Genomic DNA, 72,089 nt, shown 5'->3' with positions numbered 1-72,089 from the left:
TTGAGCAAGACAAAAAAGTTGTTTTCTCAGGACATGCATGCTTTGTCATTACCAATAGTATACACTTCATTTTTACACCAAACTACTGTGTGCAAACCTAATGTTAACAGTTTAAGTTAACTTTCCACATGATGCTGAGTTGTTTAAAACTGGTTTCAGGCCTGTGCTGAGCAAGACAAAAAAGTTATTTTCTCAGGGCATGCAATGCTTTGACATTACCAAGAGTATACATTTCAATTTTACACCAAACTACTGTGTGCAAACCTAATGTTAACAGTTTAAGTTTCTTTCCACATGATTATGAGATGTTTAAAACTGGTTTCATGCTTCTGCAGAGCAAGACAAAAAAGTTGTTTTCTCAGGGCATACAACGCTTTGACATTACCAAGAGTATACATTTCAATTTTACACCAAACTACTGGGTGCAAACCTAATGTTAACAGTTTAAGTTAACTTTCCAGATGATTCTGAGTTGTTTAAAACTGGTTTCATGCCTCTGCTGAGCAAGACAAAAAAGTTATTTTCTCAGGACATGCATGCTTTGACATTACCAATAGTATACACTTCAATTTTACACCAAACTACTGTGTGCAAACCTAATGTTAACAGTTTAAGTTAACTTTCCACATGATTATGAGATGTTTAAAACTGGTTTCATGCTTCTGCAGAGCAAGACAAAAAAGTTGTTTTCTCAGGGCACACAACGCTTTGACATTACCAAGCGTATACATTTCAATCTTACACCAAACTACTGTGTGTAAACCTAATGGAAACACCTTAAATCAACTTTCCACATGATTCTGAGTTGTTTAAAACTGGTTTCATGCCTGTGCTGAGCTGGACAGAAAAGTTATTTTCTCAGGGCATGCAATGCTTTGACATTACCAAGAGTATACATTTCAATTTTACACCAAACTACTGTGTGCAAACCTAATGCAAACACCTTAAATCAACTTCTCACATGATTCTGAGTTGTTTAAAACCTGTTTCATGCCTCTGTTGAGCAAGACAAAAAAGTTGTTTTCTCAGGGCATCCATGCTTTGACATTACCAATATTATAGACTTCAATTTTACACCAAAATACTGTGTGCAAACCTAATGTTAACAGTTTAAGTTAACTTTCCACATGATTCTGAGTTGTTTAAAACCCAACTGGTTTCAACCCTGTGCTGAGCAAGACAAAAAAGTTATTTTCTCAGGGCATGCAATGCTTTGACATTTCCGAGAGTATACATTTCAATTTTACACTAAACTACTGTGTGCAAACCTAATGCAAACACCTTAAATCAACTTCCCACATGATTCTGAGTTGTTTAACACCTGTTTCATGCTTCTGTTGAGCAAGACAAAAAAGTTGTTTTCTCAGGACATACAATGCTTTGTCATTACCAATAGTATACATTTCAATTTTACACCAAACTACTGAGTGCAAACCTAATGTTAACAGTTTAAGTTAACTTTCCAGATGATTATGAGATGTTCAAAACTGGTTTCATGCTTCTGCAGAGCAAGACAAAAAAGTTGTTTTCTCAGAGCATACAACGCTTTGACATTACCAAGCGTATACATTTCAATCTTACACCAAACTACTGTGTGGAAACCTAATGGAAACACCTTAAATCAACTTTCCACATGATTCTGAGTTGTTTAAAACTGGTTTCATGCCTGTGCTGAGCTGGACAAAAGAGTTATTTTCTCAGGGCATGCAATGCTTTGACATTACCAAGAGTATACATTTCAATTTTACACCAAACTACTGTGTGCAAACCTAATGCAAACACCTTAAATCAACTTCTCACATGATTCTGAGTTGTTTAAAACCTGTTTCATGCTTCTGTTGAGCAAGACAAAAAAGTTGTTTTCTCAGGACATGCATGCTTTGACATTACCAATAGTATACACTTCAATTTTACACCAAACTACTGTGTGCAAACCTAATGTTAACAGTTTAAGTTAACTTTCCACATGATTCTGAGTTCTTAAAAACTGATTTCATGCCTCTGTTGAGCAAGACAAAAAAGTTGTTTTCTCAGGACATGCATGCTTTGACATTACCAAGAGTATATATTTCAATTTTACACCACACTACTGTGTGCAAACCTAATGTTAACAGTTTAAGTTAACTTTCCACATGATTATGAGATGTTTAAAACTGGTTTCATGCTTCTGCAGAGCAAGACAAAAAAGTTGTTTTCTCAGAGCATACAACGCTTTGACATTACCAAGCATATACATTTCAATCTTACACCAAACTACTGTGTGGAAACCTAATGGAAACACCTTAAATCAACTTTCCACATGATTCTGAGTTGTTTAAAACTGGTTTCATGCCTGTGCTGAGCTGGACAAAAGAGTTATTTTCTCAGGGCATGCAATGCTTTGACATTACCAAGAGTATACATTTCAATTTTACACCAAAGTACTGTGTGCAAACCTAATGTTAACAGTTTAAGTTTCTTTCCACATGATTATGAGATGTTTAAAACTGGTTTCATGCTTCTGCAGAGCAAGACAAAAAAGTTGTTTTCTCAGGGCATACAACGCTTTGACATTACCAAGAGTATACATTTCAATTTTACACCAAACTACTGTGTGCAAACCTAATGTTAACAGTTTAAGTTAACTTTCCAGATGATTCTGAGTTGTTTAAAACTGGTTTCATGCCTCTGCTGAGCAAGACAAAAAAGTTATTTTCTCAGGACATGCATGCTTTGACATTACCAATAGTATACACTTCAATTTTACACCAAACTACTGTGTGCAAACCTAATGTTAACAGTTTAAGTTAACTTTCCACATGATTATGAGATGTTTAAAACTGGTTTCATGCTTCTGCAGAGCAAGACAAAAAAGTTGTTTTCTCAGGGCACACAACGCTTTGACATTACCAAGCGTATACATTTCAATCTTACACCAAACTACTGTGTGTAAACCTAATGGAAACACCTTAAATCAACTTTCCACATGATTCTGAGTTGTTTAAAACTGGTTTCATGCCTGTGCTGAGCTGGACAGAAAAGTTATTTTCTCAGGGCATGCAATGCTTTGACATTACCAAGAGTATACATTTCAATTTTACACCAAACTACTGTGTGCAAACCTAATGCAAACACCTTAAATCAACTTCTCACATGATTCTGAGTTGTTTAAAACCTGTTTCATGCTTCTGTTGAGCAAGACAAAAAAGTTGTTTTCTCAGGGCATACAATGCTTTGACATTACCAATAGTATACATTTCAAATTTACACCAAACTACTCTGTGGAAACCTAATGGAAACACCTTAAGTTAACTTTCCACATGATTCTGAGTTCTTAAAAACTGATTTCATGCCTCTGTTGAGCAAGACAAAAAAGTTGTTTTCTCAGGGCATCCATGCTTTGACATTACCAATATTATAGACTTCAATTTTACACCAAAATACTGTGTGCAAACCTAATGTTAACAGTTTAAGTTAACTTTCCACATGATTCTGAGTTGTTTAAAACCCAACTGGTTTCAACCCTGTGCTGAGCAAGACAAAAAAGTTATTTTCTCAGGGCATGCAATGCTTTGACATTACCAAGAGTATACATTTCAATTTTACACCAAACTACTGTGTGCAAACCTAATGTTAACAGTTTAAGTTTCTTTCCACATGATTATGAGATGTTTAAAACTGGTTTCATGCTTCTGCAGAGCAAGACAAAAAAGTTGTTTTCTCAGGGCACACAACGCTTTGACATTACCAAGCGTATACATTTCAATCTTACACCAAACTACTGTGTGTAAACCTAATGGAAACACCTTAAATCAACTTTCCACATGATTCTGAGTTGTTTAAAACTGGTTTCATGCCTGTGCTGAGCTGGACAGAAAAGTTATTTTCTCAGGGCATGCAATGCTTTGACATTACCAAGAGTATACATTTCAATTTTACACCAAACTACTGTGTGCAAACCTAATGCAAACACCTTAAATCAACTTCTCACATGATTCTGAGTTGTTTAAAACCTGTTTCATGCCTCTGTTGAGCAAGACAAAAAAGTTGTTTTCTCAGGGCATCCATGCTTTGACATTACCAATATTATAGACTTCAATTTTACACCAAAATACTGTGTGCAAACCTAATGTTAACAGTTTAAGTTAACTTTCCACATGATTCTGAGTTGTTTAAAACCCAACTGGTTTCAACCCTGTGCTGAGCAAGACAAAAAAGTTATTTTCTCAGGGCATGCAATGCTTTGACATTTCCGAGAGTATACATTTCAATTTTACACTAAACTACTGTGTGCAAACCTAATGCAAACACCTTAAATCAACTTCCCACATGATTCTGAGTTGTTTAACACCTGTTTCATGCTTCTGTTGAGCAAGACAAAAAAGTTGTTTTCTCAGGACATACAATGCTTTGTCATTACCAATAGTATACATTTCAATTTTACACCAAACTACTGAGTGCAAACCTAATGTTAACAGTTTAAGTTAACTTTCCAGATGATTATGAGATGTTCAAAACTGGTTTCATGCTTCTGCAGAGCAAGACAAAAAAGTTGTTTTCTCAGAGCATACAACGCTTTGACATTACCAAGCGTATACATTTCAATCTTACACCAAACTACTGTGTGGAAACCTAATGGAAACACCTTAAATCAACTTTCCACATGATTCTGAGTTGTTTAAAACTGGTTTCATGCCTGTGCTGAGCTGGACAAAAGAGTTATTTTCTCAGGGCATGCAATGCTTTGACATTACCAAGAGTATACATTTCAATTTTACACCAAACTACTGTGTGCAAACCTAATGCAAACACCTTAAATCAACTTCTCACATGATTCTGAGTTGTTTAAAACCTGTTTCATGCTTCTGTTGAGCAAGACAAAAAAGTTGTTTTCTCAGGACATGCATGCTTTGACATTACCAATAGTATACACTTCAATTTTACACCAAACTACTGTGTGCAAACCTAATGTTAACAGTTTAAGTTAACTTTCCACATGATTATGAGTTCTTAAAAACTGATTTCATGCCTCTGTTGAGCAAGACAAAAAAGTTGTTTTCTCAGGACATGCATGCTTTGACATTACCAAGAGTATATATTTCAATTTTACACCACACTACTGTGTGCAAACCTAATGTTAACAGTTTAAGTTAACTTTCCACATGATTATGAGATGTTTAAAACTGGTTTCATGCTTCTGCAGAGCAAGACAAAAAAGTTGTTTTCTCAGAGCATACAACGCTTTGACATTACCAAGCATATACATTTCAATCTTACACCAAACTACTGTGTGGAAACCTAATGGAAACACCTTAAATCAACTTTCCACATGATTCTGAGTTGTTTAAAACTGGTTTCATGCCTGTGCTGAGCTGGACAAAAGAGTTATTTTCTCAGGGCATGCAATGCTTTGACATTACCAAGAGTATACATTTCAATTTTACACCAAACTACTGTGTGCAAACCTAATGTTAACAGTTTAAGTTTCTTTCCACATGATTATGAGATGTTTAAAACTGGTTTCATGCTTCTGCAGAGCAAGACAAAAAAGTTGTTTTCTCAGGGCATACAACGCTTTGACATTACCAAGAGTATACATTTCAATTTTACACCAAACTACTGTGTGCAAACCTAATGTTAACAGTTTAAGTTAACTTTCCAGATGATTCTGAGTTGTTTAAAACTGGTTTCATGCCTCTGCTGAGCAAGACAAAAAAGTTATTTTCTCAGGACATGCATGCTTTGACATTACCAATAGTATACACTTCAATTTTACACCAAACTACTGTGTGCAAACCTAATGTTAACAGTTTAAGTTAACTTTCCACATGATTATGAGATGTTTAAAACTGGTTTCATGCTTCTGCAGAGCAAGACAAAAAAGTTGTTTTCTCAGGGCACACAACGCTTTGACATTACCAAGCGTATACATTTCAATCTTACACCAAACTACTGTGTGTAAACCTAATGGAAACACCTTAAATCAACTTTCCACATGATTCTGAGTTGTTTAAAACTGGTTTCATGCCTGTGCTGAGCTGGACAGAAAAGTTATTTTCTCAGGGCATGCAATGCTTTGACATTACCAAGAGTATACATTTCAATTTTACACCAAACTACTGTGTGCAAACCTAATGCAAACACCTTAAATCAACTTCTCACATGATTCTGAGTTGTTTAAAACCTGTTTCATGCTTCTGTTGAGCAAGACAAAAAAGTTGTTTTCTCAGGGCATACAATGCTTTGACATTACCAATAGTATACATTTCAAATTTACACCAAACTACTGTGTGGAAACCTAATGGAAACACCTTAAGTTAACTTTCCACATGATTCTGAGTTCTTAAAAACTGATTTCATGCCTCTGTTGAGCAAGACAAAAAAGTTGTTTTCTCAGGGCATCCATGCTTTGACATTACCAATATTATAGACTTCAATTTTACACCAAAATACTGTGTGCAAACCTAATGTTAACAGTTTAAGTTAACTTTCCACATGATTCTGAGTTGTTTAAAACCCAACTGGTTTCAACCCTGTGCTGAGCAAGACAAAAAAGTTATTTTCTCAGGGCATGCAATCCTTTGACATTTCCGAGAGTATACATTTCAATTTTACACTAAACTACTGTGTGCAAACCTAATGCAAACACCTTAAATCAACTTCCCACATGATTCTGAGTTGTTTAACACCTGTTTCATGCTTCTGTTGAGCAAGACAAAAAAGTTGTTTTCTCAGGACATACAATGCTTTGTCATTACCAATAGTATACATTTCAATTTTACACCAAACTACTGAGTGCAAACCTAATGTTAACAGTTTAAGTTAACTTTCCAGATGATTATGAGATGTTCAAAACTGGTTTCATGCTTCTGCAGAGCAAGACAAAAAAGTTGTTTTCTCAGGGCATACAACGCTTTGACATTACCAATAGTATACATTTCAATTTTACACCAAACTACTGGGTGCAAACCTAATGTTAACAGTTTAAGTTAACTTTCCACATGATTCTGAGTTGTTTAAAACTGCTTTCATGCCTGTGCTGAGCAAGACAAAAAAGTTATTTTCTCAGGGCATGCAATGCTTTGACATTACCAAGAGTATATATTTCAATTTTACACCAAACTACTGTGTGCAAACCTAATGTTAACAGTTTAAGTTAACTTTCCACATGATTATGAGATGTTTAAAACTGGTTTCATGCTTCTGCAGAGCAAGACAAAAAAGTTGTTTTCTCAGAGCATACAACGCTTTGACATTACCAAGCGTATACATTTCAATCTTACACCAAACTACTGTGTGGAAACCTAATGGAAACACCTTAAATCAACTTTCCACATGATTCTGAGTTGTTTAAAACTGGTTTCATGCCTGTGCTGAGCTGGACAAAAGAGTTATTTTCTCAGGGCATGCAATGCTTTGACATTACCAAGAGTATACATTTCAATTTTACACCAAACTACTGTGTGCAAACCTAATGCAAACACCTTAAATCAACTTCTCACATGATTCTGAGTTGTTTAAAACCTGTTTCATGCTTCTGTTGAGCAAGACAAAAAAGTTGTTTTCTCAGGACATGCATGCTTTGACATTACCAATAGTATACACTTCAATTTTACACCAAACTACTGGGTGCAAACCTAATGTTAACAGTTTAAGTTAACTTTCCACATGATTCTGAGTTCTTAAAAACTGATTTCATGCCTCTGTTGAGCAAGACAAAAAAGTTGTTTTCTCAGGACATGCATGCTTTGACATTACCAAGAGTATATATTTCAATTTTACACCACACTACTGTGTGCAAACCTAATGTTAACAGTTTAAGTTAACTTTCCACATGATTATGAGATGTTTAAAACTGGTTTCATGCTTCTGCAGAGCAAGACAAAAAAGTTGTTTTCTCAGAGCATACAACGCTTTGACATTACCAAGCATATACATTTCAATCTTACACCAAACTACTGTGTGGAAACCTAATGGAAACACCTTAAATCAACTTTCCACATGATTCTGAGTTGTTTAAAACTGGTTTCATGCCTGTGCTGAGCTGGACAAAAGAGTTATTTTCTCAGGGCATGCAATGCTTTGACATTACCAAGAGTATACATTTCAATTTTACACCAAACTACTGTGTGCAAACCTAATGCAAACACCTTAAATCAACTTCTCACATGATTCTGAGTTGTTTAAAACCTGTTTCATGCTTCTGTTGAGCAAGACAAAAAAGTTGTTTTCTCAGGACATGCATGCTTTGACATTACCAATAGTATACACTTCAATTTTACACCAAACTACTGTGTGCAAACCTAATGTTAAAACTTTAAGTTAACTTTCCACATGATTCTGAGTTCTTAAAAACTGATTTCATGCCTCTGTTGAGCAAGACAAAAAAGTTGTTTTCACAGGACATGCATGCTTTGACATTACCAGTAGTATACACTTCAATTTTACACCAAACTACTGTGTGCAAACCTAATGTTAACAGTTTAAGTTAACTTTCCACATGATTATGAGATGTTTAAAACTGGTGTCATGCTTCTGCAGAGCAAGGCAAAAAAGTTGTTTACTCAGGGCATACAACGCTTTGACATTACCAAGAGTATACATTTCAATATTACACCAAACTACTGTGTGCAAACCTAATGTTAACAGTTTAAGTTTCTTTCCACATGATTATGAGATGTTTAAAACTGGTTTCATGCTTCTGCAGAGCAAGACAAAAAAGTTGTTTTCTCAGGGCATACAACGCTTTGACATTACCAAGAGTATACATTTCAATTTTACACCAAACTACTGGGTGCAAACCTAATGTTAACAGTTTAGGTTAACTTTCCACATGATTCTGAGTTGTTTAAAACTGGTTTCAAGCCTGTGCTGAGCTGGACAAAAGAGTTATTTTCTCAGGGCATGCAATGCATTGACATTACCAAGAGTATACATTTCAATTTTACACCAAACTACTGTGTGCAAACCTAATGCAAACACCTTAAATCAACTTCTCACATGATTCTGAGTTGTTTAAAACCTGTTTCATGCTTGTGTTGAGCAAGACAAAAAAGTTGTTTTCTCAGGGCATACAATGCTTTGACATTAACAATAGTATACATTTCAATTTTACACCAAACTACTGTGTGGAAACCTAATGGAAACACCTTAAGTTAACTTTCAACATGATTCTGAGTTCTTAAAAACTGATTTCATGCCTCTGTTGAGCAAGACAAAAAAGTTGTTTTCTCAGGACATGCATGCTTTGACATTACCAATAGTATACACTTCAATTTTACACCAAACTACTGCGTGCAAACCTAATGTTAACAGTTTAAGTTAACTTTCCACATGATTCTGAGTTCTTAAAAACTGATTTCATGCCTCTGTTGAGGAAGACAAAAAAGTTGTTTTCTCAGGACATGCATGCTTTGTCATTACCAATAGTATACACTTCAATTTTACACCAAACTACTGTGTGCAAACCTAATGTTAACAGTTTAAGTTAACTTTCCACATGATTCTGAGTTGTTTAAAACTGGTTTCATGCCTGTGCTGAGCAAGACAAAAAAGTTATTTTCTCAGGGCATGCAATGCTTTGACATTACCAAGAGTATACATTTCAATTTTACACCAAACTACTGTGTGCAAACCTAATGTTAACAGTTTAAGTTTCTTTCCACATGATTATGAGATGTTTAAAACTGGTTTCATGCTTCTGCAGAGCAAGACAAAAAAGTTGTTTTCTCAGGGCATACAACGCTTTGACATTACCAATAGTATACATTTCAATTTTACACCAAACTACTGGGTGCAAACCTAATGTTAACAGTTTAAGTTAACTTTCCACATGATTCTGAGTTGTTTAAAACTGGTTTCATGCCTCTGCTGAGCAAGACAAAAAAGTTATTTTCTCAGGGCATATAATGCTATGACTTTTCCAATAGTATACATTTAAATTTTACACCAAACTACTGTGTGTTAACCTAATGCAAACACCTTAAATCTACTTCCCAAATGATTCTGAGTTGTTTAAAACCTGTTTCATGCTTCTGTTGAGCAAGACAAAAAAGTTGTTTTCTCAGGGCAAGCAATGCTTTGACATTACCAATAGTATACATTTCAATGTTACACCAAACTACTGTGTGGAAACCTAATGGAAACACCTTAAGTTAACTTTCCACATGATTCTGAGTTCTTAAAAACTGATTTCATGCCTCTGTTTAGCAAGACAAAAAAGTTGTTTTCTCAGGACATGCATGCTTTGACATTACCAATAGTATAGACTTCAATTTTACACCAAACTACTGTGTGCAAACCTAATGTTAACAGTTTAAGTTAACTTTCCACATGATTATGAGATGTTTAAAACTGGTTTCATGCTTCTGCAGAGCAAGACAAAAAAGTTGTTTTCTCAGGGCATACAATGCTTTGACATTACCAAGCGTATACATTTCAATCTTACACCAAACTGCTGTGTGGAAACCTAATGCAGACACCTTAAATCAACTTTCCACATGATTCTGAGTTGTTTAATACTGGTTTCATGCCTGTGCTGAGCTAGACAAAAAAGTTATTTTCTCAGGGCACGCAATGCTTTGACATTACCAAGAGTATACATCTCAATTTTACACCAAACTACTGTGTGCAAACCTAATACAAACACCTTAAATCAACTTCTCACATGATTCTGAGTTGTTTAAAACATGTTTCATGCCTCTGTTGAGCAAGACAAAAAAGTTGTTTTCTCAGGGCATACAATGCCTTGACATTACCAATAGTATACATTTCAATTTTACACCAAACTACTGTGTGGAAACCTAATGGAAACACCTTAAGTTAACTTTCCACATGATTCTGAGTTCTTAAAAACTGATTTCATGCCTCTGTTGAGCAAGACAAAAAAGTTGTTTTCTCAGGACATGCATGCTTTGACATTACCAATAGTATAGACTTCAATTTTACACCAAACTACTGTGTGCAAACCTAATGTTAACAGTTTAAGTTAACTTTCCACATGATTCTGAGTTGTTTAAAACTGGTTTCATGCCTGTGCTGAGCAAGACAAAAAAGTTATTTTCTCAGGGCATGCAATGCTTTGACATTACCAAGAGTATACATTTCAATTTTACACCAAACTACTGTGTGCAAACCTAATGTTAACAGTTTAAGTTAACTTTCCACATGATTCTGAGTTCTTAAAAACTGATTTCATGCCTCTGTTGAGCAAGACAAAAAAGTTGTTTTCTCAGGACATGCATGCTTTGACATTACCAATAGTATACACTTCAATTTTACACCAAACTACTGTGTGCAAACCTAATGTTAACAGTTTAAGTTAACTTTCCACATGATTCTGAGTTGTTTAAAACCTGTTTCATGCCTCTGTTGAGCAAGACAAAAAAGTTGTTTTCTCAGGGCATACAATGCCTTGACATTACCAATAGTATACATTTCAATTTTACACCAAACTACTGTGTGGAAACCTAATGGAAAAACCTTAAGTTAACTTTCCACATGATTCTGAGTTCTTAAAAACTGATTTCATGCCTCTGTTGAGCAAGACAAAAAAGTTGTTTTCTCAGGACATGCATGCTTTGACATTACCAATAGTATACACTTCAATTTTACACCAAACTACTGTGTGCAAACCTAATGTTAACAGTTTAAGTTAACTTTCCACATGATTATGAGATGTTTAAAACTGGTTTCATGCTTCTGCAGAGCAAGACAAAAAAGTTGTTTTCTCAGGGCACACAACGCTTTGACATTACCAAGAGTATACATTTCAATTTTACACCAAACTACTGTGTGCAAACCTAATGTTAACAGTTTAAGTTAACTTTCCACATGATTCTGAGTTGTTTAAAACTGCTTTCATACCTGTGCTGAGCAAGACAAAAAAGTTATTTTCTCAGGGCATGCAATGCTTTGACATTACCAAGAGTATACATTTCAATTTTACACCAAACTACTGTGTGCAAACCTAATGCAAACACCTTAAATCAACTTCTCACATGATTCTGAGTTGTTTAAAACCTGTTTCATGCTTCTGTTGAGCAAGACAAAAAAGTTGTTTTCTCAGGGCATACAATGCTTTGACATTACCAATAGTATACATTTCAAATTTACACCAAACTACTGTGTGGAAACCTAATGGAAACACCTTAAGTTAACTTTCCACATGATTCTGAGTTCTTAAAAACTGATTTCATGCCTCTGTTGAGCAAGACAAAAAAGTTGTTTTCTCAGGACATGCATGCTTTGACATTACCAAGAGTATATATTTCAATTTTACACCACACTACTGTGTGCAAACCTAATGTTAACCGTTTAAGTTAACTTTCCACATGATTATGAGATGTTTAAAACTGGTTTCATGCTTCTGCAGAGCAAGACAAAAAAGTTGTTTTCTCAGAGCATACAACGCTTTGACATTACCAAGCGTATACATTTCAATCTTACACCAAACTACTGTGTGGAAACCTAATGGAAACACCTTAAATCAACTTTCCACATGATTCTGAGTTGTTTAAAACTGGTTTCATGCCTGTGCTGAGCTGGACAAAAGAGTTATTTTCTCAGGGCATGCAATGCTTTGACATTACCAAGAGTATACATTTCAATTTTACACCAAACTACTGTGTGCAAACCTAATGTTAACAGTTTAAGTTTCTTTCCACATGATTATGAGGTGTTTAAAACTGGTTTCATGCTTCTGCAGAGCAAGACAAAAAAGTTGTTTTCTCAGGGCATACAACGCTTTGACATTACCAAGAGTATACATTTCAATTTTACACCAAACTACTGTGTGCAAACCTAATGTTAACAGTTTAAGTTAACTTTCCAGATGATTCTGAGTTGTTTAAAACTGGTTTCATGCCTCTGCTGAGCAAGACAAAAAAGTTATTTTCTCAGGACATGCATGCTTTGACATTACCAATAGTATACACTTCAATTTTACACCAAACTACCGTGTGCAAACCTAATGTTAACAGTTTAAGTTAACTTTCCACATGATTATGAGATGTTTAAAACTGGTTTCATGCTTCTGCAGAGCAAGACAAAAAAGTTGTTTTCTCAGGGCACACAACGCTTTGACATTACCAAGCGTATACATTTCAATCTTACACCAAACTACTGTGTGTAAACCTAATGGAAACACCTTAAATCAACTTTCCACATGATTCTGAGTTGTTTAAAACTGGTTTCATGCCTGTGCTGAGCTGGACAGAAAAGTTATTTTCTCAGGGCATGCAATGCTTTGACATTACCAATAGTATACATTTCAAATTTACACCAAACTACTGTGTGCAAACCTAATGCAAACACCTTAAATCAACTTCTCACATGATTCTGAGTTGTTTAAAACCTGTTTCATGCTTCTGTTGAGCAAGACAAAAAAGTTGTTTTCTCAGGGCATCCATGCTTTGACATTACCAATATTATAGACTTCAATTTTACACCAAAATACTGTGTGCAAACCTAATGTTAACAGTTTAAGTTAACTTTCCACATGATTCTGAGTTGTTTAAAACCCAACTGGTTCAACCCTGTGCTGAGCAAGACAAAAAAGTTATTTTCTCAGGGCATGCAATGCTTTGACATTTCCGAGAGTATACATTTCAATTTTACACCAAACTACTGTGTGCAAACCTAATGCAAACACCTTAAATCAACTTCCCACATGATTCTGAGTTGTTTAACACCTGTTTCATGCTTCTGTTGAGCAAGACAAAAAAGTTGTTTTCTCAGGACATACAATGCTTTGTCATTACCAATAGTATACATTTCAATTTTACACCAAACTACTGAGTGCAAACCTAATGTTAACAGTTTAAGTTAACTTTCCAGATGATTATGAGATGTTCAAAACTGGTTTCATGCTTCTGCAGAGCAAGACAAAAAAGTTGTTTTCTCAGGGCATACAACGCTTTGACATTACCAATAGTATACATTTCAATTTTACACCAAACTACTGGGTGCAAACCTAATGTTAACAGTTTAAGTTAACTTTCCACATGATTCTGAGTTGTTTAAAACTGCTTTCATGCCTGTGCTGAGCAAGACAAAAAAGTTATTTTCTCAGGGCATGCAATGCTTTGACATTACCAAGAGTATATATTTCAATTTTACACCAAACTACTGTGTGCAAACCTAATGTTAACAGTTTAAGTTAACTTTCCACATGATTATGAGATGTTTAAAACTGGTTTCATGCTTCTGCAGAGCAAGACAAAAAAGTTGTTTTCTCAGAGCATACAACGCTTTGACATTACCAAGCGTATACATTTCAATCTTACACCAAACTACTGTGTGGAAACCTAATGGAAACACCTTAAATCAACTTTCCACATGATTCTGAGTTGTTTAAAACTGGTTTCATGCCTGTGCTGAGCTGGACAAAAGAGTTATTTTCTCAGGGCATGCAATGCTTTGACATTACCAAGAGTATACATTTCAATTTTACACCAAACTACTGTGTGCAAACCTAATGCAAACACCTTAAATCAACTTCTCACATGATTCTGAGTTGTTTAAAACCTGTTTCATGCTTCTGTTGAGCAAGACAAAAAAGTTGTTTTCTCAGGACATGCATGCTTTGACATTACCAATAGTATACACTTCAATTTTACACCAAACTACTGTGTGCAAACCTAATGTTAACAGTTTAAGTTAACTTTCCACATGATTCTGAGTTCTTAAAAACTGATTTCATGCCTCTGTTGAGCAAGACAAAAAAGTTGTTTTCTCAGGACATGCATGCTTTGACATTACCAAGAGTATATATTTCAATTTTACACCACACTACTGTGTGCAAACCTAATGTTAACAGTTTAAGTTAACTTTCCACATGATTATGAGATGTTTAAAACTGGTTTCATGCTTCTGCAGAGCAAGACAAAAAAGTTGTTTTCTCAGAGCATACAACGCTTTGACATTACCAAGCATATACATTTCAATCTTACACCAAACTACTGTGTGGAAACCTAATGGAAACACCTTAAATCAACTTTCCACATGATTCTGAGTTGTTTAAAACTGGTTTCATGCCTGTGCTGAGCTGGACAAAAGAGTTATTTTCTCAGGGCATGCAATGCTTTGACATTACCAAGAGTATACATTTCAATTTTACACCAAACTACTGTGTGCAAACCTAATGCAAACACCTTAAATCAACTTCTCACATGATTCTGAGTTGTTTAAAACCTGTTTCATGCTTCTGTTGAGCAAGACAAAAAAGTTGTTTTCTCAGGACATGCATGCTTTGACATTACCAATAGTATACACTTCAATTTTACACCAAACTACTGTGTGCAAACCTAATGTTAAAACTTTAAGTTAACTTTCCACATGATTCTGATTTCTTAAAAACTGATTTCATGCCTCTGTTGAGCAAGACAAAAAAGTTGTTTTCTCAGGACATGCATGCTTTGACATTACCAGTAGTATACACTTCAATTTTACACCAAACTACTGTGTGCAAACCTAATGTTAACAGTTTAAGTTAACTTTCCACATGATTATGAGATGTTTAAAACTGGTGTCATGCTTCTGCAGAGCAAGGCAAAAAAGTTGTTTACTCAGGGCATACAACGCTTTGACATTACCAAGAGTATACATTTCAATATTACACCAAACTACTGTGTGCAAACCTAATGTTAACAGTTTAAGTTTCTTTCCACATGATTATGAGATGTTTAAAACTGGTTTCATGCTTCTGCAGAGCAAGACAAAAAAGTTGTTTTCTCAGGGCATACAACGCTTTGACATTACCAAGAGTATACATTTCAATTTTACACCAAACTACTGGGTGCAAACCTAATGTTAACAGTTTAGGTTAACTTTCCACATGATTCTGAGTTGTTTAAAACTGGTTTCAAGCCTGTGCTGAGCTGGACAAAAGAGTTATTTTCTCAGGGCATGCAATGCATTGACATTACCAAGAGTATACATTTCAATTTTACACCAAACTACTGTGTGCAAACCTAATGCAAACACCTTAAATCAACTTCTCACATGATTCTGAGTTGTTTAAAACCTGTTTCATGCTTCTGTTGAGCAAGACAAAAAAGTTGTTTTCTCAGGGCATACAATGCTTTGACATTAACAATAGTATACATTTCAATTTTACACCAAACTACTGTGTGGAAACCTAATGGAAACACCTTAAGTTAACTTTCAACATGATTCTGAGTTCTTAAAAACTGATTTCATGCCTCTGTTGAGGAAGACAAAAAAGTTGTTTTCTCAGGACATGCATGCTTTGTCATTACCAATAGTATACACTTCAATTTTACACCAAACTACTGTGTGCAAACCTAATGTTAACAGTTTAAGTTAACTTTCCACATGATTCTGAGTTGTTTAAAACTGGTTTCATGCCTGTGCTGAGCAAGACAAAAAAGTTATTTTCTCAGGGCATGCAATGCTTTGACATTACCAAGAGTATACATTTCAATTTTACACCAAACTACTGTGTGCAAACCAAATGTTAACAGTTTAAGTTTCTTTCCACATGATTATGAGATGTTTAAAACTGGTTTCATGCTTCTGCAGAGCAAGACAAAAAAGTTGTTTTCTCAGGGCATACAACGCTTTGACATTACCAATAGTATACATTTCAATTTTACACCAAACTACTGGGTGCAAACCTAATGTTAACAGTTTAAGTTAACTTTCCACATGATTCTGAGTTGTTTAAAACTGGTTTCATGCCTCTGCTGAGCAAGACAAAAAAGTTATTTTCTCAGGGCATATAATGCTATGACTTTTCCAATAGTATACATTTAAATTTTACACCAAACTACTGTGTGTTAACCTAATGCAAACACCTTAAATCTACTTCCCAAATGATTCTGAGTTGTTTAAAACCTGTTTCATGCTTCTGTTGAGCAAGACAAAAAAGTTGTTTTCTCAGGGCAAGCAATGCTTTGACATTACCAATAGTATACATTTCAATGTTACACCAAACTACTGTGTGGAAACCTAATGGAAACACCTTAAGTTAACTTTCCACATGATTCTGAGTTCTTAAAAACTGATTTCATGCCTCTGTTGAGCAAGACAAAAAAGTTGTTTTCTCAGGACATGCATGCTTTGACATTACCAATAGTATAGACTTCAATTTTACACCAAACTACTGTGTGCAAACCTAATGTTAACAGTTTAAGTTAACTTTCCACATGATTATGAGATGTTTAAAACTGGTTTCATGCTTCTGCAGAGCAAGACAAAAAAGTTGTTTTCTCAGGGCATACAATGCTTTGACATTACCAAGCGTATACATTTCAATCTTACACCAAACTGCTGTGTGGAAACCTAATGCAGACACCTTAAATCAACTTTCCACATGATTCTGAGTTGTTTAATACTGGTTTCATGCCTGTGCTGAGCTAGACAAAAAAGTTATTTTCTCAGGGCACGCAATGCTTTGACATTACCAAGAGTATACATCTCAATTTTACACCAAACTACTGTGTGCAAACCTAATACAAACACCTTAAATCAACTTCTCACATGATTCTGAGTTGTTTAAAACATGTTTCATGCCTCTGTTGAGCAAGACAAAAAAGTTGTTTTCTCAGGGCATACAATGCCTTGACATTACCAATAGTATACATTTCAATTTTACACCAAACTACTGTGTGGAAACCTAATGGAAACACCTTAAGTTAACTTTCCACATGATTCTGAGTTCTTAAAAACTGATTTCATGCCTCTGTTGAGCAAGACAAAAAAGTTGTTTTCTCAGGACATGCATGCTTTGACATTACCAATAGTATAGACTTCAATTTTACACCAAACTACTGTGTGCAAACCTAATGTTAACAGTTTAAGTTAACTTTCCACATGATTCTGAGTTGTTTAAAACTGGTTTCATGCCTGTGCTGAGCAAGACAAAAAAGTTATTTTCTCAGGGCATGCAATGCTTTGACATTACCAAGAGTATACATTTCAATTTTACACCAAACTACTGTGTGCAAACCTAATGTTAACAGTTTAAGTTAACTTTCCACATGATTCTGAGTTCTTAAAAACTGATTTCATGCCTCTGTTGAGCAAGACAAAAAAGTTGTTTTCTCAGGACATGCATGCTTTGACATTACCAATAGTATACACTTCAATTTTACACCAAACTACTGTGTGCAAACCTAATGTTAACAGTTTAAGTTAACTTTCCACATGATTCTGAGTTGTTTAAAACCTGTTTCATGCCTCTGTTGAGCAAGACAAAAAAGTTGTTTTCTCAGGGCATACAATGCCTTGACATTACCAATAGTATACATTTCAATTTTACACCAAACTACTGTGTGGAAACCTAATGGAAAAACCTTAAGTTAACTTTCCACATGATTCTGAGTTCTTAAAAACTGATTTCATGCCTCTGTTGAGCAAGACAAAAAAGTTGTTTTCTCAGGACATGCATGCTTTGACATTACCAATAGTATACACTTCAATTTTACACCAAACTACTGTGTGCAAACCTAATGTTAACAGTTTAAGTTAACTTTCCACATGATTATGAGATGTTTAAAACTGGTTTCATGCTTCTGCAGAGCAAGACAAAAAAGTTGTTTTCTCAGGGCACACAACGCTTTGACATTACCAAGCGTATACATTTCAATCTTACACCAAACTACTGTGTGTAAACCTAATGGAAACACCTTAAATCAACTTTCCACATGATTCTGAGTTGTTTAAAACTGGTTTCATGCCTGTGCTGAGCTGGACAGAAAAGTTATTTTCTCAGGGCATGCAATGCTTTGACATTACCAAGAGTATACATTTCAATTTTACACCAAACTACTGTGTGCAAACCTAATGCAAACACCTTAAATCAACTTCTCACATGATTCTGAGTTGTTTAAAACCTGTTTCATGCTTCTGTTGAGCAAGACAAAAAAGTTGTTTTCTCAGGGCATACAATGCTTTGACATTACCAATAGTATACATTTCAAATTTACACCAAACTACTGTGTGGAAACCTAATGGAAACACCTTAAGTTAACTTTCCACATGATTCTGAGTTCTTAAAAACTGATTTCATGCCTCTGTTGAGCAAGGCAAAAAAGTTGTTTTCTCAGGGCATCCATGCTTTGACATTACCAATATTATAGACTTCAATTTTACACCAAAATACTGTGTGCAAACCTAATGTTAACAGTTTAAGTTAACTTTCCACATGATTCTGAGTTGTTTAAAACTGCTTTCATGCCTGTGCTGAGCAAGACAAAAAAGTTATTTTCTCAGGGCATGCAATGCTTTGACATTACCAAGAGTATATATTTCAATTTTACACCAAACTACTGTGTGCAAACCTAATGTTAACAGTTTAAGTTAACTTTCCACATGATTATGAGATGTTTAAAACTGGTTTCATGCTTCTGCAGAGCAAGACAAAAAAGTTGTTTTCTCAGAGCATACAACGCTTTGACATTACCAAGCGTATACATTTCAATCTTACACCAAACTACTGTGTGGAAACCTAATGGAAACACCTTAAATCAACTTTCCACATGATTCTGAGTTGTTTAAAACTGGTTTCATGCCTGTGCTGAGCTGGACAAAAGAGTTATTTTCTCAGGGCATGCAATGCTTTGACATTACCAAGAGTATACATTTCAATTTTACACCAAACTACTGTGTGCAAACCTAATGCAAACACCTTAAATCAACTTCTCACATGATTCTGAGTTGTTTAAAACCTGTTTCATGCTTCTGTTGAGCAAGACAAAAAAGTTGTTTTCTCAGGACATGCATGCTTTGACATTACCAATAGTATACACTTCAATTTTACACCAAACTACTGTGTGCAAACCTAATGTTAACAGTTTAAGTTAACTTTCCACATGATTCTGAGTTCTTAAAAACTGATTTCATGCCTCTGTTGAGCAAGACAAAAAAGTTGTTTTCTCAGGACATGCATGCTTTGACATTACCAAGAGTATATATTTCAATTTTACACCACACTACTGTGTGCAAACCTAATGTTAACAGTTTAAGTTAACTTTCCACATGATTATGAGATGTTTAAAACTGGTTTCATGCTTCTGCAGAGCAAGACAAAAAAGTTGTTTTCTCAGAGCATACAACACTTTGACATTACCAAGCATATACATTTCAATCTTACACCAAACTACTGTGTGGAAACCTAATGGAAACACCTTAAATCAACTTTCCACATGATTCTGAGTTGTTTAAAACTGGTTTCATGCCTGTGCTGAGCTGGACAAAAGAGTTATTTTCTCAGGGCATGCAATGCTTTGACATTACCAAGAGTATACATTTCAATTTTACACCAAACTACTGTGTGCAAACCTAATGCAAACACCTTAAATCAACTTCTCACATGATTCTGAGTTGTTTAAAACCTGTTTCATGCTTCTGTTGAGCAAGACAAAAAAGTTGTTTTCTCAGGACATGCATGCTTTGACATTACCAATAGTATACACTTCAATTTTACACCAAACTACTGTGTGCAAACCTAATGTTAAAACTTTAAGTTAACTTTCCACATGATTCTGAGTTCTTAAAAACTGATTTCATGCCTCTGTTGAGCAAGACAAAAAAGTTGTTTTCTCAGGACATGCATGCTTTGACATTACCAGTAGTATACACTTCAATTTTACACCAAACTACTGTGTGCAAACCTAATGTTAACAGTTTAAGTTAACTTTCCACATGATTATGAGATGTTTAAAACTGGTGTCATGCTTCTGCAGAGCAAGGCAAAAAAGTTGTTTACTCAGGGCATACAACGCTTTGACATTACCAAGAGTATACATTTCAATATTACACCAAACTACTGTGTGCAAACCTAATGTTAACAGTTTAAGTTTCTTTCCACATGATTATGAGATGTTTAAAACTGGTTTCATGCTTCTGCAGAGCAAGACAAAAAAGTTGTTTTCTCAGGGCATACAACGCTTTGACATTACCAAGAGTATACATTTCAATTTTACACCAAACTACTGGGTGCAAACCTAATGTTAACAGTTTAGGTTAACTTTCCACATGATTCTGAGTTGTTTAAAACTGGTTTCAAGCCTGTGCTGAGCTGGACAAAAGAGTTATTTTCTCAGGGCATGCAATGCATTGACATTACCAAGAGTATACATTTCAATTTTACACCAAACTACTGTGTGCAAACCTAATGCAAACACCTTAAATCAACTTCTCACATGATTCTGAGTTGTTTAAAACCTGTTTCATGCTTCTGTTGAGCAAGACAAAAAAGTTGTTTTCTCAGGGCATACAATGCTTTGACATTAACAGTAGTATACATTTCAATTTTACACCAAACTACTGTGTGGAAACCTAATGGAAACACCTTAAGTTAACTTTCAACATGATTCTGAGTTCTTAAAAACTGATTTCATGCCTCTGTTGAGCAAGACAAAAAAGTTGTTTTCTCAGGACATGCATGCTTTGACATTACCAATAGTATACACTTCAATTTTACACCAAACTACTGCGTGCAAACCTAATGTTAACAGTTTAAGTTAACTTTCCACATGATTCTGAGTTCTTAAAAACTGATTTCATGCCTCTGTTGAGGAAGACAAAAAAGTTGTTTTCTCAGGACATGCATGCTTTGTCATTACCAATAGTATACACTTCAATTTTACACCAAACTACTGTGTGCAAACCTAATGTTAACAGTTTAAGTTAACTTTCCACATGATTCTGAGTTGTTTAAAACTGGTTTCATGCCTGTGCTGAGCAAGACAAAAAAGTTATTTTCTCAGGGCATGCAATGCTTTGACATTACCAAGAGTATACATTTCAATTTTACACCAAACTACTGTGTGCAAACCTAATGTTAACAGTTTAAGTTTCTTTCCACATGATTATGAGATGTTTAAAACTGGTTTCATGCTTCTGCAGAGCAAGACAAAAAAGTTGTTTTCTCAGGGCATACAACGCTTTGACATTACCAATAGTATACATTTCAATTTTACACCAAACTACTGGGTGCAAACCTAATGTTAACAGTTTAAGTTAACTTTCCACATGATTCTGAGTTGTTTAAAACTGGTTTCATGCCTCTGCTGAGCAAGACAAAAAAGTTATTTTCTCAGGGCATATAATGCTATGACTTTTCCAATAGTATACATTTAAATTTTACACCAAACTACTGTGTGTTAACCTAATGCAAACACCTTAAATCTACTTCCCAAATGATTCTGAGTTGTTTAAAACCTGTTTCATGCTTCTGTTGAGCAAGACAAAAAAGTTGTTTTCTCAGGGCAAGCAATGCTTTGACATTACCAATAGTATACATTTCAATGTTACACCAAACTACTGTGTGGAAACCTAATGGAAACACCTTAAGTTAACTTTCCACATGATTCTGAGTTCTTAAAAACTGATTTCATGCCTCTGTTGAGCAAGACAAAAAAGTTGTTTTCTCAGGACATGCATGCTTTGACATTACCAATAGTATAGACTTCAATTTTACACCAAACTACTGTGTGCAAACCTAATGTTAACAGTTTAAGTTAACTTTCCACATGATTATGAGATGTTTAAAACTGGTTTCATGCTTCTGCAGAGCAAGACAAAAAAGTTGTTTTCTCAGGGCATACAATGCTTTGACATTACCAAGCGTATACATTTCAATCTTACACCAAACTGCTGTGTGGAAACCTAATGCAGACACCTTAAATCAACTTTCCACATGATTCTGAGTTGTTTAATACTGGTTTCATGCCTGTGCTGAGCTAGACAAAAAAGTTATTTTCTCAGGGCACGCAATGCTTTGACATTACCAAGAGTATACATCTCAATTTTACACCAAACTACTGTGTGCAAACCTAATACAAACACCTTAAATCAACTTCTCACATGATTCTGAGTTGTTTAAAACATGTTTCATGCCTCTGTTGAGCAAGACAAAAAAGTTGTTTTCTCAGGGCATACAATGCCTTGACATTACCAATAGTATACATTTCAATTTTACACCAAACTACTGTGTGGAAACCTAATGGAAACACCTTAAGTTAACTTTCCACATGATTCTGAGTTCTTAAAAACTGATTTCATGCCTCTGTTGAGCAAGACAAAAAAGTTGTTTTCTCAGGACATGCATGCTTTGACATTACCAAGCGTATACATTTCAATCTTACACCAAACTACTGTGTGGAAACCTAATGGAAACACCTTAAATCAACTTTCCACATGATTCTGAGTTGTTTAAAACTGGTTTCATGCCTGTGCTGAGCTGGACAAAAGAGTTATTTTCTCAGGGCATGCAATGCTTTGACATTACCAAGAGTATACATTTCAATTTTACACCAAACTACTGTGTGCAAACCTAATGCAAACACCTTAAATCAACTTCTCACATGATTCTGAGTTGTTTAAAACCTGTTTCATGCTTCTGTTGAGCAAGACAAAAAAGTTGTTTTCTCAGGACATGCATGCTTTGACATTACCAATAGTATACACTTCAATTTTACACCAAACTACTGTGTGCAAACCTAATGTTAACAGTTTAAGTTAACTTTCCACATGATTCTGAGTTCTTAAAAACTGATTTCATGCCTCTGTTGAGCAAGACAAAAAAGTTGTTTTCTCAGGACATGCATGCTTTGACATTACCAAGAGTATATATTTCAATTTTACACCACACTACTGTGTGCAAACCTAATGTTAACAGTTTAAGTTAACTTTCCACATGATTATGAGATGTTTAAAACTGGTTTCATGCTTCTGCAGAGCAAGACAAAAAAGTTGTTTTCTCAGAGCATACAACACTTTGACATTACCAAGCATATACATTTCAATCTTACACCAAACTACTGTGTGGAAACCTAATGGAAACACCTTAAATCAACTTTCCACATGATTCTGAGTTGTTTAAAACTGGTTTCATGCCTGTGCTGAGCTGGACAAAAGAGTTATTTTCTCAGGGCATGCAATGCTTTGACATTACCAAGAGTATACATTTCAATTTTACACCAAACTACTGTGTGCAAACCTAATGCAAACACCTTAAATCAACTTCTCACATGATTCTGAGTTGTTTAAAACCTGTTTCATGCTTCTGTTGAGCAAGACAAAAAAGTTGTTTTCTCAGGACATGCATGCTTTGACATTACCAATAGTATACACTTCAATTTTACACCAAACTACTGTGTGCAAACCTAATGTTAAAACTTTAAGTTAACTTTCCACATGATTCTGAGTTCTTAAAAACTGATTTCATGCCTCTGTTGAGCAAGACAAAAAAGTTGTTTTCTCAGGACATGCATGCTTTGACATTACCAGTAGTATACACTTCAATTTTACACCAAACTACTGTGTGCAAACCTAATGTTAACAGTTTAAGTTAACTTTCCACATGATTATGAGATGTTTAAAACTGGTGTCATGCTTCTGCAGAGCAAGGCAAAAAAGTTGTTTACTCAGGGCATACAACGCTTTGACATTACCAAGAGTATACATTTCAATATTACACCAAACTACTGTGTGCAAACCTAATGTTAACAGTTTAAGTTTCTTTCCACATGATTATGAGATGTTTAAAACTGGTTTCATGCTTCTGCAGAGCAAGACAAAAAAGTTGTTTTCTCAGGGCATACAACGCTTTGACATTACCAAGAGTATACATTTCAATTTTACACCAAACTACTGGGTGCAAACCTAATGTTAACAGTTTAGGTTAACTTTCCACATGATTCTGAGTTGTTTAAAACTGGTTTCAAGCCTGTGCTGAGCTGGACAAAAGAGTTATTTTCTCAGGGCATGCAATGCATTGACATTACCAAGAGTATACATTTCAATTTTACACCAAACTACTGTGTGCAAACCTAATGCAAACACCTTAAATCAACTTCTCACATGATTCTGAGTTGTTTAAAACCTGTTTCATGCTTCTGTTGAGCAAGACAAAAAAGTTGTTTTCTCAGGGCATACAATGCTTTGACATTAACAGTAGTATACATTTCAATTTTACACCAAACTACTGTGTGGAAACCTAATGGAAACACCTTAAGTTAACTTTCAACATGATTCTGAGTTCTTAAAAACTGATTTCATGCCTCTGTTGAGCAAGACAAAAAAGTTGTTTTCTCAGGACATGCATGCTTTGACATTACCAATAGTATACACTTCAATTTTACACCAAACTACTGCGTGCAAACCTAATGTTAACAGTTTAAGTTAACTTTCCACATGATTCTGAGTTCTTAAAAACTGATTTCATGCCTCTGTTGAGGAAGACAAAAAAGTTGTTTTCTCAGGACATGCATGCTTTGTCATTACCAATAGTATACACTTCAATTTTACACCAAACTACTGTGTGCAAACCTAATGTTAACAGTTTAAGTTAACTTTCCACATGATTCTGAGTTGTTTAAAACTGGTTTCATGCCTGTGCTGAGCAAGACAAAAAAGTTATTTTCTCAGGGCATGCAATGCTTTGACATTACCAAGAGTATACATTTCAATTTTACACCAAACTACTGTGTGCAAACCTAATGTTAACAGTTTAAGTTTCTTTCCACATGATTATGAGATGTTTAAAACTGGTTTCATGCTTCTGCAGAGCAAGACAAAAAAGTTGTTTTCTCAGGGCATACAACGCTTTGACATTACCAATAGTATACATTTCAATTTTACACCAAACTACTGGGTGCAAACCTAATGTTAACAGTTTAAGTTAACTTTCCACATGATTCTGAGTTGTTTAAAACTGGTTTCATGCCTCTGCTGAGCAAGACAAAAAAGTTATTTTCTCAGGGCATATAATGCTATGACTTTTCCAATAGTATACATTTAAATTTTACACCAAACTACTGTGTGTTAACCTAATGCAAACACCTTAAATCTACTTCCCAAATGATTCTGAGTTGTTTAAAACCTGTTTCATGCTTCTGTTGAGCAAGACAAAAAAGTTGTTTTCTCAGGGCAAGCAATGCTTTGACATTACCAATAGTATACATTTCAATGTTACACCAAACTACTGTGTGGAAACCTAATGGAAACACCTTAAGTTAACTTTCCACATGATTCTGAGTTCTTAAAAACTGATTTCATGCCTCTGTTGAGCAAGACAAAAAAGTTGTTTTCTCAGGACATGCATGCTTTGACATTACCAATAGTATAGACTTCAATTTTACACCAAACTACTGTGTGCAAACCTAATGTTAACAGTTTAAGTTAACTTTCCACATGATTATGAGATGTTTAAAACTGGTTTCATGCTTCTGCAGAGCAAGACAAAAAAGTTGTTTTCTCAGGGCATACAATGCTTTGACATTACCAAGCGTATACATTTCAATCTTACACCAAACTGCTGTGTGGAAACCTAATGCAGACACCTTAAATCAACTTTCCACATGATTCTGAGTTGTTTAATACTGGTTTCATGCCTGTGCTGAGCTAGACAAAAAAGTTATTTTCTCAGGGCACGCAATGCTTTGACATTACCAAGAGTATACATCTCAATTTTACACCAAACTACTGTGTGCAAACCTAATACAAACACCTTAAATCAACTTCTCACATGATTCTGAGTTGTTTAAAACATGTTTCATGCCTCTGTTGAGCAAGACAAAAAAGTTGTTTTCTCAGGGCATACAATGCCTTGACATTACCAATAGTATACATTTCAATTTTACACCAAACTACTGTGTGGAAACCTAATGGAAACACCTTAAGTTAACTTTCCACATGATTCTGAGTTCTTAAAAACTGATTTCATGCCTCTGTTGAGCAAGACAAAAAAGTTGTTTTCTCAGGACATGCATGCTTTGACATTACCAATAGTATAGACTTCAATTTTACACCAAACTACTGTGTGCAAACCTAATGTTAACAGTTTAAGTTAACTTTCCACATGATTCTGAGTTGTTTAAAACTGGTTTCATGCCTGTGCTGAGCAAGACAAAAAAGTTATTTTCTCAGGGCATGCAATGCTTTGACATTACCAAGAGTATACATTTCAATTTTACACCAAACTACTGTGTGCAAACCTAATGTTAACAGTTTAAGTTAACTTTCCACATGATTCTGAGTTCTTAAAAACTGATTTCATGCCTCTGTTGAGCAAGACAAAAAAGTTGTTTTCTCAGGACATGCATGCTTTGACATTACCAATATTATACACTTCAATTTTACACCAAACTACTGTGTGCAAACCTAATGTTAACAGTTTAAGTTAACTTTCCACATGATTCTGAGTTGTTTAAAACCTGTTTCATGCCTCTGTTGAGCAAGACAAAAAAGTTGTTTTCTCAGGGCATACAATGCCTTGACATTACCAATAGTATACATTTCAATTTTACACCAAACTACTGTGTGGAAACCTAATGGAAAAACCTTAAGTTAACTTTCCACATGATTCTGAGTTCTTAAAAACTGATTTCATGCCTCTGTTGAGCAAGACAAAAAAGTTGTTTTCTCAGGACATGCATGCTTTGACATTACCAATAGTATACACTTCAATTTTACACCAAACTACTGTGTGCAAACCTAATGTTAACAGTTTAAGTTAACTTTCCACATGATTATGAGATGTTTAAAACTGGTTTCATGCTTCTGCAGAGCAAGACAAAAAAGTTGTTTTCTCAGGGCACACAACGCTTTGACATTACCAAGCGTATACATTTCAATCTTACACCAAACTACTGTGTGTAAACCTAATGGAAACACCTTAAATCAACTTTCCACATGATTCTGAGTTGTTTAAAACTGGTTTCATGCCTGTGCTGAGCTGGACAGAAAAGTTATTTTCTCAGGGCATGCAATGCTTTGACATTACCAAGAGTATACATTTCAATTTTACACCAAACTACTGTGTGCAAACCTAATGCAAACACCTTAAATCAACTTCTCACATGATTCTGAGTTGTTTAAAACCTGTTTCATGCTTCTGTTGAGCAAGACAAAAAAGTTGTTTTCTCAGGGCATACAATGCTTTGACATTACCAATAGTATACATTTCAAATTTACACCAAACTACTGTGTGGAAACCTAATGGAAACACCTTAAGTTAACTTTCCACATGATTCTGAGTTCTTAAAAACTGATTTCATGCCTCTGTTGAGCAAGACAAAAAAGTTGTTTTCTCAGGGCATCCATGCTTTGACATTACCAATATTATAGACTTCAATTTTACACCAAAATACTGTGTGCAAACCTAATGTTAACAGTTTAAGTTAACTTTCCACATGATTCTGAGTTGTTTAAAACCCAACTGGTTTCAACCCTGTGCTGAGCAAGACAAAAAAGTTATTTTCTCAGGGCATGCAATGCTTTGACATTTCCGAGAGTATACATTTCAATTTTACACCAAACTACTGTGTGCAAACCTAATGCAAACACCTTAAATCAACTTCCCACATGATTCTGAGTTGTTTAACACCTGTTTCATGCTTCTGTTGAGCAAGACAAAAAAGTTGTTTTCTCAGGACATACAATGCTTTGTCATTACCAATAGTATACATTTCAATTTTACACCAAACTACTGAGTGCAAACCTAATGTTAACAGTTTAAGTTAACTTTCCAGATGATTATGAGATGTTCAAAACTGGTTTCATGCTTCTGCAGAGCAAGACAAAAAAGTTGTTTTCTCAGGGCATACAACGCTTTGACATTACCAATAGTATACATTTCAATTTTACACCAAACTACTGGGTGCAAACCTAATGTTAACAGTTTAAGTTAACTTTCCACATGATTCTGAGTTCTTAAAAACTGATTTCATGCCTCTGTTGAGCAAGACAAAAAAGTTGTTTTCTCAGGACATGCATGCTTTGACATTACCAAGAGTATATATTTCAATTTTACACCACACTACTGTGTGCAAACCTAATGTTAACAGTTTAAGTTAACTTTCCACATGATTATGAGATGTTTAAAACTGGTTTCATGCTTCTGCAGAGCAAGACAAAAAAGTTGTTTTCTCAGAGCATACAACGCTTTGACATTACCAAGCGTATACATTTCAATCTTACACCAAACTACTGTGTGGAAACCTAATGGAAACACCTTAAATCAACTTTCCACATGATTCTGAGTTGTTCAAAACTGGTTTCATGCCTGTGCTGAGCTGGACAAAAGAGTTATTTTCTCAGGGCATGCAATGCTTTGACATTACCAAGAGTATACATTTCAATTTTACACCAAACTACTGTGTGCAAACCTAATGCAAACACCTTAAATCAACTTCTCACATGATTCTGAGTTGTTTAAAACCTGTTTCATGCTTCTGTTGAGCAAGACAAAAAAGTTGTTTTCTCAGGACATGCATGCTTTGACATTACCAATAGTATACACTTCAATTTTACACCAAACTACTGTGTGCAAACCTAATGTTAACACTTTAAGTTAACTTTCCACATGATTCTGAGTTCTTAAAAACTGATTTCATGCCTCTGTTGAGCAAGACAAAAAAGTTGTTTTCTCAGGACATGCATGCTTTGACATTACCAGTAGTATACACTTCAATTTTACACCAAACTACTGTGTGCAAACCTAATGTTAACAGTTTAAGTTAACTTTCCACATGATTATGAGATGTTTAAAACTGGTGTCATGCTTCTGCAGAGCAAGGCAAAAAAGTTGTTTACTCAGGGCATACAACGCTTTGACATTACCAAGAGTATACATTTCAATATTACACCAAACTACTGTGTGCAAACCTAATGTTAACAGTTTAAGTTTCTTTCCACATGATTATGAGATGTTTAAAACTGGTTTCATGCTTCTGCAGAGCAAGACAAAAAAGTTGTTTTCTCAGGGCATACAACGCTTTGACATTACCAAGAGTATACATTTCAATTTTACACCAAACTACTGGGTGCAAACCTAATGTTAACAGTTTAGGTTAACTTTCCACATGATTCTGAGTTGTTTAAAACTGGTTTCAAGCCTGTGCTGAGCTGGACAAAAGAGTTATTTTCTCAGGGCATGCAATGCTTTGACATTACCAAGAGTATACATTTCAATTTTACACCAAACTACTGTGTGCAAACCTAATGCAAACACCTTAAATCAACTTCTCACATGATTCTGAGTTGTTTAAAACCTGTTTCATGCTTCTGTTGAGCAAGACAAAAAAGTTGTTTTCTCAGGGCATACAATGCTTTGACATTAACAATAGTATACATTTCAATTTTACACCAAACTACTGTGTGGAAACCTAATGGAAACACCTTAAGTTAACTTTCAACATGATTCTGAGTTCTTAAAAACTGATTTCATGCCTCTGTTGAGCAAGACAAAAAAGTTGTTTTCTCAGGACATGCAGCTTTGACATTACCAATAGTATACACTTCAATTTTACACCAAACTACTGCGTGCAAACCTAATGTTAACAGTTTAAGTTAACTTTCCACATGATTCTGAGTTCTTAAAAACTGATTTCATGCCTCTGTTGAGGAAGACAAAAAAGTTGTTTTCTCAGGACATGCATGCTTTGTCATTACCAATAGTATACACTTCAATTTTACACCAAACTACTGTGTGCAAACCTAATGTTAACAGTTTAAGTTAACTTTCCACATGATTCTGAGTTGTTTAAAACTGGTTTCATGCCTGTGCTGAGCAAGACAAAAAAGTTATTTTCTCAGGGCATGCAATGCTTTGACATTACCAAGAGTATACATTTCAATTTTACACCAAACTACTGTGTGCAAACCTAATGTTAACAGTTTAAGTTTCTTTCCACATGATTATGAGATGTTTAAAACTGGTTTCATGCTTCTGCAGAGCAAGACAAAAAAGTTGTTTTCTCAGGGCATACAACGCTTTGACATTACCAATAGTATACATTTCAATTTTACACCAAACTACTGGGTGCAAACCTAATGTTAACAGTTTAAGTTAACTTTCCACATGATTCTGAGTTGTTTAAAACTGGTTTCATGCCTCTGCTGAGCAAGACAAAAAAGTTATTTTCTCAGGGCATATAATGCTATGACTTTTCCAATAGTATACATTTAAATTTTACACCAAACTACTGTGTGTTAACTTAATGCAAACACCTTAAATCTACTTCCCAAATGATTCTGAGTTGTTTAAAACCTGTTTCATGCTTCTGTTGAGCAAGACAAAAAAGTTGTTTTCTCAGGGCAAGCAATGCTTTGACATTACCAATAGTATACATTTCAATGTTACACCAAACTACTGTGTGGAAACCTAATGGAAACACCTTAAGTTAACTTTCCACATGATTCTGAGTTCTTAAAAACTGATTTCATGCCTCTGTTGAGCAAGACAAAAAAGTTGTTTTCTCAGGACATGCATGCTTTGACATTACCAATAGTATAGACTCCAATTTTACACCAAACTACTGTGTGGAAACCTAATGTTAACAGTTTAAGTTAACTTTCCACATGATTCTGAGTTGTTTAAAACTGGTTTCATGCCTGTGCTGAGCAAGACAAAAAAGTTATTTTCTCAGGGCATGCAATGCTTTGACATTACCAAGAGTATACATTTCAATTTTACACCAAACTACTGTGTGCAAACCTAATGTTAACAGTTTAAGTTAACTTTCCACATGATTCTGAGTTCTTAAAAACTGATTTCATGCCTCTGTTGAGCAAGACAAAAAAGTTGTTTTCTCAGGACATGCATGCTTTGACATTACCAATAGTATACACTTCAATTTTACACCAAACTACTGTGTGCAAACCTAATGTTAACAGTTTAAGTTAACTTTCCACATGATTCTGAGTTGTTTAAAACCTGTTTCATGCCTCTGTTGAGCAAGACAAAAAAGTTGTTTTCTCAGGGCATACAATGCCTTGACATTACCAATAGTATAAATTTCAATTTTACACCAAACTACTGTGTGGAAACCTAATGGAAACACCTTAAGTTAACTTTCCACATGATTCTGAGTTCTTAAAAACTGATTTCATGCCTCTGTTGAGCAAGACAAAAAAGTTGTTTTCTCAGGACATGCATGCTTTGACATTACCAATAGTATAGACTTCAATTTTACACCAAACTACTGTGTGCAAACCTAATGTTAACAGTTTAAGTTAACTTTCCACATGATTATGAGATGTTTAAAACTGGTTTCATGCTTCTGCAGAGCAAGACAAAAAAGTTGTTTTCTCAGGGCACACAACGCTTTGACATTACCAAGCGTATACATTTCAATCTTACACCAAACTACTGTGTGTAAACCTAATGGAAACACCTTAAATCAACTTTCCACATGATTCTGAGTTGTTTAAAACTGGTTTCATGCCTGTGCTGAGCTGGACAGAAAAGTTATTTTCTCAGGGCATGCAATGCTTTGACATTACCAAGAGTATACATTTCAATTTTACACCAAACTACTGTGTGCAAACCTAATGCAAACACCTTAAATCAACTTCTCACATGATTCTGAGTTGTTTAAAACCTGTTTCATGCTTCTGTTGAGCAAGACAAAAAAGTTGTTTTCTCAGGGCATACAATGCTTTGACATTACCAATAGTATACATTTCAAATTTACACCAAACTACTGTGTGGAAACCTAATGGAAACACCTTAAGTTAACTTTCCACATGATTCTGAGTTCTTAAAAACTGATTTCATGCCTCTGTTGAGCAAGACAAAAAAGTTGTTTTCTCAGGGCATCCATGCTTTGACATTACCAATATTATAGACTTCAATTTTACACCAAAATACTGTGTGCAAACCTAATGTTAACAGTTTAAGTTAACTTTCCACATGATTCTGAGTTGTTTAAAACCCAACTGGTTTCAACCCTGTGCTGAGCAAGACAAAAAAGTTATTTTCTCAGGGCATGCAATGCTTTGACATTTCCGAGAGTATACATTTCAATTTTACACCAAACTACTGTGTGCAAACCTAATGCAAACACCTTAAATCAACTTCCCACATGATTCTGAGTTGTTTAACACCTGTTTCATGCTTCTGTTGAGCAAGACAAAAAAGTTGTTTTCTCAGGACATACAATGCTTTGTCATTACCAATAGTATACATTTCAATTTTACACCAAACTACTGAGTGCAAACCTAATGTTAACAGTTTAAGTTAACTTTCCAGATGATTATGAGATGTTCAAAACTGGTTTCATGCTTCTGCAGAGCAAGACAAAAAAGTTGTTTTCTCAGGGCATACAACGCTTTGACATTACCAATAGTATACATTTCAATTTTACACCAAACTACTGGGTGCAAACCTAATGTTAACAGTTCAAGTTAACTTTCCACATGATTCTGAGTTGTTTAAAACTGCTTTCATGCCTGTGCTGAGCAAGACAAAAAAGTTATTTTCTCAGGGCATGCAATGCTTTGACATTACCAAGAGTATATAATTCAATTTTACACCAAACTACTGTGTGCAAACCTAATGTTAACAGTTTAAGTTAACTTTCCACATGATTATGAGATGTTTAAAACTGGTTTCATGCTTCTGCAGAGCAAGACAAAAAAGTTGTTTTCTCAGAGCATACAACGCTTTGACATTACCAAGCGTATACATTTCAATCTTACACCAAACTACTGTGTGGAAACCTAATGGAAACACCTTAAATCAACTTTCCACATGATTCTGAGTTGTTTAAAACTGGTTTCATGCCTGTGCTGAGCTGGACAAAAGAGTTATTTTCTCAGGGCATGCAATGCTTTGACATTACCAAGAGTATACATTTCAATTTTACACCAAACTACTGTGTGCAAACCTAATGCAAACACCTTAAATCAACTTCTCACATGATTCTGAGTTGTTTAAAACCTGTTTCATGCTTCTGTTGAGCAAGACAAAAAAGTTGTTTTCTCAGGACATGCATGCTTTGACATTACCAATAGTATACACTTCAATTTTACACCAAACTACTGTGTGCAAACCTAATGTTAACAGTTTAAGTTAACTTTCCACATGATTCTGAGTTCTTAAAAACTGATTTCATGCCTCTGTTGAGCAAGACAAAAAAGTTGTTTTCTCAGGACATGCATGCTTTGACATTACCAAGAGTATATATTTCAATTTTACACCACACTACTGTGTGCAAACCTAATGTTAACAGTTTAAGTTAACTTTCCACATGATTATGAGATGTTTAAAACTGGTTTCATGCTTCTGCAGAGCAAGACAAAAAAGTTGTTTTCTCAGAGCATACAACGCTTTGACATTACCAAGCGTATACATTTCAATCTTACACCAAACTACTGTGTGGAAACCTAATGGAAACACCTTAAATCAACTTTCCACATGATTCTGAGTTGTTCAAAACTGGTTTCATGCCTGTGCTGAGCTGGACAAAAGAGTTATTTTCTCAGGGCATGCAATGCTTTGACATTACCAAGAGTATACATTTCAATTTTACACCAAACTACTGTGTGCAAACCTAATGCAAACACCTTAAATCAACTTCTCACATGATTCTGAGTTGTTTAAAACCTGTTTCATGCTTCTGTTGAGCAAGACAAAAAAGTTGTTTTCTCAGGACATGCATGCTTTGACATTACCAATAGTATACACTTCAATTTTACACCAAACTACTGTGTGCAAACCTAATGTTAACACTTTAAGTTAACTTTCCACATGATTCTGAGTTCTTAAAAACTGATTTCATGCCTCTGTTGAGCAAGACAAAAAAGTTGTTTTCTCAGGACATGCATGCTTTGACATTACCAGTAGTATACACTTCAATTTTACACCAAACTACTGTGTGCAAACCTAATGTTAACAGTTTAAGTTAACTTTCCACATGATTATGAGATGTTTAAAACTGGTGTCATGCTTCTGCAGAGCAAGGCAAAAAAGTTGTTTACTCAGGGCATACAACGCTTTGACATTACCAAGAGTATACATTTCAATATTACACCAAACTACTGTGTGCAAACCTAATGTTAACAGTTTAAGTTTCTTTCCACATGATTATGAGATGTTTAAAACTGGTTTCATGCTTCTGCAGAGCAAGACAAAAAAGTTGTTTTCTCAGGGCATACAACGCTTTGACATTACCAAGAGTATACATTTCAATTTTACACCAAACTACTGGGTGCAAACCTAATGTTAACAGTTTAGGTTAACTTTCCACATGATTCTGAGTTGTTTAAAACTGGTTTCAAGCCTGTGCTGAGCTGGACAAAAGAGTTATTTTCTCAGGGCATGCAATGCTTTGACATTACCAAGAGTATACATTTCAATTTTACACCAAACTACTGTGTGCAAACCTAATGCAAACACCTTAAATCAACTTCTCACATGATTCTGAGTTGTTTAAAACCTGTTTCATGCTTCTGTTGAGCAAGACAAAAAAGTTGTTTTCTCAGGGCATACAATGCTTTGACATTAACAATAGTATACATTTCAATTTTACACCAAACTACTGTGTGGAAACCTAATGGAAACACCTTAAGTTAACTTTCAACATGATTCTGAGTTCTTAAAAACTGATTTCATGCCTCTGTTGAGCAAGACAAAAAAGTTGTTTTCTCAGGACATGCAGCTTTGACGTTACCAATAGTATACACTTCAATTTTACACCAAACTACTGCGTGCAAACCTAATGTTAACAGTTTAAGTTAACTTTCCACATGATTCTGAGTTCTTAAAAACTGATTTCATGCCTCTGTTGAGGAAGACAAAAAAGTTGTTTTCTCAGGACATGCATGCTTTGTCATTACCAATAGTATACACTTCAATTTTACACCAAACTACTGTGTGCAAACCTAATGTTAACAGTTTAAGTTAACTTTCCACATGATTCTGAGTTGTTTAAAACTGGTTTCATGCCTGTGCTGAGCAAGACAAAAAAGTTATTTTCTCAGGGCATGCAATGCTTTGACATTACCAAGAGTATACATTTCAATTTTACACCAAACTACTGTGTGCAAACCTAATGTTAACAGTTTAAGTTTCTTTCCACATGATTATGAGATGTTTAAAACTGGTTTCATGCTTCTGCAGAGCAAGACAAAAAAGTTGTTTTCTCAGGGCATACAACGCTTTGACATTACCAATAGTATACATTTCAATTTTACACCAAACTACTGGGTGCAAACCTAATGTTAACAGTTTAAGTTAACTTTCCACATGATTCTGAGTTGTTTAAAACTGGTTTCATGCCTCTGCTGAGCAAGACAAAAAAGTTATTTTCTCAGGGCATATAATGCTATGACTTTTCCAATAGTATACATTTAAATTTTACACCAAACTACTGTGTGTTAACCTAATGCAAACACCTTAAATCTACTTCCCAAATGATTCTGAGTTGTTTAAAACCTGTTTCATGCTTCTGTTGAGCAAGACAAAAAAGTTGTTTTCTCAGGGCAAGCAATGCTTTGACATTACCAATAGTATACATTTCAATGTTACACCAAACTACTGTGTGGAAACCTAATGGAAACACCTTAAGTTAACTTTCCACATGATTCTGAGTTCTTAAAAACTGATTTCATGCCTCTGTTGAGCAAGACAAAAAAGTTGTTTTCTCAGGACATGCATGCTTTGACATTACCAATAGTATAGACTTCAATTTTACACCAAACTACTGTGTGCAAACCTAATGTTAACAGTTTAAGTTAACTTTCCACATGATTATGAGATGTTTAAAACTGGTTTCATGCTTCTGCAGAGCAAGACAAAAAAGTTGTTTTCTCAGGGCATACAATGCTTTGACATTACCAAGCGTATACATTTCAATCTTACACCAAACTGCTGTGTGGAAACCTAATGCAGACACCTTAAATCAACTTTCCACATGATTCTGAGTTGTTTAATACTGGTTTCATGCCTGTGCTGAGCTAGACAAAAAAGTTATTTTCTCAGGGCACGCAATGCTTTGACATTACCAAGAGTATACATCTCAATTTTACACCAAACTACTGTGTGCAAACCTAATACAAACACCTTAAATCAACTTCTCACATGATTCTGAGTTGTTTAAAACATGTTTCATGCCTCTGTTGAGCAAGACAAAAAAGTTGTTTTCTCAGGGCATACAATGCCTTGACATTACCAATAGTATACATTTCAATTTTACACCAAACTACTGTGTGGAAACCTAATGGAAACACCTTAAGTTAACTTTCCACATGATTCTGAGTTCTTAAAAACTGATTTCATGCCTCTGTTGAGCAAGACAAAAAAGTTGTTTTCTCAGGACATGCATGCTTTGACATTACCAATAGTATAGACTTCAATTTTACACCAAACTACTGTGTGCAAACCTAATGTTAACAGTTTAAGTTAACTTTCCACATGATTCTGAGTTGTTTAAAACTGGTTTCATGCCTGTGCTGAGCAAGACAAAAAAGTTATTTTCTCAGGGCATGCAATGCTTTGACATTACCAAGAGTATACATTTCAATTTTACACCAAACTACTGTGTGCAAACCTAATGTTAACAGTTTAAGTTAACTTTCCACATGATTCTGAGTTCTTAAAAACTGATTTCATGCCTCTGTTGAGCAAGACAAAAAAGTTGTTTTCTCAGGACATGCATGCTTTGACATTACCAATAGTATACACTTCAATTTTACACCAAACTACTGTGTGCAAACCTAATGTTAACAGTTTAAGTTAACTTTCCACATGATTCTGAGTTGTTTAAAACCTGTTTCATGCCTCTGTTGAGCAAGACAAAAAAGTTGTTTTCTCAGGGCATACAATGCCTTGACATTACCAATAGTATACATTTCAATTTTACACCAAACTACTGTGTGGAAACCTAATGGAAACACCTTAAGTTAACTTTCCACATGATTCTGAGTTCTTAAAAACTGATTTCATGCCTCTGTTGAGCAAGACAAAAAAGTTGTTTTCTCAGGACATGCATGCTTTGACATTACCAATAGTATAGACTTCAATTTTACACCAAACTACTGTGTGCAAACCTAATGTTAACAGTTTAAGTTAACTTTCCACATGATTCTGAGTAGTTTAAAACTGGTTTCATGCTTCTGCAGAGCAAGACAAAAAAGTTGTTTTCTCAGAGCATACAACGCTTTGACATTACCAAGCGTATACATTTCAATCTTACACCAAACTACTGTGTGGAAACCTAATGGAAACACCTTAAATCAACTTTCCACATGATTCTGAGTTGTTCAAAACTGGTTTCATGCCTGTGCTGAGCTGGACAAAAGAGTTATTTTCTCAGGGCATGCAATGCTTTGACATTACCAAGAGTATACATTTCAATTTTACACCAAACTACTGTGTGCAAACCTAATGCAAACACCTTAAATCAACTTCTCACATGATTCTGAGTTGTTTAAAACCTGTTTCATGCTTCTGTTGAGCAAGACAAAAAAGTTGTTTTCTCAGGACATGCATGCTTTGACATTACCAATAGTATACACTTCAATTTTACACCAAACTACTGTGTGCAAACCTAATGTTAACAGTTTAAGTTAACTTTCCACATGATTATGAGATGTTTAAAACTGGTGTCATGCTTCTGCAGAGCAAGGCAAAAAAGTTGTTTACTCAGGGCATACAACGCTTTGACATTACCAAGAGTATACATTTCAATATTACACCAAACTACTGTGTGCAAACCTAATGTTAACAGTTTAAGTTTCTTTCCACATGATTATGAGATGTTTAAAACTGGTTTCATGCTTCTGCAGAGCAAGACAAAAAAGTTGTTTTCTCAGGGCATACAACGCTTTGACATTACCAAGAGTATACATTTCAATTTTACACCAAACTACTGGGTGCAAACCTAATGTTAACAGTTTAGGTTAACTTTCCACATGATTCTGAGTTGTTTAAAACTGGTTTCAAGCCTGTGCTGAGCTGGACAAAAGAGTTATTTTCTCAGGGCATGCAATGCTTTGACATTACCAAGAGTATACATTTCAATTTTACACCAAACTACTGTGTGCAAACCTAATGCAAACACCTTAAATCAACTTCTCACATGATTCTGAGTTGTTTAAAACCTGTTTCATGCTTCTGTTGAGCAAGACAAAAAAGTTGTTTTCTCAGGGCATACAATGCTTTGACATTAACAATAGTATACATTTCAATTTTACACCAAACTACTGTGTGGAAACCTAATGGAAACACCTTAAGTTAACTTTCAACATGATTCTGAGTTCTTAAAAACTGATTTCATGCCTCTGTTGAGCAAGACAAAAAAGTTGTTTTCTCAGGACATGCAGCTTTGACGTTACCAATAGTATACACTTCAATTTTACACCAAACTACTGCGTGCAAACCTAATGTTAACAGTTTAAGTTAACTTTCCACATGATTCTGAGTTCTTAAAAACTGATTTCATGCCTCTGTTGAGGAAGACAAAAAAGTTGTTTTCTCAGGACATGCATGCTTTGTCATTACCAATAGTATACACTTCAATTTTACACCAAACTACTGTGTGCAAACCTAATGTTAACAGTTTAAGTTAACTTTCCACATGATTCTGAGTTGTTTAAAACTGGTTTCATGCCTGTGCTGAGCAAGACAAAAAAGTTATTTTCTCAGGGCATGCAATGCTTTGACATTACCAAGAGTATACATTTCAATTTTACACCAAACTACTGTGTGCAAACCTAATGTTAACAGTTTAAGTTTCTTTCCACATGATTATGAGATGTTTAAAACTGGTTTCATGCTTCTGCAGAGCAAGACAAAAAAGTTGTTTTCTCAGGGCATACAACGCTTTGACATTACCAATAGTATACATTTCAATTTTACACCAAACTACTGGGTGCAAACCTAATGTTAACAGTTTAAGTTAACTTTCCACATGATTCTGAGTTGTTTAAAACTGGTTTCATGCCTCTGCTGAGCAAGACAAAAAAGTTATTTTCTCAGGGCATATAATGCTATGACTTTTCCAATAGTATACATTTAAATTTTACACCAAACTACTGTGTGTTAACCTAATGCAAACACCTTAAATCTACTTCCCAAATGATTCTGAGTTGTTTAAAACCTGTTTCATGCTTCTGTTGAGCAAGACAAAAAAGTTGTTTTCTCAGGGCAAGCAATGCTTTGACATTACCAATAGTATACATTTCAATGTTACACCAAACTACTGTGTGGAAACCTAATGGAAACACCTTAAGTTAACTTTCCACATGATTCTGAGTTCTTAAAAACTGATTTCATGCCTCTGTTGAGCAAGACAAAAAAGTTGTTTTCTCAGGACATGCATGCTTTGACATTACCAATAGTATAGACTTCAATTTTACACCAAACTACTGTGTGCAAACCTAATGTTAACAGTTTAAGTTAACTTTCCACATGATTATGAGATGTTTAAAACTGGTTTCATGCTTCTGCAGAGCAAGACAAAAAAGTTGTTTTCTCAGGGCATACAATGCTTTGACATTACCAAGCGTATACATTTCAATCTTACACCAAACTGCTGTGTGGAAACCTAATGCAGACACCTTAAATCAACTTTCCACATGATTCTGAGTTGTTTAATACTGGTTTCATGCCTGTGCTGAGCTAGACAAAAAAGTTATTTTCTCAGGGCACGCAATGCTTTGACATTACCAAGAGTATACATCTCAATTTTACACCAAACTACTGTGTGCAAACCTAATACAAACACCTTAAATCAACTTCTCACATGATTCTGAGTTGTTTAAAACATGTTTCATGCCTCTGTTGAGCAAGACAAAAAAGTTGTTTTCTCAGGGCATACAATGCCTTGACATTACCAATAGTATACATTTCAATTTTACACCAAACTACTGTGTGGAAACCTAATGGAAACACCTTAAGTTAACTTTCCACATGATTCTGAGTTCTTAAAAACTGATTTCATGCCTCTGTTGAGCAAGACAAAAAAGTTGTTTTCTCAGGACATGCATGCTTTGACATTACCAATAGTATAGACTTCAATTTTACACCAAACTACTGTGTGCAAACCTAATGTTAACAGTTTAAGTTAACTTTCCACATGATTCTGAGTTGTTTAAAACTGGTTTCATGCCTGTGCTGAGCAAGACAAAAAAGTTATTTTCTCAGGGCATGCAATGCTTTGACATTACCAAGAGTATACATTTCAATTTTACACCAAACTACTGTGTGCAAACCTAATGTTAACAGTTTAAGTTAACTTTCCACATGATTCTGAGTTCTTAAAAACTGATTTCATGCCTCTGTTGAGCAAGACAAAAAAGTTGTTTTCTCAGGACATGCATGCTTTGACATTACCAATAGTATACACTTCAATTTTACACCAAACTACTGTGTGCAAACCTAATGTTAACAGTTTAAGTTAACTTTCCACATGATTCTGAGTTGTTTAAAACCTGTTTCATGCCTCTGTTGAGCAAGACAAAAAAGTTGTTTTCTCAGGGCATACAATGCCTTGACATTACCAATAGTATACATTTCAATTTTACACCAAACTACTGTGTGGAAACCTAATGGAAACACCTTAAGTTAACTTTCCACATGATTCTGAGTTCTTAAAAACTGATTTCATGCCTCTGTTGAGCAAGACAAAAAAGTTGTTTTCTCAGGACATGCATGCTTTGACATTACCAATAGTATAGACTTCAATTTTACACCAAACTACTGTGTGCAAACCTAATGTTAACAGTTTAAGTTAACTTTCCACATGATTCTGAGTAGTTTAAAACTGGTTTCATGCCTGTGCTGAGCAAGACAAAATAGTTATTTTCTCAGGGCATGCAATGCTTTGAAATTACCAAGAGTATACATTTAATTTTTACACCAAACTACTGTGTGCAAACCTAATGCAAACTCCTTAAATCAACTTCCCACATGATTCTGAGTTGTTTAAAACCTGTTTCATGCTTCTGTTGAGCAAGACAAAAAAGGTGTTTTCTCAGGGCATACAATGCTTTGTCAATACCTATAGTATACATTTCAATTTTACACCAAACTACTGTGTGCAAACCTAATTTTAACAGTTTAAGTTAACTTTCCACATGATTATGAGATGTTTAAAACTGGTTTCATGCTTCTGCAGAGCAAGACAAAAAAGTTGTTTTCTCAGGGCATACAACGCTTTGACATTACCAAGAGTATACATCTCAATTTTACACCAAACTACTGTGTGCAAACCTAATGTTAACAGTTTAAGTTAACTCTCCACATCATTGTGAGATGTTTAAAACTGGTTTCAAGCTTCTGCAGAGCAAGACAAAAAAGTTGTTTTCTCAGGGCATGCAATGCTTTGACATTACCAAGAGTATACATTTCAATTTTACACCAAACCACTGTGTGCAAACCTAATGCAAACACCTTAAATCAACTTCTCACATGATTCTGAGTTGTTTAAAACCTGTTTCATGCTTCTGTTGAGGAAGACAAAAAAGTTGTTTTCTCAGGGCATACAATGCTTTGACATTACCAATAGTATACATTTCAATTTTACACCAAACTACTGTGTGGAAACCTAATTTTAACAGTTTAAGTTAACTTTCCACATGATTATGAGATGTTTAAAACTGGTTTCATGCTTCTGCAGAGCAAGACAAAAAAGTTGTTTTCTCAGGGCATACAACGCTTTGACATTACCAAGAGTATACATTTCAATTTTACACCAAACTACTGTGTGCAAACCTAATGTTAACAGTTTAAGTTAACTTTCCACATCATTGTGAGATGTTTACAACTGGTTTCATGCTTCTGCAGAGCAAGACAAAAAAGTTGTTTTCTCAGGGCATGCAATGCTTTGACATTACCAAGAGTATACATTTCAATTTTACACCAAACCACTGTGTGCAAACCTAATGCAAACACCTTAAATCAACTTCTCACATGATTACGAGTTGTTTAAAACCTGTTTCATGCTTCTGTTGAGGAAGACAAAAAAGTTGTTTTCTCAGGGCATACAATGCTTTGACATTACCAATACTATACATTTCAATTTTACACCAAACTACTGTGTGGAAACCTAATGTTAACAGTTTAAGTTAACTTTCCACATGATTCTGAGTTCTTAAAAACTGATTTCATGCCTCTGTTGAGCAAGACAAAAAAGTTGTTTTCTCAGGACATGCATGCTTTGACATTACCAAGAGTATACATTTCAATTTTACACCAAACTACTGTGTGCAAACCTAATGCAAACACCTTAAATCAACTTCTCACATGATTCTGAGTTGTTTAAAACCTGTTTCATGCTTCTGTTGAGCAAGACAAAAAAGTTGTTTTCTCAGGACATGCTTGCTTTGACATTACCAATAGTATACACTTCAATTTTACACCAAACTACTGTGTGCAAACCTAATGTTAACAGTTTAAGTTAACTTTCCACATGATTCTGAGTTCTTAAAAACTGATTTCATGCCTCTGTTGAGCAAGACAAAAAAGTTGTTTTCTCAGGACATGCATGCTTTGACATTACCAAGAGTATATATTTCAATTTTACACCACACTACTGTGTGCAAACCTAATGTTAACAGTTTAAGTTAACTTTCCACATGATTATGAGATGTTTAAAACTGGTTTCATGCTTCTGCAGAGCAAGACAAAAAAGTTGTTTTCTCAGAGCATACAACGCTTTGACATTACCAAGCGTATACATTTCAATCTTACACCAAACTACTGTGTGGAAACCTAATGGAAACACCTTAAATCAACTTTCCACATGATTCTGAGTTGTTTAAAACTGGTTTCATGCCTGTGCTGAGCTGGACAAAAGAGTTATTTTCTCAGGGCATGCAATGCTTTGACATTACCAAGAGTATACATTTCAATTTTACACCAAACTACTGTGTGCAAACCTAATGTTAACAGTTTAAGTTTCTTTCCACATGATTATGAGATGTTTAAAACTGGTTTCATGCTTCTGCAGAGCAAGACAAAAAAGTTGTTTTCTCAGGGCATACAACGCTTTGACATTACCAAGAGTATACATTTCAATTTTACACCAAACTACTGTGTGCAAACCTAATGTTAACAGTTTAAGTTAACTTTCCAGATGATTCTGAGTTGTTTAAAACTGGTTTCATGCCTCTGCTGAGCAAGACAAAAAAGTTATTTTCTCAGGACATGCATGCTTTGACATTACCAATAGTATACACTTCAATTTTACACCAAACTACTGTGTGCAAACCTAATGTTAACAGTTTAAGTTAACTTTCCACATGATTATGAGATGTTTAAAACTGGTTTCATGCTTCTGCAGAGCAAGACAAAAAAGTTGTTTTCTCAGGGCACACAACGGTTTGACATTACCAAGCGTATACATTTCAATCTTACACCAAACTACTGTGTGTAAACCTAATGGAAACACCTTAAATCAACTTTCCACATGATTCTGAGTTCTTAAAAACTGATTTCATGCCTCTGTTGAGCAAGACAAAAAAGTTGTTTTCTCAGGGCATCCATGCTTTGACATTACCAATATTATAGACTTCAATTTTACACCAAAATACTGTGTGCAAACCTAATGTTAACAGTTTAAGTTAACTTTCCACATGATTATGAGATGTTTAAAACTGGTTTCATGCTTCTGCAGAGCAAGACAAAAAAGTTGTTTTCTCAGAGCATACAACGCTTTGACATTACCAAGCGTATACATTTCAATCTTACACCAAACTACTGTGTGGAAACCTAATGGAAACACCTTAAATCAACTTTCCACATGATTCTGAGTTGTTTAAAACTGGTTTCATGCCTGTGCTGAGCTGGACAAAAGAGTTATTTTCTCAGGGCATGCAATGCTTTGACATTACCAAGAGTATACATTTCAATTTTACACCAAACTACTGTGTGCAAACCTAATGTTAACAGTTTAAGTTTCTTTCCACATGATTATGAGATGTTTAAAACTGGTTTCATGCTTCTGCAGAGCAAGACAAAAAAGTTGTTTTCTCAGGGCATACAACGCTTTGACATTACCAAGAGTATACATTTCAATTTTACACCAAACTACTGTGTGCAAACCTAATGTTAACAGTTTAAGTTAACTTTCCAGATGATTCTGAGTTGTTTAAAACTGGTTTCATGCCTCTGCTGAGCAAGACAAAAAAGTTATTTTCTCAGGACATGCATGCTTTGACATTACCAATAGTATACACTTCAATTTTACACCAAACTACTGTGTGCAAACCTAATGTTAACAGTTTAAGTTAACTTTCCACATGATTATGAGATGTTTAAAACTGGTTTCATGCTTCTGCAGAGCAAGACAAAAAAGTTGTTTTCTCAGGGCACACAACGGTTTGACATTACCAAGCGTATACATTTCAATCTTACACCAAACTACTGTGTGTAAACCTAATGGAAACACCTTAAATCAACTTTCCACATGATTCTGAGTTCTTAAAAACTGATTTCATGCCTCTGTTGAGCAAGACAAAAAAGTTGTTTTCTCAGGGCATCCATGCTTTGACATTACCAATATTATAGACTTCAATTTTACACCAAAATACTGTGTGCAAACCTAATGTTAACAGTTTAAGTTAACTTTCCACATGATTCTGAGTTGTTTAAAACCCAACTGGTTCAACCCTGTGCTGAGCAAGACAAAAAAGTTATTTTCTCAGGGCATGCAATGCTTTGACATTTCCGAGAGTATACATTTCAATTTTACACCAAACTACTGTGTGCAAACCTAATGCAAACACCTTAAATCAACTTCCCACATGATTCTGAGTTGTTTAACACCTGTTTCATGCTTCTGTTGAGCAAGACAAAAAAGTTGTTTTCTCAGGACATACAATGCTTTGTCATTACCAATAGTATACATTTCAATTTTACACCAAACTACTGAGTGCAAACCTAATGTTAACAGTTTAAGTTAACTTTCCAGATGATTATGAGATGTTCAAAACTGGTTTCATGCTTCTGCAGAGCAAGACAAAAAAGTTGTTTTCTCAGGGCATACAACGCTTTGACATTACCAATAGTATACATTTCAATTTTACACCAAACTACTGGGTGCAAACCTAATGTTAACAGTTTAAGTTAACTTTCCACATGATTCTGAGTTGTTTAAAACTGCTTTCATGCCTGTGCTGAGCAAGACAAAAAAGTTATTTTCTCAGGGCATGCAATGCTTTGACATTACCAAGAGTATATATTTCAATTTTACACCAAACTACTGTGTGCAAACCTAATGTTAACAGTTTAAGTTAACTTTCCACATGATTATGAGATGTTTAAAACTGGTTTCATGCTTCTGCAGAGCAAGACAAAAAAGTTGTTTTCTCAGAGCATACAACGCTTTGACATTACCAAGCGTATACATTTCAATCTTACACCAAACTACTGTGTGGAAACCTAATGGAAACACCTTAAATCAACTTTCCACATGATTCTGAGTTGTTTAAAACTGGTTTCATGCCTGTGCTGAGCTGGACAAAAGAGTTATTTTCTCAGGGCATGCAATGCTTTGACATTACCAAGAGTATACATTTCAATTTTACACCAAACTACTGTGTGCAAACCTAATGCAAACACCTTAAATCAACTTCTCACATGATTCTGAGTTGTTTAAAACCTGTTTCATGCTTCTGTTGAGCAAGACAAAAAAGTTGTTTTCTCAGGACATGCATGCTTTGACATTACCAATAGTATACACTTCAATTTTACACCAAACTACTGTGTGCAAACCTAATGTTAACAGTTTAAGTTAACTTTCCACATGATTCTGAGTTCTTAAAAACTGATTTCATGCCTCTGTTGAGCAAGACAAAAAAGTTGTTTTCTCAGGACATGCATGCTTTGACATTACCAAGAGTATATATTTCAATTTTACACCACACTACTGTGTGCAAACCTAATGTTAACAGTTTAAGTTAACTTTCCACATGATTATGAGATGTTTAAAACTGGTTTCATGCTTCTGCAGAGCAAGACAAAAAAGTTGTTTTCTCAGAGCATACAACGCTTTGACATTACCAAGCATATACATTTCAATCTTACACCAAACTACTGTGTGGAAACCTAATGGAAACACCTTAAATCAACTTTCCACATGATTCTGAGTTGTTTAAAACTGGTTTCATGCCTGTGCTGAGCTGGACAAAAGAGTTATTTTCTCAGGGCATGCAATGCTTTGACATTACCAAGAGTATACATTTCAATTTTACACCAAACTACTGTGTGCAAACCTAATGCAAACACCTTAAATCAACTTCTCACATGATTCTGAGTTGTTTAAAACCTGTTTCATGCTTCTGTTGAGCAAGACAAAAAAGTTGTTTTCTCAGGACATGCATGCTTTGACATTACCAATAGTATACACTTCAATTTTACACCAAACTACTGTGTGCAAACCTAATGTTAAAACTTTAAGTTAACTTTCCACATGATTCTGAGTTCTTAAAAACTGATTTCATGCCTCTGTTGAGCAAGACAAAAAAGTTGTTTTCTCAGGACATGCATGCTTTGACATTACCAGTAGTATACACTTCAATTTTACACCAAACTACTGTGTGCAAACCTAATGTTAACAGTTTAAGTTAACTTTCCACATGATTATGAGATGTTTAAAACTGGTGTCATGCTTCTGCAGAGCAAGGCAAAAAAGTTGTTTACTCAGGGCATACAACGCTTTGACATTACCAAGAGTATACATTTCAATATTACACCAAACTACTGTGTGCAAACCTAATGTTAACAGTTTAAGTTTCTTTCCACATGATTATGAGATGTTTAAAACTGGTTTCATGCTTCTGCAGAGCAAGACAAAAAAGTTGTTTTCTCAGGGCATACAACGCTTTGACATTACCAAGAGTATACATTTCAATTTTACACCAAACTACTGGGTGCAAACCTAATGTTAACAGTTTAGGTTAACTTTCCACATGATTCTGAGTTGTTTAAAACTGGTTTCAAGCCTGTGCTGAGCTGGACAAAAGAGTTATTTTCTCAGGGCATGCAATGCATTGACATTACCAAGAGTATACATTTCAATTTTACACCAAACTACTGTGTGCAAACCTAATGCAAACACCTTAAATCAACTTCTCACATGATTCTGAGTTGTTTAAAACCTGTTTCATGCTTCTGTTGAGCAAGACAAAAAAGTTGTTTTCTCAGGGCATACAATGCTTTGACATTAACAATAGTATACATTTCAATTTTACACCAAACTACTGTGTGGAAACCTAATGGAAACACCTTAAGTTAACTTTCAACATGATTCTGAGTTCTTAAAAACTGATTTCATGCCTCTGTTGAGCAAGACAAAAAAGTTGTTTTCTCAGGGCATGCATGCTTTGACATTACCAATAGTATACACTTCAATTTTACACCAAACTACTGCGTGCAAACCTAATGTTAACAGTTTAAGTTAACTTTCCACATGATTCTGAGTTCTTAAAAACTGATTTCATGCCTCTGTTGAGGAAGACAAAAAAGTTGTTTTCTCAGGACATGCATGCTTTGTCATTACCAATAGTATACACTTCAATTTTACACCAAACTACTGTGTGCAAACCTAATGTTAACAGTTTAAGTTAACTTTCCACATGATTCTGAGTTGTTTAAAACTGGTTTCATGCCTGTGCTGAGCAAGACAAAAAAGTTATTTTCTCAGGGCATGCAATGCTTTGACATTACCAAGAGTATACATTTCAATTTTACACCAAACTACTGTGTGCAAACCTAATGTTAACAGTTTAAGTTTCTTTCCACATGATTATGAGATGTTTAAAACTGGTTTCATGCTTCTGCAGAGCAAGACAAAAAAGTTGTTTTCTCAGGGCATACAACGCTTTGACATTACCAATAGTATACATTTCAATTTTACACCAAACTACTGGGTGCAAACCTAATGTTAACAGTTTAAGTTAACTTTCCACATGATTCTGAGTTGTTTAAAACTGGTTTCATGCCTCTGCTGAGCAAGACAAAAAAGTTATTTTCTCAGGGCATATAATGCTATGACTTTTCCAATAGTATACATTTAAATTTTACACCAAACTACTGTGTGTTAACCTAATGCAAACACCTTAAATCTACTTCCCAAATGATTCTGAGTTGTTTAAAACCTGTTTCATGCTTCTGTTGAGCAAGACAAAAAAGTTGTTTTCTCAGGGCAAGCAATGCTTTGACATTACCAATAGTATACATTTCAATGTTACACCAAACTACTGTGTGGAAACCTAATGGAAACACCTTAAGTTAACTTTCCACATGATTCTGAGTTCTTAAAAACTGATTTCATGCCTCTGTTGAGCAAGACAAAAAAGTTGTTTTCTCAGGACATGCATGCTTTGACATTACCAATAGTATAGACTTCAATTTTACACCAAACTACTGTGTGCAAACCTAATGTTAACAGTTTAAGTTAACTTTCCACATGATTATGAGATGTTTAAAACTGGTTTCATGCTTCTGCAGAGCAAGACAAAAAAGTTGTTTTCTCAGGGCATACAATGCTTTGACATTACCAAGCGTATACATTTCAATCTTACACCAAACTGCTGTGTGGAAACCTAATGCAGACACCTTAAATCAACTTTCCACATGATTCTGAGTTGTTTAATACTGGTTTCATGCCTGTGCTGAGCTAGACAAAAAAGTTATTTTCTCAGGGCACGCAATGCTTTGACATTACCAAGAGTATACATCTCAATTTTACACCAAACTACTGTGTGCAAACCTAATACAAACACCTTAAATCAACTTCTCACATGATTCTGAGTTGTTTAAAACATGTTTCATGCCTCTGTTGAGCAAGACAAAAAAGTTGTTTTCTCAGGGCATACAATGCCTTGACATTACCAATAGTATACATTTCAATTTTACACCAAACTACTGTGTGGAAACCTAATGGAAACACCTTAAGTTAACTTTCCACATGATTCTGAGTTCTTAAAAACTGATTTCATGCCTCTGTTGAGCAAGACAAAAAAGTTGTTTTCTCAGGACATGCATGCTTTGACATTACCAATAGTATAGACTTCAATTTTACACCAAACTACTGTGTGCAAACCTAATGTTAACAGTTTAAGTTAACTTTCCACATGATTCTGAGTTGTTTAAAACTGGTTTCATGCCTGTGCTGAGCAAGACAAAAAAGTTATTTTCTCAGGGCATGCAATGCTTTGACATTACCAAGAGTATACATTTCAATTTTACACCAAACTACTGTGTGCAAACCTAATGTTAACAGTTTAAGTTAACTTTCCACATGATTCTGAGTTCTTAAAAACTGATTTCATGCCTCTGTTGAGCAAGACAAAAAAGTTGTTTTCTCAGGACATGCATGCTTTGACATTACCAATAGTATACACTTCAATTTTACACCAAACTACTGTGTGCAAACCTAATGTTAACAGTTTAAGCTAACTTTCCACATGATTCAGAGTTGTTTAAAACCTGTTTCATGCCTCTGTTGAGCAAGACAAAAAAGTTGTTTTCTCAGGGCATACAATGCCTTGACATTACCAATAGTATACATTTCAATTTTACACCAAACTACTGTGTGGAAACCTAATGGAAAAACCTTAAGTTAACTTTCCACATGATTCTGAGTTCTTAAAAACTGATTTCATGCCTCTGTTGAGCAAGACAAAAAAGTTGTTTTCTCAGGACATGCATGCTTTGACATTACCAATAGTATACACTTCAATTTTACACCAAACTACTGTGTGCAAACCTAATGTTAACAGTTTAAGTTAACTTTCCACATGATTATGAGATGTTTAAAACTGGTTTCATGCTTCTGCAGAGCAAGACAAAAAAGTTGTTTTCTCAGGGCACACAACGCTTTGACATTACCAAGCGTATACATTTCAATCTTACACCAAACTACTGTGTGTAAACCTAATGGAAACACCTTAAATCAACTTTCCACATGATTCTGAGTTGTTTAAAACTGGTTTCATGCCTGTGCTGAGCTGGACAGAAAAGTTATTTTCTCAGGGCATGCAATGCTTTGACATTACCAAGAGTATACATTTCAATTTTACACCAAACTACTGTGTGCAAACCTAATGCAAACACCTTAAATCAACTTCTCACATGATTCTGAGTTGTTTAAAACCTGTTTCATGCTTCTGTTGAGCAAGACAAAAAAGTTGTTTTCTCAGGGCATACAATGCTTTGACATTACCAATAGTATACATTTCAAATTTACACCAAACTACTGTGTGGAAACCTAATGGAAACACCTTAAGTTAACTTTCCACATGATTCTGAGTTCTTAAAAACTGATTTCATGCCTCTGTTGAGCAAGACAAAAAAGTTGTTTTCTCAGGGCATCCATGCTTTGACATTACCAATATTATAGACTTCAATTTTACACCAAAATACTGTGTGCAAACCTAATGTTAACAGTTTAAGTTAACTTTCCACATGATTCTGAGTTGTTTAAAACTGCTTTCATGCCTGTGCTGAGCAAGACAAAAAAGTTATTTTCTCAGGGCATGCAATGCTTTGACATTACCAAGAGTATATATTTCAATTTTACACCAAACTACTGTGTGCAAACCTAATGTTAACAGTTTAAGTTAACTTTCCACATGATTATGAGATGTTTAAAACTGGTTTCATGCTTCTGCAGAGCAAGACAAAAAAGTTGTTTTCTCAGAGCATACAACGCTTTGACATTACCAAGCGTATACATTTCAATCTTACACCAAACTACTGTGTGGAAACCTAATGGAAACACCTTAAATCAACTTTCCACATGATTCTGAGTTGTTTAAAACTGGTTTCATGCCTGTGCTGAGCTGGACAAAAGAGTTATTTTCTCAGGGCATGCAATGCTTTGACATTACCAAGAGTATACATTTCAATTTTACACCAAACTACTGTGTGCAAACCTAATGCAAACACCTTAAATCAACTTCTCACATGATTCTGAGTTGTTTAAAACCTGTTTCATGCTTCTGTTGAGCAAGACAAAAAAGTTGTTTTCTCAGGACATGCATGCTTTGACATTACCAATAGTATACACTTCAATTTTACACCAAACTACTGTGTGCAAACCTAATGTTAACAGTTTAAGTTAACTTTCCACATGATTCTGAGTTCTTAAAAACTGATTTCATGCCTCTGTTGAGCAAGACAAAAAAGTTGTTTTCTCAGGACATGCATGCTTTGACATTACCAAGAGTATACATTTCAATATTACACCAAACTACTGTGTGCAAACCTAATGTTAACAGTTTAAGTTTCTTTCCACATGATTATGAGATGTTTAAAACTGGTTTCATGCTTCTGCAGAGCAAGACAAAAAAGTTGTTTTCTCAGGGCATACAACGCTTTGACATTACCAAGAGTATACATTTCAATTTTACACCAAACTACTGGGTGCAAACCTAATGTTAACAGTTTAGGTTAACTTTCCACATGATTCTGAGTTGTTTAAAACTGGTTTCAAGCCTGTGCTGAGCTGGACAAAAGAGTTATTTTCTCAGGGCATGCAATGCATTGACATTACCAAGAGTATACATTTCAATTTTACACCAAACTACTGTGTGCAAACCTAATGCAAACACCTTAAATCAACTTCTCACATGATTCTGAGTTGTTTAAAACCTGTTTCATGCTTCTGTTGAGCAAGACAAAAAAGTTGTTTTCTCAGGGCATACAATGCTTTGACATTAACAATAGTATACATTTCAATTTTACACCAAACTACTGTGTGGAAACCTAATGGAAACACCTTAAGTTAACTTTCAACATGATTCTGAGTTCTTAAAAACTGATTTCATGCCTCTGTTGAGCAAGACAAAAAAGTTGTTTTCTCAGGACATGCATGCTTTGACATTACCAATAGTATACACTTCAATTTTACACCAAACTACTGCGTGCAAACCTAATGTTAACAGTTTAAGTTAACTTTCCACATGATTCTGAGTTCTTAAAAACTGATTTCATGCCTCTGTTGAGGAAGACAAAAAAGTTGTTTTCTCAGGACATGCATGCTTTGTCATTACCAATAGTATACACTTCAATTTTACACCAAACTACTGTGTGCAAACCTAATGTTAACAGTTTAAGTTAACTTTCCACATGATTCTGAGTTGTTTAAAACTGGTTTCATGCCTGTGCTGAGCAAGACAAAAAAGTTATTTTCTCAGGGCATGCAATGCTTTGACATTACCAAGAGTATACATTTCAATTTTACACCAAACTACTGTGTGCAAACCTAATGTTAACAGTTTAAGTTTCTTTCCACATGATTATGAGATGTTTAAAACTGGTTTCATGCTTCTGCAGAGCAAGACAAAAAAGTTGTTTTCTCAGGGCATACAACGCTTTGACATTACCAATAGTATACATTTCAATTTTACACCAAACTACTGGGTGCAAACCTAATGTTAACAGTTTAAGTTAACTTTCCACATGATTCTGAGTTGTTTAAAACTGGTTTCATGCCTCTGCTGAGCAAGACAAAAAAGTTATTTTCTCAGGGCATATAATGCTATGACTTTTCCAATAGTATACATTTAAATTTTACACCAAACTACTGTGTGTTAACCTAATGCAAACACCTTAAATCTACTTCCCAAATGATTCTGAGTTGTTTAAAACCTGTTTCATGCTTCTGTTGAGCAAGACAAAAAAGTTGTTTTCTCAGGGCAAGCAATGCTTTGACATTACCAATAGTATACATTTCAATGTTACACCAAACTACTGTGTGGAAACCTAATGGAAACACCTTAAGTTAACTTTCCACATGATTCTGAGTTCTTAAAAACTGATTTCATGCCTCTGTTGAGCAAGACAAAAAAGTTGTTTTCTCAGGACATGCATGCTTTGACATTACCAATAGTATAGACTTCAATTTTACACCAAACTACTGTGTGCAAACCTAATGTTAACAGTTTAAGTTAACTTTCCACATGATTATGAGATGTTTAAAACTGGTTTCATGCTTCTGCAGAGCAAGACAAAAAAGTTGTTTTCTCAGGGCATACAATGCTTTGACATTACCAAGCGTATACATTTCAATCTTACACCAAACTGCTGTGTGGAAACCTAATGCAGACACCTTAAATCAACTTTCCACATGATTCTGAGTTGTTTAATACTGGTTTCATGCCTGTGCTGAGCTAGACAAAAAAGTTATTTTCTCAGGGCACGCAATGCTTTGACATTACCAAGAGTATACATCTCAATTTTACACCAAACTACTGTGTGCAAACCTAATACAAACACCTTAAATCAACTTCTCACATGATTCTGAGTTGTTTAAAACATGTTTCATGCCTCTGTTGAGCAAGACAAAAAAGTTGTTTTCTCAGGGCATACAATGCCTTGACATTACCAATAGTATACATTTCAATTTTACACCAAACTACTGTGTGGAAACCTAATGGAAACACCTTAAGTTAACTTTCCACATGATTCTGAGTTCTTAAAAACTGATTTCATGCCTCTGTTGAGCAAGACAAAAAAGTTGTTTTCTCAGGACATGCATGCTTTGACATTACCAATAGTATAGACTTCAATTTTACACCAAACTACTGTGTGCAAACCTAATGTTAACAGTTTAAGTTAACTTTCCACATGATTCTGAGTTGTTTAAAACTGGTTTCATGCCTGTGCTGAGCAAGACAAAAAAGTTATTTTCTCAGGGCATGCAATGCTTTGACATTACCAAGAGTATACATTTCAATTTTACACCAAACTACTGTGTGCAAACCTAATGTTAACAGTTTAAGTTAACTTTCCACATGATTCTGAGTTCTTAAAAACTGATTTCATGCCTCTGTTGAGCAAGACAAAAAAGTTGTTTTCTCAGGACATGCATGCTTTGACATTACCAATAGTATACACTTCAATTTTACACCAAACTACTGTGTGCAAACCTAATGTTAACAGTTTAAGTTAACTTTCCACATGATTCTGAGTTGTTTAAAACCTGTTTCATGCCTCTGTTGAGCAAGACAAAAAAGTTGTTTTCTCAGGGCATACAATGCCTTGACATTACCAATAGTATACATTTCAATTTTACACCAAACTACTGTGTGGAAACCTAATGGAAAAACCTTAAGTTAACTTTCCACATGATTCTGAGTTCTTAAAAACTGATTTCATGCCTCTGTTGAGCAAGACAAAAAAGTTGTTTTCTCAGGACATGCATGCTTTGACATTACCAATAGTATACACTTCAATTTTACACCAAACTACTGTGTGCAAACCTAATGTTAACAGTTTAAGTTAACTTTCCACATGATTATGAGATGTTTAAAACTGGTTTCATGCTTCTGCAGAGCAAGACAAAAAAGTTGTTTTCTCAGGGCACACAACGCTTTGACATTACCAAGCGTATACATTTCAATCTTACACCAAACTACTGTGTGTAAACCTAATGGAAACACCTTAAATCAACTTTCCACATGATTCTGAGTTGTTTAAAACTGGTTTCATGCCTCTGCTGAGCTGGACAGAAAAGTTATTTTCTCAGGGCATGCAATGCTTTGACATTACCAAGAGTATACATTTCAATTTTACACCAAACTACTGTGTGCAAACCTAATGCAAACACCTTAAATCAACTTCTCACATGATTCTGAGTTGTTTAAAACCTGTTTCATGCTTCTGTTGAGCAAGACAAAAAAGTTGTTTTCTCAGGACATGCAGCTTTGACGTTACCAATAGTATACACTTCAATTTTACACCAAACTACTGCGTGCAAACCTAATGTTAACAGTTTAAGTTAACTTTCCACATGATTCTGAGTTCTTAAAAACTGATTTCATGCCTCTGTTGAGGAAGACAAAAAAGTTGTTTTCTCAGGACATGCATGCTTTGTCATTACCAATAGTATACACTTCAATTTTACACCAAACTACTGTGTGCAAACCTAATGTTAACAGTTTAAGTTAACTTTCCACATGATTCTGAGTTGTTTAAAACTGGTTTCATGCCTGTGCTGAGCAAGACAAAAAAGTTATTTTCTCAGGGCATGCAATGCTTTGACATTACCAAGAGTATACATTTCAATTTTACACCAAACTACTGTGTGCAAACCTAATGTTAACAGTTTAAGTTTCTTTCCACATGATTATGAGATGTTTAAAACTGGTTTCATGCTTCTGCAGAGCAAGACAAAAAAGTTGTTTTCTCAGGGCATACAACGCTTTGACATTACCAATAGTATACATTTCAATTTTACACCAAACTACTGGGTGCAAACCTAATGTTAACAGTTTAAGTTAACTTTCCACATGATTCTGAGTTGTTTAAAACTGGTTTCATGCCTCTGCTGAGCAAGACAAAAAAGTTATTTTCTCAGGGCATATAATGCTATGACTTTTCCAATAGTATACATTTAAATTTTACACCAAACTACTGTGTGTTAACTTAATGCAAACACCTTAAATCTACTTCCCAAATGATTCTGAGTTGTTTAAAACCTGTTTCATGCTTCTGTTGAGCAAGACAAAAAAGTTGTTTTCTCAGGGCAAGCAATGCTTTGACATTACCAATAGTATACATTTCAATGTTACACCAAACTACTGTGTGGAAACCTAATGGAAACACCTTAAGTTAACTTTCCACATGATTCTGAGTTCTTAAAAACTGATTTCATGCCTCTGTTGAGCAAGACAAAAAAGTTGTTTTCTCAGGACATGCATGCTTTGACATTACCAATAGTATAGACTTCAATTTTACACCAAACTACTGTGTGCAAACCTAATGTTAACAGTTTAAGTTAACTTTCCACATGATTATGAGATGTTTAAAACTGGTTTCATGCTTCTGCAGAGCAAGACAAAAAAGTTGTTTTCTCAGGGCATACAATGCTTTGACATTACCAAGCGTATACATTTCAATCTTACACCAAACTGCTGTGTGGAAACCTAATGCAGACACCTTAAATCAACTTTCCACATGATTCTGAGTTGTTTAATACTGGTTTCATGCCTGTGCTGAGCTAGACAAAAAAGTTATTTTCTCAGGGCACGCAATGCTTTGACATTACCAAGAGTATACATCTCAATTTTACACCAAACTACTGTGTGCAAACCTAATACAAACACCTTAAATCAACTTCTCACATGATTCTGAGTTGTTTAAAACATGTTTCATGCCTCTGTTGAGCAAGACAAAAAAGTTGTTTTCTCAGGGCATACAATGCCTTGACATTACCAATAGTATACATTTCAATTTTACACCAAACTACTGTGTGGAAACCTAATGGAAACACCTTAAGTTAACTTTCCACATGATTCTGAGTTCTTAAAAACTGATTTCATGCCTCTGTTGAGCAAGACAAAAAAGTTGTTTTCTCAGGACATGCATGCTTTGACATTACCAATAGTATAGACTTCAATTTTACACCAAACTACTGTGTGCAAACCTAATGTTAACAGTTTAAGTTAACTTTCCACATGATTCTGAGTTGTTTAAAACTGGTTTCATGCCTGTGCTGAGCAAGACAAAAAAGTTATTTTCTCAGGGCATGCAATGCTTTGACATTACCAAGAGTATACATTTCAATTTTACACCAAACTACTGTGTGCAAACCTAATGTTAACAGTTTAAGTTAACTTTCCACATGATTCTGAGTTCTTAAAAACTGATTTCATGCCTCTGTTGAGCAAGACAAAAAAGTTGTTTTCTCAGGACATGCATGCTTTGACATTACCAATAGTATACACTTCAATTTTACACCAAACTACTGTGTGCAAACCTAATGTTAACAGTTTAAGTTAACTTTCCACATGATTCTGAGTTGTTTAAAACCTGTTTCATGCCTCTGTTGAGCAAGACAAAAAAGTTGTTTTCTCAGGGCATACAATGCCTTGACATTACCAATAGTATACATTTCAATTTTACACCAAACTACTGTGTGGAAACCTAATGGAAACACCTTAAGTTAACTTTCCACATGATTCTGAGTTCTTAAAAATTGATTTCATGCCTCTGTTGAGCAAGACAAAAAAGTTGTTTTCTCAGGACATGCATGCTTTGACATTACCAATAGTATAGACTTCAATTTTACACCAAACTACTGTGTGCAAACCTAATGTTAACAGTTTAAGTTAACTTTCCACATGATTATGAGATGTTTAAAACTGGTTTCATGCTTCTGCAGAGCAAGACAAAAAAGTTGTTTTCTCAGGGCACACAACGCTTTGACATTACCAAGCGTATACATTTCAATCTTACACCAAACTACTGTGTGTAAACCTAATGGAAACACCTTAAATCAACTTTCCACATGATTCTGAGTTGTTTAAAACTGGTTTCATGCCTGTGCTGAGCTGGACAGAAAAGTTATTTTCTCAGGGCATGCAATGCTTTGACATTACCAAGAGTATACATTTCAATTTTACACCAAACTACTGTGTGCAAACCTAATGCAAACACCTTAAATCAACTTCTCACATGATTCTGAGTTGTTTAAAACCTGTTTCATGCTTCTGTTGAGCAAGACAAAAAAGTTGTTTTCTCAGGGCATACAATGCTTTGACATTACCAATAGTATACATTTCAAATTTACACCAAACTACTGTGTGGAAACCTAATGGAAACACCTTAAGTTAACTTTCCACATGATTCTGAGTTCTTAAAAACTGATTTCATGCCTCTGTTGAGCAAGACAAAAAAGTTGTTTTCTCAGGGCATCCATGCTTTGACATTACCAATATTATAGACTTCAATTTTACACCAAAATACTGTGTGCAAACCTAATGTTAACAGTTTAAGTTAACTTTCCACATGATTCTGAGTTGTTTAAAACCCAACTGGTTTCAACCCTGTGCTGAGCAAGACAAAAAAGTTATTTTCTCAGGGCATGCAATGCTTTGACATTTCCGAGAGTATACATTTCAATTTTACACCAAACTACTGTGTGCAAACCTAATGCAAACACCTTAAATCAACTTCCCACATGATTCTGAGTTGTTTAACACCTGTTTCATGCTTCTGTTGAGCAAGACAAAAAAGTTGTTTTCTCAGGACATACAATGCTTTGTCATTACCAATAGTATACATTTCAATTTTACACCAAACTACTGAGTGCAAACCTAATGTTAACAGTTTAAGTTAACTTTCCAGATGATTATGAGATGTTCAAAACTGGTTTCATGCTTCTGCAGAGCAAGACAAAAAAGTTGTTTTCTCAGGGCATACAACGCTTTGACATTACCAATAGTATACATTTCAATTTTACACCAAACTACTGGGTGCAAACCTAATGTTAACAGTTTAAGTTAACTTTCCACATGATTCTGAGTTGTTTAAAACTGCTTTCATGCCTGTGCTGAGCAAGACAAAAAAGTTATTTTCTCAGGGCATGCAATGCTTTGACATTACCAAGAGTATATAATTCAATTTTACACCAAACTACTGTGTGCAAACCTAATGTTAACAGTTTAAGTTAACTTTCCACATGATTATGAGATGTTTAAAACTGGTTTCATGCTTCTGCAGAGCAAGACAAAAAAGTTGTTTTCTCAGAGCATACAACGCTTTGACATTACCAAGCGTATACATTTCAATCTTACACCAAACTACTGTGTGGAAACCTAATGGAAACACCTTAAATCAACTTTCCACATGATTCTGAGTTGTTTAAAACTGGTTTCATGCCTGTGCTGAGCTGGACAAAAGAGTTATTTTCTCAGGGCATGCAATGCTTTGACATTACCAAGAGTATACATTTCAATTTTACACCAAACTACTGTGTGCAAACCTAATGCAAACACCTTAAATCAACTTCTCACATGATTCTGAGTTGTTTAAAACCTGTTTCATGCTTCTGTTGAGCAAGACAAAAAAGTTGTTTTCTCAGGACATGCTTGCTTTGACATTACCAATAGTATACACTTCAATTTTACACCAAACTACTGTGTGCAAACCTAATGTTAACAGTTTAAGTTAACTTTCCACATGATTCTGAGTTCTTAAAAACTGATTTCATGCCTCTGTTGAGCAAGACAAAAAAGTTGTTTTCTCAGGACATGCATGCTTTGACATTACCAAGAGTATATATTTCAATTTTACACCACACTACTGTGTGCAAACCTAATGTTAACAGTTTAAGTTAACTTTCCACATGATTATGAGATGTTTAAAACTGGTTTCATGCTTCTGCAGAGCAAGACAAAAAAGTTGTTTTCTCAGAGCATACAACGCTTTGACATTACCAAGCGTATACATTTCAATCTTACACCAAACTACTGTGTGGAAACCTAATGGAAACACCTTAAATCAACTTCTCACATGATTCTGAGTTGTTTAAAACCTGTTTCATGCTTCTGTTGAGCAAGACAAAAAAGTTGTTTTCTCAGGGCATACAATGCTTTGACATTAACAATAGTATACATTTCAATTTTACACCAAACTACTGTGTGGAAACCTAATGGAAACACCTTAAGTTAACTTTCAACATGATTCTGAGTTCTTAAAAACTGATTTCATGCCTCTGTTGAGCAAGACAAAAAAGTTGTTTTCTCAGGACATGCAGCTTTGACGTTACCAATAGTATACACTTCAATTTTACACCAAACTACTGCGTGCAAACCTAATGTTAACAGTTTAAGTTAACTTTCCACATGATTCTGAGTTCTTAAAAACTGATTTCATGCCTCTGTTGAGGAAGACAAAAAAGTTGTTTTCTCAGGACATGCATGCTTTGTCATTACCAATAGTATACACTTCAATTTTACACCAAACTACTGTGTGCAAACCTAATGTTAACAGTTTAAGTTAACTTTCCACATGATTCTGAGTTGTTTAAAACTGGTTTCATGCCTGTGCTGAGCAAGACAAAAAAGTTATTTTCTCAGGGCATGCAATGCTTTGACATTACCAAGAGTATACATTTCAATTTTACACCAAACTACTGTGTGCAAACCTAATGTTAACAGTTTAAGTTTCTTTCCACATGATTATGAGATGTTTAAAACTGGTTTCATGCTTCTGTTGAGCAAGACAAAAAAGTTGTTTTCTCAGGGCAAGCAATGCTTTGACATTACCAATAGTATACATTTCAATGTTACACCAAACTACTGTGTGGAAACCTAATGGAAACACCTTAAGTTAACTTTCCACATGATTCTGAGTTCTTAAAAACTGATTTCATGCCTCTGTTGAGCAAGACAAAAAAGTTGTTTTCTCAGGACATGCATGCTTTGACATTACCAATAGTATAGACTTCAATTTTACACCAAACTACTGTGTGCAAACCTAATGTTAACAGTTTAAGTTAACTTTCCACATGATTATGAGATGTTTAAAACTGGTTTCATGCTTCTGCAGAGCAAGACAAAAAAGTTGTTTTCTCAGGGCATACAATGCTTTGACATTACCAAGCGTATACATTTCAATCTTACACCAAACTGCTGTGTGGAAACCTAATGCAGACACCTTAAATCAACTTTCCACATGATTCTGAGTTGTTTAATACTGGTTTCATGCCTGTGCTGAGCTAGACAAAAAAGTTATTTTCTCAGGGCACGCAATGCTTTGACATTACCAAGAGTATACATCTCAATTTTACACCAAACTACTGTGTGCAAACCTAATACAAACACCTTAAATCAACTTCTCACATGATTCTGAGTTGTTTAAAACATGTTTCATGCCTCTGTTGAGCAAGACAAAAAAGTTGTTTTCTCAGGGCATACAATGCCTTGACATTACCAATAGTATACATTTCAATTTTACACCAAACTACTGTGTGGAAACCTAATGGAAACACCTTAAGTTAACTTTCCACATGATTCTGAGTTCTTAAAAACTGATTTCATGCCTCTGTTGAGCAAGACAAAAAAGTTGTTTTCTCAGGACATGCATGCTTTGACATTACCAATAGTATAGACTTCAATTTTACACCAAACTACTGTGTGCAAACCTAATGTTAACAGTTTAAGTTAACTTTCCACATGATTCTGAGTTGTTTAAAACTGGTTTCATGCCTGTGCTGAGCAAGACAAAAAAGTTATTTTCTCAGGGCATGCAATGCTTTGACATTACCAAGAGTATACATTTCAATTTTACACCAAACTACTGTGTGCAAACCTAATGTTAACAGTTTAAGTTAACTTTCCACATGATTCTGAGTTCTTAAAAACTGATTTCATGCCTCTGTTGAGCAAGACAAAAAAGTTGTTTTCTCAGGACATGCATGCTTTGACATTACCAATAGTATACACTTCAATTTTACACCAAACTACTGTGTGCAAACCTAATGTTAACAGTTTAAGTTAACTTTCCACATGATTCTGAGTTGTTTAAAACCTGTTTCATGCCTCTGTTGAGCAAGACAAAAAAGTTGTTTTCTCAGGGCATACAATGCCTTGACATTACCAATAGTATACATTTCAATTTTACACCAAACTACTGTGTGGAAACCTAATGGAAACACCTTAAGTTAACTTTCCACATGATTCTGAGTTCTTAAAAACTGATTTCATGCCTCTGTTGAGCAAGACAAAAAAGTTGTTTTCTCAGGACATGCATGCTTTGACATTACCAATAGTATACACTTCAATTTTACACCAAACTACTGTGTGCAAACCTAATGTTAACAGTTTAAGTTAACTTTCCACATGATTATGAGATGTTTAAAACTGGTTTCATGCTTCTGCAGAGCAAGACAAAAAAGTTGTTTTCTCAGGGCATACAACGCTTTGACATTACCAAGAGTATACATCTCAATTTTACACCAAACTACTGTGTGCAAACCTAATGTTAACAGTTTAAGTTAACTCTCCACATCATTGTGAGATGTTTAAAACTGGTTTCAAGCTTCTGCAGAGCAAGACAAAAAAGTTGTTTTCTCAGGGCATGCAATGCTTTGACATTACCAAGAGTATACATTTCAATTTTACACCAAACCACTGTGTGCAAACCTAATGCAAACACCTTAAATCAACTTCTCACATGATTCTGAGTTGTTTAAAACCTGTTTCATGCTTCTGTTGAGGAAGACAAAAAAGTTGTTTTCTCAGGGCATACAATGCTTTGACATTACCAATAGTATACATTTCAATTTTACACCAAACTACTGTGTGGAAACCTAATTTTAACAGTTTAAGTTAACTTTCCACATGATTATGAGATGTTTAAAACTGGTTTCATGCTTCTGCAGAGCAAGACAAAAAAGTTGTTTTCTCAGGGCATACAACGCTTTGACATTACCAAGAGTATACATTTCAATTTTACACCAAACTACTGTGTGCAAACCTAATGTTAACAGTTTAAGTTAACTTTCCACATCATTGTGAGATGTTTACAACTGGTTTCATGCTTCTGCAGAGCAAGACAAAAAAGTTGTTTTCTCAGGGCATGCAATGCTTTGACATTACCAAGAGTATACATTTCAATTTTACACCAAACCACTGTGTGCAAACCTAATGCAAACACCTTAAATCAACTTCTCACATGATTACGAGTTGTTTAAAACCTGTTTCATGCTTCTGTTGAGGAAGACAAAAAAGTTGTTTTCTCAGGGCATACAATGCTTTGACATTACCAATACTATACATTTCAATTTTACACCAAACTACTGTGTGGAAACCTAATGTTAACAGTTTAAGTTAACTTTCCACATGATTCTGAGTTCTTAAAAACTGATTTCATGCCTCTGTTGAGCAAGACAAAAAAGTTGTTTTCTCAGGACATGCATGCTTTGACATTACCAATAGTATACACTTCAATTTTACACCAAACTACTGTGTGCAAACCTAATGTTAACAGTTTAAGTTAACTTTCCACATGATTCTGAGTTGTTTAAAACCTGTTTCATGCCTCTGTTGAGCAAGACAAAAAAGTTGTTTTCTCAGGGCATACAATGCCTTGACATTACCAATAGTATACATTTCAATTTTACACCAAACTACTGGGTGCAAACCTAATGTTAACAGTTTAAGTTAACTTTCCACATGATTCTGAGTTGTTTAAAACTGGTTTCATGCCTCTGCTGAGCAAGACAAAAAAGTTATTTTCTCAGGGCATATAATGCTATGACTTTTCCAATAGTATACATTTAAATTTTACACCAAACTACTGTGTGTTAACCTAATGCAAACACCTTAAATCTACTTCCCAAATGATTCTGAGTTGTTTAAAACCTGTTTCATGCTTCTGTTGAGCAAGACAAAAAAGTTGTTTTCTCAGGGCAAGCAATGCTTTGACATTACCAATAGTATACATTTCAATGTTACACCAAACTACTGTGTGGAAACCTAATGGAAACACCTTAAGTTAACTTTCCACATGATTCTGAGTTCTTAAAAACTGATTTCATGCCTCTGTTGAGCAAGACAAAAAAGTTGTTTTCTCAGGACATGCATGCTTTGACATTACCAATAGTATAGACTTCAATTTTACACCAAACTACTGTGTGCAAACCTAATGTTAACAGTTTAAGTTAACTTTCCACATGATTATGAGATGTTTAAAACTGGTTTCATGCTTCTGCAGAGCAAGACAAAAAAGTTGTTTTCTCAGGGCATACAATGCTTTGACATTACCAAGCGTATACATTTCAATCTTACACCAAACTGCTGTGTGGAAACCTAATGCAGACACCTTAAATCAACTTTCCACATGATTCTGAGTTGTTTAATACTGGTTTCATGCCTGTGCTGAGCTAGACAAAAAAGTTATTTTCTCAGGGCACGCAATGCTTTGACATTACCAAGAGTATACATCTCAATTTTACACCAAACTACTGTGTGCAAACCTAATACAAACACCTTAAATCAACTTCTCACATGATTCTGAGTTGTTTAAAACATGTATCATGCCTCTGTTGAGCAAGACAAAAAAGTTGTTTTCTCAGGGCATACAATGCCTTGACATTACCAATAGTATACATTTCAATTTTACACCAAACTACTGTGTGGAAACCTAATGGAAACACCTTAAGTTAACTTTCCACATGATTCTGAGTTCTTAAAAACTGATTTCATGCCTCTGTTGAGCAAGACAAAAAAGTTGTTTTCTCAGGACATGCATGCTTTGACATTACCAATAGTATAGACTTCAATTTTACACCAAACTACTGTGTGCAAACCTAATGTTAACAGTTTAAGTTAACTTTCCACATGATTCTGAGTTGTTTAAAACTGGTTTCATGCCTGTGCTGAGCAAGACAAAAAAGTTATTTTCTCAGGGCATGCAATGCTTTGACATTACCAAGAGTATACATTTCAATTTTACACCAAACTACTGTGTGCAAACCTAATGTTAACAGTTTAAGTTAACTTTCCACATGATTCTGAGTTCTTAAAAACTGATTTCATGCCTCTGTTGAGCAAGACAAAAAAGTTGTTTTCTCAGGACATGCATGCTTTGACATTACCAATAGTATACACTTCAATTTTACACCAAACTACTGTGTGCAAACCTAATGTTAACAGTTTAAGTTAACTTTCCACATGATTCTGAGTTGTTTAAAACCTGTTTCATGCCTCTGTTGAGCAAGACAAAAAAGTTGTTTTCTCAGGGCATACAATGCCTTGACATTACCAATAGTATACATTTCAATTTTACACCAAACTACTGTGTGGAAACCTAATGGAAAAACCTTAAGTTAACTTTCCACATGATTCTGAGTTCTTAAAAACTGATTTCATGCCTCTGTTGAGCAAGACAAAAAAGTTGTTTTCTCAGGACATGCATGCTTTGACATTACCAATAGTATACACTTCAATTTTACACCAAACTACTGTGTGCAAACCTAATGTTAACAGTTTAAGTTAACTTTCCACATGATTATGAGATGTTTAAAACTGGTTTCATGCTTCTGCAGAGCAAGACAAAAAAGTTGTTTTCTCAGGGCACACAACGCTTTGACATTACCAAGCGTATACATTTCAATCTTACACCAAACTACTGTGTGTAAACCTAATGGAAACACCTTAAATCAACTTTCCACATGATTCTGAGTTGTTTAAAACTGGTTTCATGCCTGTGCTGAGCTGGACAGAAAAGTTATTTTCTCAGGGCATGCAATGCTTTGACATTACCAAGAGTATACATTTCAATTTTACACCAAACTACTGTGTGCAAACCTAATGCAAACACCTTAAATCAACTTCTCACATGATTCTGAGTTGTTTAAAACCTGTTTCATGCTTCTGTTGAGCAAGACAAAAAAGTTGTTTTCTCAGGGCATACAATGCTTTGACATTACCAATAGTATACATTTCAAATTTACACCAAACTACTGTGTGGAAACCTAATGGAAACACCTTAAGTTAACTTTCCACATGATTCTGAGTTCTTAAAAACTGATTTCATGCCTCTGTTGAGCAAGACAAAAAAGTTGTTTTCTCAGGGCATCCATGCTTTGACATTACCAATATTATAGACTTCAATTTTACACCAAAATACTGTGTGCAAACCTAATGTTAACAGTTTAAGTTAACTTTCCACATGATTCTGAGTTGTTTAAAACCCAACTGGTTTCAACCCTGTGCTGAGCAAGACAAAAAAGTTATTTTCTCAGGGCATGCAATGCTTTGACATTTCCGAGAGTATACATTTCAATTTTACACCAAACTACTGTGTGCAAACCTAATGCAAACACCTTAAATCAACTTCCCACATGATTCTGAGTTGTTTAACACCTGTTTCATGCTTCTGTTGAGCAAGACAAAAAAGTTGTTTTCTCAGGACATACAATGCTTTGTCATTACCAATAGTATACATTTCAATTTTACACCAAACTACTGAGTGCAAACCTAATGTTAACAGTTTAAGTTAACTTTCCAGATGATTATGAGATGTTCAAAACTGGTTTCATGCTTCTGCAGAGCAAGACAAAAAAGTTGTTTTCTCAGGGCATACAACGCTTTGACATTACCAATAGTATACATTTCAATTTTACACCAAACTACTGGGTGCAAACCTAATGTTAACAGTTTAAGTTAACTTTCCACATGATTCTGAGTTGTTTAAAACTGCTTTCATGCCTGTGCTGAGCAAGACAAAAAAGTTATTTTCTCAGGGCATGCAATGCTTTGACATTACCAAGAGTATATAATTCAATTTTACACCAAACTACTGTGTGCAAACCTAATGTTAACAGTTTAAGTTAACTTTCCACATGATTATGAGATGTTTAAAACTGGTTTCATGCTTCTGCAGAGCAAGACAAAAAAGTTGTTTTCTCAGAGCATACAACGCTTTGACATTACCAAGCGTATACATTTCAATCTTACACCAAACTACTGTGTGGAAACCTAATGGAAACACCTTAAATCAACTTTCCACATGATTCTGAGTTGTTTAAAACTGGTTTCATGCCTGTGCTGAGCTGGACAAAAGAGTTATTTTCTCAGGGCATGCAATGCTTTGACATTACCAAGAGTATACATTTCAATTTTACACCAAACTACTGTGTGCAAACCTAATGCAAACACCTTAAATCAACTTCTCACATGATTCTGAGTTGTTTAAAACCTGTTTCATGCTTCTGTTGAGCAAGACAAAAAAGTTGTTTTCTCAGGACATGCATGCTTTGACATTACCAATAGTATACACTTCAATTTTACACCAAACTACTGTGTGCAAACCTAATGTTAACAGTTTAAGTTAACTTTCCACATGATTCTGAGTTCTTAAAAACTGATTTCATGCCTCTGTTGAGCAAGACAAAAAAGTTGTTTTCTCAGGACATGCATGCTTTGACATTACCAAGAGTATATATTTCAATTTTACACCACACTACTGTGTGCAAACCTAATGTTAACAGTTTAAGTTAACTTTCCACATGATTATGAGATGTTTAAAACTGGTTTCATGCTTCTGCAGAGCAAGACAAAAAAGTTGTTTTCTCAGAGCATACAACGCTTTGACATTACCAAGCGTATACATTTCAATCTTACACCAAACTACTGTGTGGAAACCTAATGGAAACACCTTAAATCAACTTTCCACATGATTCTGAGTTGTTCAAAACTGGTTTCATGCCTGTGCTGAGCTGGACAAAAGAGTTATTTTCTCAGGGCATGCAATGCTTTGACATTACCAAGAGTATACATTTCAATTTTACACCAAACTACTGTGTGCAAACCTAATGCAAACACCTTAAATCAACTTCTCACATGATTCTGAGTTGTTTAAAACCTGTTTCATGCTTCTGTTGAGCAAGACAAAAAAGTTGTTTTCTCAGGACATGCATGCTTTGACATTACCAATAGTATACACTTCAATTTTACACCAAACTACTGTGTGCAAACCTAATGTTAACACTTTAAGTTAACTTTCCACATGATTCTGAGTTCTTAAAAACTGATTTCATGCCTCTGTTGAGCAAGACAAAAAAGTTGTTTTCTCAGGACATGCATGCTTTGACATTACCAGTAGTATACACTTCAATTTTACACCAAACTACTGTGTGCAAACCTAATGTTAACAGTTTAAGTTAACTTTCCACATGATTATGAGATGTTTAAAACTGGTGTCATGCTTCTGCAGAGCAAGGCAAAAAAGTTGTTTACTCAGGGCATACAACGCTTTGACATTACCAAGAGTATACATTTCAATATTACACCAAACTACTGTGTGCAAACCTAATGTTAACAGTTTAAGTTTCTTTCCACATGATTATGAGATGTTTAAAACTGGTTTCATGCTTCTGCAGAGCAAGACAAAAAAGTTGTTTTCTCAGGGCATACAACGCTTTGACATTACCAAGAGTATACATTTCAATTTTACACCAAACTACTGGGTGCAAACCTAATGTTAACAGTTTAGGTTAACTTTCCACATGATTCTGAGTTGTTTAAAACTGGTTTCAAGCCTGTGCTGAGCTGGACAAAAGAGTTATTTTCTCAGGGCATGCAATGCTTTGACATTACCAAGAGTATACATTTCAATTTTACACCAAACTACTGTGTGCAAACCTAATGCAAACACCTTAAATCAACTTCTCACATGATTCTGAGTTGTTTAAAACCTGTTTCATGCTTCTGTTGAGCAAGACAAAAAAGTTGTTTTCTCAGGGCATACAATGCTTTGACATTAACAATAGTATACATTTCAATTTTACACCAAACTACTGTGTGGAAACCTAATGGAAACACCTTAAGTTAACTTTCAACATGATTCTGAGTTCTTAAAAACTGATTTCATGCCTCTGTTGAGCAAGACAAAAAAGTTGTTTTCTCAGGACATGCAGCTTTGACATTACCAATAGTATACACTTCAATTTTACACCAAACTACTGCGTGCAAACCTAATGTTAACAGTTTAAGTTAACTTTCCACATGATTCTGAGTTCTTAAAAACTGATTTCATGCCTCTGTTGAGGAAGACAAAAAAGTTGTTTTCTCAGGACATGCATGCTTTGTCATTACCAATAGTATACACTTCAATTTTACACCAAACTACTGTGTGCAAACCTAATGTTAACAGTTTAAGTTAACTTTCCACATGATTCTGAGTTGTTTAAAACTGGTTTCATGCCTGTGCTGAGCAAGACAAAAAAGTTATTTTCTCAGGGCATGCAATGCTTTGACATTACCAAGAGTATACATTTCAATTTTACACCAAACTACTGTGTGCAAACCTAATGTTAACAGTTTAAGTTTCTTTCCACATGATTATGAGATGTTTAAAACTGGTTTCATGCTTCTGCAGAGCAAGACAAAAAAGTTGTTTTCTCAGGGCATACAACGCTTTGACATTACCAATAGTATACATTTCAATTTTACACCAAACTACTGGGTGCAAACCTAATGTTAACAGTTTAAGTTAACTTTCCACATGATTCTGAGTTGTTTAAAACTGGTTTCATGCCTCTGCTGAGCAAGACAAAAAAGTTATTTTCTCAGGGCATATAATGCTATGACTTTTCCAATAGTATACATTTAAATTTTACACCAAACTACTGTGTGTTAACTTAATGCAAACACCTTAAATCTACTTCCCAAATGATTCTGAGTTGTTTAAAACCTGTTTCATGCTTCTGTTGAGCAAGACAAAAAAGTTGTTTTCTCAGGGCAAGCAATGCTTTGACATTACCAATAGTATACATTTCAATGTTACACCAAACTACTGTGTGGAAACCTAATGGAAACACCTTAAGTTAACTTTCCACATGATTCTGAGTTCTTAAAAACTGATTTCATGCCTCTGTTGAGCAAGACAAAAAAGTTGTTTTCTCAGGACATGCATGCTTTGACATTACCAATAGTGTAGACTTCAATTTTACACCAAACTACTGTGTGCAAACCTAATGTTAACAGTTTAAGTTAACTTTCCACATGATTATGAGATGTTTAAAACTGGTTTCATGCTTCTGCAGAGCAAGACAAAAAAGTTGTTTTCTCAGGGCATACAATGCTTTGACATTACCAAGCGTATACATTTCAATCTTACACCAAACTGCTGTGTGGAAACCTAATGCAGACACCTTAAATCAACTTTCCACATGATTCTGAGTTGTTTAATACTGGTTTCATGCCTGTGCTGAGCTAGACAAAAAAGTTATTTTCTCAGGGCACGCAATGCTTTGACATTACCAAGAGTATACATCTCAATTTTACACCAAACTACTGTGTGCAAACCTAATACAAACACCTTAAATCAACTTCTCACATGATTCTGAGTTGTTTAAAACATGTTTCATGCCTCTGTTGAGCAAGACAAAAAAGTTGTTTTCTCAGGGCATACAATGCCTTGACATTACCAATAGTATACATTTCAATTTTACACCAAACTACTGTGTGGAAACCTAATGGAAACACCTTAAGTTAACTTTCCACATGATTCTGAGTTCTTAAAAACTGATTTCATGCCTCTGTTGAGCAAGACAAAAAAGTTGTTTTCTCAGGACATGCATGCTTTGACATTACCAATAGTATAGACTTCAATTTTACACCAAACTACTGTGTGCAAACCTAATGTTAACAGTTTAAGTTAACTTTCCACATGATTCTGAGTTGTTTAAAACTGGTTTCATGCCTGTGCTGAGCAAGACAAAAAAGTTATTTTCTCAGGGCATGCAATGCTTTGACATTACCAAGAGTATACATTTCAATTTTACACCAAACTACTGTGTGCAAACCTAATGTTAACAGTTTAAGTTAACTTTCCACATGATTCTGAGTTCTTAAAAACTGATTTCATGCCTCTGTTGAGCAAGACAAAAAAGTTGTTTTCTCAGGACATGCATGCTTTGACATTACCAATAGTATACACTTCAATTTTACACCAAACTACTGTGTGCAAACCTAATGTTAACAGTTTAAGTTAACTTTCCACATGATTCTGAGTTGTTTAAAACCTGTTTCATGCCTCTGTTGAGCAAGACAAAAAAGTTGTTTTCTCAGGGCATACAATGCCTTGACATTACCAATAGTATACATTTCAATTTTACACCAAACTACTGTGTGGAAACCTAATGGAAACACCTTAAGTTAACTTTCCACATGATTCTGAGTTCTTAAAAACTGATTTCATGCCTCTGTTGAGCAAGACAAAAAAGTTGTTTTCTCAGGACATGCATGCTTTGACATTACCAATAGTATAGACTTCAATTTTACACCAAACTACTGTGTGCAAACCTAATGTTAACAGTTTAAGTTAACTTTCCACATGATTATGAGATGTTTAAAACTGGTTTCATGCTTCTGCAGAGCAAGACAAAAAAGTTGTTTTCTCAGGGCACACAACGCTTTGACATTACCAAGCGTATACATTTCAATCTTACACCAAACTACTGTGTTTAAACCTAATGGAAACACCTTAAATCAACTTTCCACATGATTCTGAGTTGTTTAAAACTGGTTTCATGCCTGTGCTGAGCTGGACAGAAAAGTTATTTCCTCAGGGCATGCAATGCTTTGACATTACCAAGAGTATACATTTCAATTTTACACCAAACTACTGTGTGCAAACCTAATGCAAACACCTTAAATCAACTTCTCACATGATTCTGAGTTGTTTAAAACCTGTTTCATGCTTCTGTTGAGCAAGACAAAAAAGTTGTTTTCTCAGGGCATACAATGCTTTGACATTACCAATAGTATACATTTCAAATTTACACCAAACTACTGTGTGGAAACCTAATGGAAACACCTTAAGTTAACTTTCCACATGATTCTGAGTTCTTAAAAACTGATTTCATGCCTCTGTTGAGCAAGACAAAAAAGTTGTTTTCTCAGGGCATCCATGCTTTGACATTACCAATATTATAGACTTCAATTTTACACCAAAATACTGTGTGCAAACCTAATGTTAACAGTTTAAGTTAACTTTCCACATGATTCTGAGTTGTTTAACACCTGTTTCATGCTTCTGTTGAGCAAGACAAAAAAGTTGTTTTCTCAGGACATACAATGCTTTGTCATTACCAATAGTATACATTTCA

Source organism: Mobula birostris, chromosome 16 (assembly GCF_030028105.1).
Source record: "Mobula birostris isolate sMobBir1 chromosome 16, sMobBir1.hap1, whole genome shotgun sequence".
NCBI classification, from domain to species: Eukaryota; Metazoa; Chordata; class Chondrichthyes; order Myliobatiformes; family Myliobatidae; genus Mobula; species Mobula birostris.
Note: the sequence above shows the minus strand (reverse complement) of the source record.